The sequence below is a fragment of the Phallusia mammillata genome, chromosome 1 (assembly GCF_965637545.1).
Source record: "Phallusia mammillata chromosome 1, kaPhaMamm4.hap1.1, whole genome shotgun sequence".
Taxonomy (NCBI): Eukaryota; Metazoa; Chordata; class Ascidiacea; order Phlebobranchia; family Ascidiidae; genus Phallusia; species Phallusia mammillata.
The window spans coordinates 11,585,347-11,656,608 of record NC_137252.1 but is presented as its reverse complement, the minus strand read 5'-3'; the positions used below and the strand labels follow the sequence as shown (position 1 = coordinate 11,656,608).

The 71,262-nt window shown below is 37.9% G+C and overlaps 6 protein-coding genes across 8 annotated transcripts; 4 read left to right on the top strand and 2 right to left on the bottom strand.

Annotated features, from left to right (window-relative positions):
- The first annotated feature begins 7,346 nt into the window (after positions 1–7,346).
- On the top strand, positions 7,347–15,123 carry LOC145230625 (beta-1,4-galactosyltransferase 1-like). Its single transcript, XM_080096114.1, has 7 exons — positions 7,347–7,596; positions 7,861–8,056; positions 9,932–10,029; positions 10,126–10,242; positions 12,437–12,573; positions 14,048–14,133; positions 14,910–15,123. Exons 1-7 carry the CDS (start codon positions 7,347–7,349, stop codon positions 15,121–15,123), a joined length of 1,098 nt encoding a protein of 365 aa, XP_079952240.1.
- Positions 15,124–31,221: 16,098 nt separating this feature from the next.
- Positions 31,222–33,514, top strand: LOC145209514 (choline/ethanolamine transporter FLVCR2-like). Its single transcript, XM_080079819.1, has one exon. It carries the CDS (start codon positions 31,222–31,224, stop codon positions 32,635–32,637), a length of 1,416 nt encoding a protein of 471 aa, XP_079935945.1. The 3' UTR covers positions 32,638–33,514.
- On the bottom strand, positions 32,740–36,166 carry LOC145209517 (E3 ubiquitin-protein ligase FANCL-like). Of its 3 annotated transcripts, none has more exons than XM_080079823.1 (6): positions 35,898–36,165; positions 35,456–35,651; positions 35,065–35,398; positions 34,389–34,543; positions 34,182–34,276; positions 32,740–33,032 (listed from the first exon to the last, which is right to left on the bottom strand). In XM_080079823.1, the coding sequence occupies exons 1-6, from the start codon at positions 36,014–36,016 to the stop codon at positions 32,873–32,875; spliced, it is 1,059 nt and encodes a 352-aa protein (XP_079935949.1). In that variant the 5' UTR covers positions 36,017–36,165; the 3' UTR covers positions 32,740–32,872. The 3 variants fall into 3 exon arrangements, with proteins under 3 accessions (XP_079935949.1, XP_079935948.1, XP_079935950.1); XM_080079822.1 differs by having other exon boundaries at positions 34,182–34,301; positions 35,898–36,164; XM_080079824.1 differs by lacking the exon at positions 34,182–34,276 and having other exon boundaries at positions 35,898–36,166.
- Positions 36,167–36,214: 48 nt separating this feature from the next.
- LOC145209510 (WD repeat-containing protein 20-like) lies at positions 36,215–44,241 on the bottom strand. Its single transcript, XM_080079810.1, has 8 exons — positions 44,000–44,241; positions 43,287–43,418; positions 42,654–42,836; positions 42,121–42,267; positions 41,559–41,756; positions 40,000–41,118; positions 39,228–39,401; positions 36,215–38,287 (listed from the first exon to the last, which is right to left on the bottom strand). Exons 1-8 carry the CDS (start codon positions 44,123–44,125, stop codon positions 38,249–38,251), a joined length of 2,118 nt encoding a protein of 705 aa, XP_079935936.1. The 5' UTR covers positions 44,126–44,241; the 3' UTR covers positions 36,215–38,248.
- A 2,203-nt stretch (positions 44,242–46,444) lies between these two features.
- Positions 46,445–54,948, top strand: LOC145209516 (actin-related protein 2). The gene is made up of 11 exons (XM_080079821.1): positions 46,445–46,555; positions 46,622–46,732; positions 47,932–48,080; positions 48,242–48,308; positions 48,395–48,467; positions 48,540–48,676; positions 48,910–48,995; positions 49,073–49,136; positions 49,895–50,040; positions 51,407–51,539; positions 53,186–54,948. The coding sequence occupies exons 1-11, from the start codon at positions 46,508–46,510 to the stop codon at positions 53,354–53,356; spliced, it is 1,185 nt and encodes a 394-aa protein (XP_079935947.1). The 5' UTR covers positions 46,445–46,507; the 3' UTR covers positions 53,357–54,948.
- Positions 54,949–63,788: 8,840 nt separating this feature from the next.
- On the top strand, positions 63,789–70,103 carry LOC145206977 (paired box protein Pax-9-like). Its single transcript, XM_080078558.1, has 5 exons — positions 63,789–64,400; positions 64,938–65,603; positions 67,862–68,106; positions 68,408–68,726; positions 69,247–70,103. Exons 1-5 carry the CDS (start codon positions 64,295–64,297, stop codon positions 69,318–69,320), a joined length of 1,410 nt encoding a protein of 469 aa, XP_079934684.1. The 5' UTR covers positions 63,789–64,294; the 3' UTR covers positions 69,321–70,103.
- Positions 70,104–71,262: the final 1,159 nt, after the last annotated feature.

Here is a 71,262-nt window from a genome sequence, read left to right as displayed (position 1 = left end):
TATAAGACCTGAAACTGTCTGCGGGCCGTATGTTGCCCGCCCCTGCTCTAAGTCATACCCAGCTAACAAAACCATCAATGTTTAGATTGATTCAACGTTAACAACGCCACGTTTGTTTCGTTGCGTCACTTAACAGAAATGCGAATTTTTAAAAACATCAAAAAGGTGACAACATGTTTCAATTCGTATTTTTTTAACGATTTTTGCAACGTTTAATTCATCTGGAAAAACCTATTATAGTAAATACTTATTAGTTTAGACAGTAATTATTTTGAAAACATGACTAAATTTCTACAGATTTTGAAGTGGTCTGGATTTTTGACTGGCCTGTAGGCACGTGCCTACTTTGCCTAATGGTTAATCCGGCACTGGGTAGGGGGCTATAGAGCCGTAAATATTAATTGGGCCAATGTTTAAAGTTTTAACCACTAGAGGCGGTTTTAGACACATTCGTTAATGCTTCTGATGTCAAAAGGCTGTTGGGCAGGAACTTGGCCGAACGGTCTGGCGCGCCTGACCCACATACAGACATAAAAAAAACTGATCGGGATTCGTCCCCGGGAGAGTCCTGGGTTCGAACCCCGTGAAAAAAAAAAAAAAAAAAAAAAAAGGCTGTTATGTTTTTTTGGGGATTAAATATAAAAACTTTGCCTTAGTTTGTAAACCATGACTTTATCGGCCTAGAACCATCTCATGAAATTTTATGAGATCAGCGAACCGGTTAGCATTACTGGTTACTGTCAATGGACTTTTTGTAACAGAACCGGCTGAAAAATATCACTTTTGTGATAGAGCCGGCTGACAAAAAATTTAAATCCCACCACTGCTTACATCCACTAGTAATATTTGTTGCATGCGATGCAAGTTCAGCCATCTTCGGTTGTCCTTCCCTTTACGCTTCAGTTCCCTGCTACGAGCCCCAAACATTCCAGCTTGACCGCAAGTGCAATTTTTACACATCGACTATTTTTACCTCTCCTAATGCCACAAGCAATGCCGAAAATTAAAAGCGCTTTTAAATATCTTGTTTTCTACAACTCGTGGCAAATTATGCTATTCGCAAAGTCATGAGCTATTTTTTACCGATTTTCGACGTATTTTCAAAACTTGGTCTATAATTGTGTGGTAAAGTGGTGAGAGATACCCCAACCAATGCAATACATATTGAACGCATTTGATTACTAATAGCCACATATACATAAATTTCATTGGGTTTATTCGCTACATTATGTTTTCTTCATACAATAGCAGATTGTAGATTGTTGATTTTCTTGAGATGAAGCCTATAAACAACTTTGGTTACTTTACATTAAAAAAAGACATCAAAATTAAAACGAAATAAGGTGTTCAAATCTTAACTTAAATACTACTAAAGGTAAAGTTGTTACACAGCATTAAAATGCCTTTGGGGTTTAAGAGATCGTTCCTTCGTCGTATATTTTTAGCAAAATAATTTCGTTTGCTATAAAGTTAGGTGATACAAGAACACCGTCCAAAGTAAACGAACTTCATGCGTCGCTTCTCTCTTCACATATGACACGTCGTGGAAACAAACAGTAGTCTAGACTCTAAAGCAGGGGTTCCCAACCGGTGGTACGCGTACCACTAGTGGTACGCAAAGGTTTTTTAAGTGGTACGCGAGTAGCTTTCGTTTTTTTTCACAAAAATTTGGATTCACAACTTTCTATTTTGTTTATCTGGTTTTGTTTACAAAAAAATTTCCCCAAGCCTCTTCTTATTGTTACGTAACTATTTCTGTTGTTTCGTATCATTACGATCTACAAACTACAGGTCATGTCAATTGCCAACAAGAAGCACGTTGCTTTGAAAAGCCGTACAACGCTGTGGGACAGTGGGCGTTGATTACGGCAAATGATTGCTCAGCCAATTGGTGGACAGTAAACAAAAGCAAAAATATCATTAAATTTGCTTTAGTGTTATTTTAGTAGGCCAATATTATTATTCTTAATAAAATATGATTCGTTTAAATAAGTTGTTCTGCAAGAAGTGGTACGCGTGGCAGTACAAAGCGTCCAAGTGGTACGAGATCGAAAAAAGGTTGGGAACCCCTGCTCTAAAGGCTATTTACCACAATCTTTTGCGTGGAGTTGCGAGTGTGGTTTGTTTCGATTAGTAAAGTTTGTCGTATTAACAAAAATATGTGCGTACTATGCCTCAATAGTTGTACAAGATCAGTCATCTCTGGTTCTACCTCCTTTATGTCTCAGTGCCCTGCAACGAACCCCAAACACTCCGCGTTTATTGTTGCGCTAAAAAACATTTCTTTTGTTTTGGTCCCCGACTATTTTTAAATCCCGCACTGCCACAAGCCGTCAAGCCAACTTCTAAAATTGTCTTTCGTCTTCATGTATTGTTCAAACTTGTACTGCAGCAAAGGCTTATAAACACCATGTCCAAGTTTTGTAAACAGCTTTTGAATGCAACTTTGATATGTCTACATCTAGCAAATTTGTGTTACTTAACAAACAGTGTAAAATTCCACAAACGCATTTGGTCATTTGTTTTGTAGAAATGGTATACAAGAGTTTGTTAGTTATAACAAATTGTACAGAAAGGCGTTAATGTTCGTTGGGACAAAACGCGTAATAAAGTTCGGGCCCAGTTCGCGTTCCACGTGTAAAGAACATGTCAAAAAAATAATATGAAATGATAGAATCTTAACTTGTTTAAAGGGATTTAAATTGTTATGCACTGGACTATTAACGGTCGTTCACGCTCTTTGTCTATTAATTTTCAGTGAAACGAGTTTCGTTACCCTCCCATGGTCTGGTGACAGTCACGGAGCCCGCCTTCGCATGCACCTAAACGCTCTTTTTTTCTTCAAATGTTGCAGGTCGTGGAAATCTTAGTTACGCTTTCTGCCCGACTTTAGGTTTTGCGGTCAGGTAGTACACTTACAGTAGCGATCTTTCCCAGGTAAAAAATTATTTGTTTATCAAAAACAATTATGTCGTTACCTAGCAACGATATTGTGCGCTTTATTGAGCATGTGTTCGTTGTCCTTTAAACTTTATAGGACATAAAGTTACAAAATATCAAGTTTTAATGCAATGCGTGTTGTTATTGTCAAAAGAGCATGAAAAAATAGAACATAATTTACTAAAAAGTGAAACATGTTGGATTTTGTAAGGTATTATGGGGACGTATCTTCATTTCACTCTGTGTTTTTTTCTTTTTTCTCCGGTGAAGTTTGTCCATGCACTATTGGCATGAAATCTTTGGTGGATTTGGATGAAACTTTCACAAATGATAGATATAGTTATAGATATAGCATTTGACTGGATAAACCCCTAATTTAGAAAGATTTCTGAGGTGGAATAGTGGAATAAATGTAACAAAACGTTGGTTACACATGTTTATACATTGCTTGGTGGACGTTTTCGCACAAGGGAGTTAAGGGGGTGTTAACAGCCTTATGACACAAGAAGCGTTAACGAATGTCGGCTGATTTGAATAAAATTTTTGCAGGATTGTTGATTGGGTCATTTGTGGTTTCATATTTTATACTTTTGGGCGTAGAACCCCATCAGTTGCCCCACTAACCCCCTAAAATGGGTGAGTTTTTGAACAGTGTTGGAATTAAATGAAATGGAGAGCTTGTAGATTTGTCTTTTGTAGGAAATGTTTGTTGTTGTTTGACTCTGTAGCCCCAATATTTACCCCTCTACCCCCCTAATATGGGTGGTTTTTTAAACAGTGTCGCAATTGGCTGAAATGTGTATCGCTTGTATAATGTGCCATTTATGGGTGTCGATTGTTGTGTTTACTTTATTTGTCCACTATTTACCCCTCCTTTACTATAAACTAGAATGATAAATAGGACAAACTTCGAACATTGTCTGAATTGAATCAGATTAGCATAGTTTGTACTTTTAATAGCACGATTATTTAAGTCCAGTATTGTCGACTGTGTTTTACCTTACACAACCAAACGTAATGATGGTTATGTCTTGAAAGGCATTGTTTCAAGCTTTGCATGTTTGGGTATACCAGGAGTTTCTGTCCGCAACTAAGGTTATATCAAACGGTGAATAATATCGGACCCATTTTAAAATAAGCATAGTAAAAACGTTAATGTTTTAAAATAGGTTGTAGTGTATGTGCAATGAAAAAGTGCTAAGCCACCGTTCTAGTTTGCGGGATTTTTCTACAGTTGTGATGTGTAGTGCTCGGCAACTTATGTCGTTTCTGATTGGTTCACTGGCCAACGAGTTACCACCGTGGAGAATACATAGTCCGACTTCGCACGAGAATACATAGTAGATTCGTAATGATTTGCTACTTGTTTTCAATTGATTAAGGGTCAACCATTTATGAAAACCGTCAAGCTGAACACTTCAAATAAACGTCTGTTTTGGAGCGAATTATTTAATATTTCTGTTATGTTCATGGGGCTGAAGATCGCTGGGCTCTTTCTCATTGGACCCGTAGGTTTTAAAATGACTCGTGTAGCTTTTGTGCGTTTAAATTTAATAAGGATTAGCCTTTCTGAATAACGTCAAGTCGTTCATTTGCCACGTAATTTTACCTTCAATTTTAAATTAGACTGTGAAAACCGTTTTCTATTCTCTGCATTTCATTCAATTGGCAAACGAATAGGTGTTCCTATGCGCTGGTTTCAATGACGTTCTGCCGGTCCGCCGTGACCGATGCTCAAACAGGTTAACATGCTGTCAGTGGCTTGTTTCACTTCAATTTTACTTTTTAATTTTAAAGGGCGACAACTTTTTAATTCGCGCACAACGGGATTGATAAATCGCGATATAAAAAAACGCTTCGGCGTTTTAAAATAGCATAAAACTGTAAAAGAGGTACAGAAACTGACGCCCGCTTAGAGGTGGAGAGGAGTCGCTAGTAAACAAGTTTAACGTTTGTAATCTAAATTGTTAGAATACAGCCCTATCCCTGCTTTAACTGCCTTTAATGCAAGGACAACGCCTGACTAGCCAACCGAAAAAAAGCATTCACAACGCATATTGTTACGTACCTAAAGCGTTAGAGCAGAACGCCTACGAAACTTCATTTGTTGGACCAGTTAAAAACTAATAATGCTTTGCTAACAACTCACTGCGTAAATAGACACGTTGTAAACGTAACAAACGACTTTGAAACGTATAAAACGATTATTATAATGTCTAGGATATGAGCCGTTATGGCGAAAAGGTTGTGCACCCCTGGTCTGGGCCAAATGCCTGTGCGCTACTGCAAGTTTTAACGTAGTCACCGTTTAATTGTAATATATTTGGGATATAATATGGCATACCCGGAAAAGTGTGCGCCTCTGATTGTAACATTTAAACTCCATTGTGATGCAACAGACGTAAATTGTCAGTGGAAAACAACGTCACATTGTTGATTCCCAACAAAAGGATTGAAAACGTGGTTGCTTTTTAAGGCATCATGTTTGGTTGCTTGTTAATGACAAATGGACAAAAATACCTAAAACTCAAAAGGGTCTGCAAAGGCAAAAAGGTTAAAAAGCACTGCCATAGATCTTTCTCTGGTCCTGAGGGCGCTTTATGTTTGGCGGTCGTGCCCGAATAATGACGAAGCGCGCTTCTCATTTTTGATTCGCTAATTGGAATGACCCGAAACTTTGCAGGCTATAACTGACTATAGTTTAGAGTTGGTCTGTGAAAACCGTTTGAATTAGTAATACACTGTTCATGTTTTATACCCGATAGATCTTTCTCTTCGTTAATGCGCTTTAATTTTAGCGGTCATGCCCTGCAAATAAAGACGATGCGCGTTTCTCATTTATGAAGAAACCACATTTATTCCGACAAATGTTGTAATATTTAACTAATTTCTTGGTGCAACCTAAACCAACTGGTATTTCGTTTTTAAACGTAACGCGAAAACGAAATTTCGTTTTGCAAACGTCATTCGAAACGAATTTTATTTCGAAACCAACATTTCCTTTTTAATTTTCCTCTTACGGCGATTGATTGGCTTTAAAGAAAAGTTACTTTTCACCTAATAATTATGTTTTAGGATCGTGTACTCAGAGCCCAGTACAATACGAAACAAAACATAGATTATTTAATGACCAGTAGATGACTCCAGAACGCAGGACGAATTAAGGCAGGACGACGCAAAACTCTATACAGCTCTTTCGCGTTAAATGTCAACCAAAATGTCGATATATAAATAGCGGTAATTTATATCGGTAATTGAGTTTAAATTCAAGAGAAAGTCAAAAGAAAAAATCGAAAGAGAAACTGTCAAGAGAAAAACTCAATAGGTTCTCAAACAGGGCCCATGGGATCCCATGGGGTCCACGAGCTGTGTTCTGGGAGGCATAGGTGCATATTTACCAGTAACACCCACAAAAAGCCCTTTTATTTTCTTTAATGCGCATAATTAAGTTTGTGTTGCAAATAACTTTATTCCTAATTTAATCGACTATTTCACACACTATTTGCCTATATTGAGGTTTTCCACGATTACGGATTCTTGTTTACTCTATTCGACCTGTTTAAAGCCGAAATTAGTACCGAATTCCAACACGGGTTGCCTTTTCATTTTTAAGGGGGTCACGAGGCCAAAAAGTTACTTTTAGGGGCCACGGTCCATGAAAGGTTGAGAACCACTGATCTAAACAATCTTATGTAACATCAGATCTTCACATCAGAATGCATAAGAAAAAAGAAATTAACAAGAGATTGTGTGTCGTAAAGCTGTGTCAGGTAGTCATGATGTGCATTTGTTCTTTGACCGACCTTCGTCGAACCCCTCAATCAGCATTGGCGAACCCCGTGGTTCGATCGAACCCACGTTAAGAACCACTGTGCTAAACCTTTGTCAAAATCAAACGATTTTGCAGAATAATTAAACAACATTTTGGCGAAACGTCATTTCGTTTGCAAATACGGAGGGAAACCATAAATATCGCTTTAGTAGTTGAAACTACTTGCTCTAACGTACATCTGTGCCAGTTTATTGAAAAATATTATGCGCGGGATGTATTTTTATTTATTCACGATTTAGAACATTATACTGTACATGCGTTTATGTGTGAGCGACACTTGAGAACAGGCATCAGTAAAACTCATTCCGTTGGCAAATACGGAGTGAAACCATAAATAGCGCTTTACGAATTGAAACCACTTATTCTAACGTACATCTGTGCCAACTTATAGAAAAGATATTAGGCCGTAACAAAACAATATAAAATGGAAATACCTCGTCCAAAGCGAATTTGCGTGCTGTTCACGATCCTTGTAATGGGTATTTTTACATTTGTACCATATCTTATCAAATACGGTCCACTAAAACCTACAATAATAAAAAAATACTTCAAAAATGAGTGCTTGAACCGTGAGATGAATGAATGGGTGCAAGTCAGTCGCAAGCAAGGATTTGTCGATGGTGCCAAGGTGGACGAAACTGTGACGGACTGCCTTAATGTGACTATTAAACGTGACAAAGCTATAGGAACGCTTTCTGGAAACGTACAAAACATTACAGAAAAAAATGGAACCAAAATGGAGCAAGAAAACGTAAAGAAGAAGAAAGAAATGTGTCCCACCATTTCGCCACTCCTGAAAGGTCCAATTTCAATCCTGATTAATCGTAAGTTTGCTTGTTGATAAAAATAAGAGAAAAATGCCTAAAACTTGAAGGGATCCGCAATTAGATGACAATATCGAAAAGGCTCCACAAAGGCAAATGGTTAAGAACCACTGCTCTGAACGCTGACCTGGAAGATACCACGTCGCACTTATTTGTCAGACTTCAAATTAGTATACGACACTATATATGCAAAGACTTTTCCTGACACTTACTCAAAGAAATTTTACAACCATTAAAAACCTGTGTTATCTGTTTTTGTGACAGTCGAATTAGACTACAATGCGAAAAAGACCAATACAAGCAAGCCACCACTACAAAACTGGCCACCAACCTTGGAAGAGGTGGCCGTCCATTACAAGGACTTGAAACTCGGTGGTTCCTATGCTGGACCACGTGACTGCAAGTGTAAGACTTCTGTTGCTGTTATCGTTCCATTCCGAGACCGGGAAATGCATTTAAGGTGAGTCGAAAGTGCTTCTGCACCTCGCCCTATTCAACATTTTGTGTATATTGGTATTGTTAAGGACATAGAACAGTGGTTCTCAACCTTTTTGCTTTTGCCGACCCTTTTCGATGCTGCAAGCAAATTGCGAACCCCTTTGAAGGTTTCGATATTTTTTGTCATTTTTTTGTTAACAAGCAACCAATACATGGTGCATAAAATACCAACCACGTTCAGGGTCTGAATTTGAACCCCTTTGTTTGGGTTTAAACATCGTGAATCGAAAAGAAAGACTAATTGCATAAATACACGTTTTTAAACAAGTTTCGTGTGATTTTAAAACGCTAAAGCGTTTTTTTAATCACTTTTTATCAATCGCGTTTTGCGCGAATTAAGAAGTTCGCGGTCCCCTGAAACGCTTTGCGGAACCCCGGTTTAGAACCAACGATGTAGAAATTGATGCTGGTTCGTGTACGTGGCTTGTGTACAATCACTTATTTACCTTGTCTATGATTTATCTCGAGGCACTCAGTAACAAAGGATAGTTTAATGAAATTTATCATCCATACTTGCAAAACTATGGATAAGCGTTAAAACCCGTCGCAATTAAACCAAAGGCAAAATTTACTTAAAATCCAACGGGATCAAAGTTTCAGTTAAATGTTTAATTTGTGTGTGTTTTGTTTAGAGCAAAAATTTTGTTTACAAATGGTAACAAAATTGTTAGTTGTCCACTATGCAATCACAGGTCCAGTTTACTTTTTTAAATACGCAAAAGTCTGGGGTTCTTACCTAATTATCCTTCAGAGTTTCTGCAACTTTTACAAATTGTGGAGCCTATAGCCTACCACAAATGCTCTAGAGCAGTGGTTCTGACCCTTTTTTCCTTGCTGCAATCACCACCCAATTTCGCACACCCCTCTGTAATTGCTTATATAACAAAACCATTGTAACTTAACTTTTATACAAGCATCCCTGCACCCCTATTAACGTGCACTCCTGGTTAAGAACCACTGCTGTAGAGAAAGTTTATGGCCGACCAACAGGCTAGATTTTTTTAATGTATTGCAAAAGTTTTACAAAGATCCTCATTATCAAAGTTTCCAAATAGGACATGTGATATTCTAGAAGTTGATGTGGATAAATGAGAAATAACTAATTTGCTTCATTATGGTGTGGATTTATTTATTCATGTTTTATCGGAGGATTAAGAGGGGTTCTGAAAAACAAATCGAAATAAATTTGTCAAACGTGTCTGTATCTTCTGCACAATGTGCTTTTTTGAATAACTTTTTCAAGAAAATTAAAAATATGGAAACCACTGATACATACTATTCACAATAGCTTTTTAATAATAATGTTATAGCTAACAGTAGGCTACTATGAAGAAAAAAATCCGAGTGAAAAATGTAAAGCCAAGTGATTTATAAAGTCTTGCAATTCTTTAAGAATTTTAAAACATGAGCTGCAGACAGTGCACGCTGCTTTGACCTATAAGGTGTCATCAGTGCCAAGACATGGCCATATTATCCATCCAATTGCCATCCAGTTTGTTGGGAGTCTGAAAATCATTGCCCACCAAATCTGTTCAATACCGCAATTGGGCGCAGACCCCAGATAAAACAAGGAACTGCTTTAAAACCAAAGTGGTGTTAGCCCAGTGTCCCGAAATAAACATGAAAGTTCAAGCTAATAGATGATGCGTAAGCTGCATAAGCTGCAGATAGTGCACAATGTTTGAGTCAAACAGTAGGTCCTAGGTCATATTGGCTAATGCAGCCATTTAAAAATTAACAAAAAATCAATATGTAATAGCACATATCCCCCAAAAAATCACAATCATAGGAAATTTCCTGTTGAAATGAAAAGTAACTTTATGATTTTGCGACACAGGTATTTTCTCTACTACATTCATCAGCTGCTGCAAAGGCAACAACTCTGTTACCAAATAATCGTCGCGGAACAAGTTGGCAGCGAGACCTTCAACAAAGGTTAGTGACTTCTCTTTTGAATTTGTCACTCCGTTGTATTGATACAGCAAACCTAAAAAGTTAGGCCTTTAAGGTTTAAGGTAGATTTGTTTCCAGGACAACTCATGAATTCCGCTTTCGTTTACGCAAACCGGTCGACGAATTTTGATTGCTTTATCTTTCACGATGTCGATGTCATTGCCGAAGATGACCGAATTCCTTATACCTGTAACAGTAAGTTCAATTACTTGCAACAGTCCAAAATAAAGAAAAACATATGTCAATAGTATATGCATTCAAACGCTATAATTACAACTGCGCAAGTGATTGATTTATGCGGTGAGACCAATACTATATGAGCCAGGGTGTCGAACCGGAACTGAACACTATCCTGCGAACCGGTGTGAGTTTAATTGATTAAATCTGAACCGAACCGGAACCTTAAATTATCATTTCCTTGAAAGCTAAACTTAAGTTAAACCTTATATCTTGTCTTTCGTTGAACCGGAACCTAACCGGTAAAAACGCAGCCTGTATGTTTATTTCAAACAACTTGCTGAAGAATACGTGAGATAACAGCTACAGGGCGTTTAAAAAACGACGAATTTCATGTGTCGCGCAGTGCACAGTCAAATTTCTTTTAAAATTTGGCAAAACCGTACAAATAATAAGTGGAATCAAAATCAAACAAAATGGGATTAAAACAGGTTTAAAAACCGTATTCCGGTTTGGACCGGATACTTTGCCCGAACCGGAACGAAAACCGAACAAGGAAATGGTTCGGTTTGACTCCCTGGTATAAACAAGAGGTAACTAAGAACTTCGGCGTGAAAAGTGTTCATAGCGGCCGAATCGGTTGTTATCATCCCATGCTATTATGAGTAGTGATGCACCGAACCCGTCTAAAAAGGTTCGGGCCGAAACCGAATATTCGGCCACGAGGTCGAATAATTTCGGCCGAATCAGGCCGAACCGAAAAATCCCCGTTTCTATAGATGTTTTCAACTGAACCTTGTGTCGTTGTTGCGAGTGAAGTGAAATATGACAAATCAAAATTACTTCCACAATGCGGAAGCTTTACTAAACTTGTAATATTTTGCAGACAACGTGGCTCGTATTTTATAGATACAACAATTAGTTGATTTATGACGTTTTGTATTGTTGAAAATGATAGTTTGGGCATTAATTCCATGCAATTAAAAAGTTCGGTTTCGGCCGAATTTTCAAAAAAGTTCGAGCCGAAACGGAAACATCGAAAAACAGTGCATTCGGCCGAAATGTTTCGGCCAACCGAAACTTCGGTGCATCACTAATTATGAGTGCAAGGGTAAAAAATCTTTTGACCTTTAGGATGTTGTTTTAGCAAAATTTGTGGTACAGACCGTGTTTTGACCTCTATCTCCAAAAAAGAGTATTCTTCTGTGAGTTAAAATCCCTGCAATAATCAGATCGGGTGACTTTGTGCTGTACTACAATAGGGTTACCAGATATCCGCTACTTTCCAAACATGTCAGGAATTTTCGTGTGAAATTTGTGTCCGGAAATAATTATAAAATGCAAATCTAGTGTCCGCAATCTAAAAGAGCACATGTTCTCGAAGCGGCCGAAATTGCCTTCCTGGAGGGATGTAAGTATGTTAACACGCAAAGACGACTGCTTACTTTCTTCTTTATTTTGAAGCAGTTTATGTTTATTGATGTATGTGCGGGTTTTAATACTATACTATAAAATGCAATACGGGGCCAGTTTTGTTTCCAGAAAATTTTTGATCCATATACAGACATAAACCTTATAAGATCGGAATTCGTCCCCGGGAGCGTCCTGGGTTCGAACCCGGTAAAAAGTGTCAGGAATATTGTATCCTATACTATATGCCATACCGATCAAAGGAGTAGGAAAAGTCATTAGATATGTACAAGTTATTTGGACCGCCTGCGCACATACTAGAATTTTTTACGGCATGTTTGCAGGTTACAAATGCCAGTTAGGTTGATATGTTTGTAACTCATTGATTTCAACAGGGAATTTAGATTGAGCTGTACGTGTCTTCGTTTTCGTTTGGCAATAATCCGAAATATATGCACCCTTGAAAACCTTCCAACTAAATCCATTTCTATTTTTATTTATGAAACTCAAGTAGCCTAAATACGAAATACCTACCTCCAGTGCTGCCTTAAATCGGTTATACGAGTACTTTCTTTTTCTGAGCTTATCACATGATAAGTAAGAGCTTATCACATGATAAACCAGTAAGATAATAATATTGTGACACAAATTCCCCCTACAAATTACAAAATTCCCCCCTGGTTGGGAACCACTGGTCATTTTTAAGCAATATGAATGCACGGTATATAAGCATCTTCGTACGAAACTACGTGGCGGTGCTATTGTATGAACGCAGCCTTAGCATATTTTATACTATTCGCAGGTGACCACGTATATCATCTCGCCCCATACCTTGACAAATTTAATTACAAGTGGGGAGGGTATTTGACAGTTTGCGCGGCTTTGGCTTTTACCAAGGAACAGTTTACAGCGGTCAATGGCTACTCCGGCGAGTTTGTGGTGAGTACTTTCATTCACAGTTCTAAAATTGTACCGGAATACAACATGAAACAGCTCACGGGCACCGGAGCCGACTTTGATTTTTTCCCGATATGCCATATTATATGGCGTCATAAAATAGTAAAAATCTGTCTTGTCTCTACATGTGGTGAGTACGTCAAAGCTTGCAGTATATGAGCTTTACACGAAGCAATTCCACTGCTATATAGGTTCTTCTTCTGCTGCTGTAAATCGAGGCATTTGTGCACAGTAACACCACATTGCACATTACTAAAATGGGTCCTACTTACTGGTAGACACCAGCAACTGATGCAAATAAAACTGTTTAACACACGCGATTGATATAGCCATTACAATATTCGTTTGAAAGTGTTTGAAATCGTTCTTCACAGGCGACAAACCAAAATGCATTGTAACCAAAGGCACCGAATACGGGTATGCAGCGGGTACGCCAGCCATACCGGGACGAAAACCTCCGGTATTCCGCATACCCGAGAATCGGACGAACGTTAGTTATGCGTTATATGCTCCTTAGAAATATTCCTGACCAATAATACTCTGTAACAAACCCAATTGATTTCAATAAAGGTTAATGCTGAAAAAATTAATTGGTCAAAAACAATTGTCCTCTTCACAAAGCGTTGAAATTTAAACATTTAAGGGTGGTAAACAGCACAACAATGTTGCTGTTAAAAGAGGTACAGAAACTGGCGCCCGCTTAGGGGAGGAGAGCAGTCGCTACCTTTGGTATCACATCGTCAACCATGTAGTAAACAAGTTAATTTAGTTATTGATACAAGGTACACAACCCAATGCTGTTGATATAAGTCAATTCTTATTTGACGTTGCCTCTTTTCTGGCATTGAACAAACTTTAATATATTGGGCATATAGGAATATCCCATCGGAACGATGCCTGTTTTATAGTGGCCCCTTTAATTGGCATGTTAGAAATTCCTAACATTTACGAACCCCAAAGAATATTGTCAGCACTTTTCGTTGACATATCTTACACTTCTTTGACATAAAAGCGCAAGAAGATTAAAATAACATTGTCGAAGTGAAGTGTGGATTTGTGATACAATTTATAAAACTTTAAAAGTAACTTTAAAAGATTTTTAAATTGATACACTTAATGATCAGTTTCGAACCACGTTTAATACAATTCACAAATAAAACTGACGTAATTTAATCAGGGAAATAACGACCCACATGTACGTAAAAATCGACTTGCTTTATTACTGAAACGTTTCGGCAAATGCTTATGCCATTGTCAGTGATATCAAATTGCCCTTTACGTCTATTTGGGACGCTTATTCCCCCCCTTAAACTTATGAACAGATCCGTGTATAGACCTAGTGTTCAAAACTGTCATATCTCATGATTGCTGTGTTTATTTTTTTCCTCTCCCGATAAACTTTTCTCTTATCTTTCAATGCTTAAAAATCTTTTAAACTAACTCAATTCTTTACCAGGGGTGGGGTGGTGAGGATGATGACATGGGAGTCAGAATTAAAAGCACGAAATATACCGTTTCGCGTCTAAAAGAAAATTACATCAGGTACAAGTTTGTTGATATGAATCTTTTTATCTATCATCCTAAAATTGTAAACGGGCCTGAAATTCGAGCCCGAGCCCGACCCGAACCCGAAATTTTAAGCCCGAAACCCGACCCGAACCCGAATCGTATTTAAGAAGCCCCTTTAAACCCGAAATTTTGATTGACAGGTATGCATACTAAAGCCTCAGGAAAGACCAATCCAACAAACACAATAGATAATTGGTCTTGAACAAGGCGTTTAGGGCTGTTTGACATTAGGTCATGTCCAGCAACTGGCTACTCAGCTAGATAAATTTATTCAAAAAATACCGACACAGAGTGTAAAGTCAGACCCAAATCAGGCCCGTTTTTCGAAGAAAAGCCCGAACCCGACCCGAAAAGCCCGGCCCGACTTACAACTCTGTGTCATCGGAAGTACTGTAGGAGTATGTTTTGTGACATTTTTTGCCATACGCTCTAAATGCCATATCTTCCCACACAAGTTTACTAAACGCACTGAGAGTATTTATTAGTAATGATAGATGTTCGCGCTGTTTCCACACTGTTGTATGCACGTGTCCTCGTAATGTGCAAGCAAAGCACCCTGCAGTATGCAAACACTAAAGTTTTTGCTTAAATGCCTAACGCGGCCTGTCCCTTATATTACTCTAAAAAACAATTACCAGTGTAATACTGCACAAAAAATAGTCTACGAAATGAAATATTATCGGTAAAAAATGTAATGTTGTGGCTTAGAATATTTACGTTTTATTAAACATGCCGTTCCAAATTTACAGGTTTAAAATGATCAAACACAATAGTGACAAGGGAAACCCTAAAAACCCCCGTCGATTGAATCGTTTACGTTTAGCACATGAACGTATGAAAGAAGATGGTTTGAGCTCTTTAAACACATCGACTGTTGACGTCATCAAGTACATGACGCACACACGGTTGAAGTTAAAGACCTTTATGCCGAAATATGTCAAAGAAGTTCTTAATCGCCCATAAGCGATTTACAAATTTGTTTTTAAGTTTTTCATAGCTGTGTATAACACTTCATCTACCCTATGAAGTAATGAGCAGTCATTTAAAATGATGCGTTATTTACCTGTTTTCATAAAACTTTCGTTTTAACGAGTGTATGAAATTAACTGTATACATTAACGACGTTAAATACTACATTTTTTGTATTTTTGCAATGAAACTGCTCTCAAAGAACTAAATTGCTTAGTGTGTAAATGTTTATTGTTTGTTTCATTTTTTTAATATTTCTGTACATGTGCATTTTATTTTAATCACCTTTGCGACGTTGTACCATAGATTACTTATATGTTTAGTGTTCTATGGTTAAACGTTTAAAATGATTGTTACATCTCGTTGTGCATATGTTTATGTTTTCTATGTTTCCCGCCAGTAGCCTTGATTCCTGTGTATGACGCAGTGTTGTGCAACCTGGAACATTGTCTGTCACGCTATCGGTGATTGAGATGTCACAACCTCCACATTGTTTATTGCTATCTTATCTTGTAAGCGAGGCCGCCTCGTGTTTATTAGTGACTGGAACTTACAAGTTACAGCGTCTGCATGCATTTTTTAACTGGTCAGTTATGTTTGTTTTTGTGTAAAGAACAGGAAAATTATGCTTTTAAAAACTGAACCGTCCATTGCGTGACTTGTACATTTAGTGACCGATAAGCACATGTTTAAACCTTGTTGATAACCTTTCGGATTTGAATTTATGTGCAACCTTATTCAGACGTGCCTCCCGCCGTCGTCCACCCACGTTTTATTCTGAACCGAACTGTGTTTTCCGGTAAGATTGTTGTTGCTTAAAGTTTCGCCGTCCGTCACTGGTGTGAGTGATGTTTATATGTGATGTTATTTGATGCTGTTTTTACAGACCTTCTACTGATCGCTTGCATTTAAATGACTCCGGTCTTTTAATTGTTTCGTAGGCGAAATGTCACTGAATTTCTGTCTGTTCCCTTGTCTAAATTTAAACATGTTTGTAGAAACCGCCTTTTGACCCTTGTACTCGCTGTGCTGCCGCACTCTCGAGCGCCACCATTCGGCCATATTGCAGAATAAAAGAGTTCGTTATATAGCTCTTGGCGTCTTGGAGTTTGAGCTCAAGGAAAGACGCGTTAAAGACAGTTTTAGGAACACAATTGATCGCCCCTGATTTGCTGTCTGGAGGCGCATGGAGTCGCACCTTCTGATAATGATTTAAGGCAACGCAACAATGAGTGTGCAATTTCACACAAATGTTGATTTTTAGTCTTTAACGGTCTTAATTAGCCACACGTGTGCATGATACGTTTAGTAACTAGTAAACTTTATATTTCTAAATTCTGATACATATTGATTTGTGTGGTTTTAGACGCCTGCAAAAGTGGTCTTTGACCAACCAGGCCAGTACAATAGCGTCTGGTAAGAAGCAATCCGTTATCAGAGAATAATATACAGAACAGACAAGATTAAACAGCAAACCGAAGAAAAACACGGCGAACTTGTTGTTCTAGTGTAAGTGCTGCCAATAGTGTAAAGTAAACGTTGTGCCCTAAAAAATAACGGGACCATATTTGATGTATTGCTTTTGTTGGAAACAGGGATTGCTGGAGAGTAAACAAAAAGCAGCAAATATAGCTCAGTGGTGGCCAGACCTGCTTCATGCTTGAGCCACATATCACAAAACATAGTTTTCAAAGAGTCGCAACACAAAAAATCAAAAACGAATGTATTCACTCACAATGAAGTGTAGGCTATCAAATAATGATTACTGTTGCGTGGTGATATTGTAAGTCTCTACCTGGACTGCAAGGTGTTTGAAGTTAGGTTTCAGGTCAATCCAAGTAAAGTTTCAGGTCATTCCAATCAGCGAATCACAAATGAGAAGCGCACATCGTCATTATTGGCAAGGCAAGGCACGGCAGATATATCGGGTAGAAAACATGTGCCAAGCCATCCTTCTAGTTTTATCGGAGAACCACAAACCGTAATTCAACAGTTATTGTTTTTGAAGGATTAAATATAAAAAACTTTGCCCTAGTTTGTAAACTATCCTTTTATCGGCCTACAATTCTTTTATCAAGTGTTGGTTGTGGTGTAAACTTCTCCTGTTTTAGAAAACTTTGTACGATATACAATATACATCATAGTAATTTTGTTGCAAACCTTACAAGTTCAGCCACCTTCGGTTCTGCTTCCCTTCACGCCTCAGTTCCCTGCTACGAGCCCCAAACATTCCAGCTTGACCGCAAGTTCAAGTTTTACTCATCGACTATTTTTTACCTCTCCTACTGCCACAAGCAATGCCGAAAATTAAAAGCGCTTTTGAAATATCTTGTTTTCTACAAATGGGCAAAGTATGCTATTCCCAGAGTCACAAGACTTACCAAATGTCATGAGCTCATTTTGACCAATTTTCAAAACTTGATTTGTATTTTTTTGGTAAAGTGGTTCGAATTAACCAACCTCAACCAACAATGCAATAGAACTAAATGCATTCGATTACTATTTGCCACATGCACACAAATTTCATTGGGTTTGTTCGCTACGTTATGTTTTCTGCGTAGAAAAGCAGATTTTAGATTGTTGATTTTCTTGAGATAAAGCCTATAGTGAACTTTATAATACGAAATAAGGTGTTCAAATCTTAACTTAAATACTACTAAAAGTAAAGTTGTTACACAGCATTAAAACGCCTTTGGGGTTTAAGAGATCGTTCCTAAACTTTCGTCGTTTAATTTTTAGTAAAATAATTTCGTTTTCTACAAAACGCCGGTGAAGCAAGAACGCCGTCCCAATGAAACCTCAGACCATCCCGAGTATTTTTTTACACGAATTGCATTTAAAATTTTGGGTAAGCCACCTACCGGAAATCAGCAAACCTGGCTACACTGAGTTTTTACGTTAGTAGCTCCACCTGTTTTTTACCCTCCCATGGTCGCATGCACCTAAACGCTCTTTATTTCTTCAAATATTGCGGGTTGTGGAAACGTTAGTTGTGTTTTCTGCCCGACTTTTAGTTTTGCAGTCAGCTACGCTTGGGCTGTAGTTCACTAACAGTAGCAATCTTACCCATGAAAAAATATGTTTGTTTATTAAAATCAATTATGTCGTTACCTAGCAACTTTATCGTGCGCTTTATTGAGCAAGTGTTCGTTGAAAAAAGTTTTGATGCAATGCGTTTTGTCATTATCAATAGAACATGAGAAAATATAACATAATTTACTAAAAAGTGAAACATGTCGGATGTTGTAAGGTTTTATGGGGAAGAATTTTGATTTCACTCTGTTTTTTTTCTGTTTTTTTTTCTTTATTATCCGGTGAGGTTTGTCCATGCACTATTGGCATGAAATCTTTGATGGACTTGGATGAAACTTTCACAAGTGATGGATATAGTTATAGATATAGCATTTGACTTGATAAACCCCCCATTTAGAAAGGTTTCTGAGGGGGAATTGTGTAATAAAGGCAACAGAACGCGGGTTACACATATTTATGCATTGCTTGGTTAAGGGGGTGTTAACAGCCTTATGAAACCAGAAGCGTCAACGAATGTTGGCCGATTTGAATAAATTTTTACAGAATTGTCAAATGGGTCATTGTGGTTTCATTTTTTATAGTTTTGGGTGTAGAAACCCCATCAGTGACCCCACTAAACCCCTAAAGTGGTTTTTATCAACAGTGTTGAAAAGCGTTGAATTTAAACGTTAAAGGGTGGTGAACAGCACAAAAATGTTGTTGTTAAAAGAGGTACAGAAACTGGCGCCCGCTTAGGGGAGGAGATGAGTCGCTACCTTTGGTATTACATGTAGTAAGTAGTAAACAAGTGTAACGTTTGTGAACTAAATTGTTAGAATTTAGCCCTATTCTTGCTTTAACTGCCTTTACCGCAAGGAGAACGCCTGACTAGTCAACCGAAAAAAAACCTTCATAACGCATATTGTTATGTACTCCTGCGAAACTTAATTTGTTAGACCAGTTAAAAACTAACAATGCCTCACTGACAACTCACTGCGTAAATAGACACGTTGTAAACGTAACAAACGACTTTGAAACGTATAAAACGACTCGAAAAGGTTGTGCATCCCTGGTCTGGGCCAAATGCCTGTGCGCTAATGCAAGCTTTAACGTAGTCTCGCTGCATGTAACAGCAATAAATATATTTATTTGTATTTTATGACGTCATATAATATGGCATACCCGGAAAAAATTCAAAGTCTGCGCCTGTGATTTAACATTTAAATCCTATTGTGGTGCAACAGAAGTACATTGCCAGTGGAAAGTGGAAAACAACGTCACATTACTATGCAATGTGTCTTTCTTGTTGTTTTCCGACGTCGCAACCCATACGAAAAGATTGAAAACGTGGTTACTTTTTAAGGCACCATGTTTGGTTGCTTGTTAATGAAAAATGGACAAAAATACCTAAAACTCAAAAGGGTCCGCAAAGGCATAAAGGTTGAGAACCACTGCCATAGATCTTTCTTTGGTAGTCAGCGCGATTTAGTTTTAACGGTCCGGCCCTGCGAGTAATGACGAAGCGCGTTTCTCATTTTTGACACGCTCATTGGAATGACCTGAAACTTAGCAGACTGCAACGGACCAAAAATTTAGAGGTGGCCTGTGAAAAACCGTTTGAATTTATGTCAAACTGTTCATGTTTTATACCCGACAGATCTTTCTCTTGTCGTTAGTGCGCTTTAATCATGCCTACAAATAAAGACTCTGCGCGTTTCTAATTTTTAATAAAACCGAATTTATTCCACAAATGTTGTAATATTTAACTAATTTCTTGGTGGAACCTAAACCAACTGATATTTCGTTTTTAAAACTAAAATGAAAACAAAATTTCGTTCTGTAACGTTTTTCGAAACCAATTTTTATTTCGAAACCAACATTTCCGTTTCTAATTTTCCTTTTTAAGGCGATTGGCATTATTAAAGAAAAGTTACTTTTCCCCTAATAATAATGTTTTAGGATCGTATACTTAGAGCCCAGTCAGAACAATAAGAAACAAAATAAAGATTATTTAATGACCAGTAGATGACTCCAGAACACAGGACGAATTACGGCAGGACGACGCAAAACTTTATACAGCTCTTTCGCGTTAATGTCAACCGAAATGCCAAGATAAAAATAGCTGGTAATTTATATCGGTAATTGAGTTTAAATTCAAGAGAAAGTCAAAAGAAAAAATCAAAAGAGAAACTGTCAAGAGAAAAACTCCAGAGAGAGTATCTAAACAATCTTATGTAACATCAGATCTTCCGAATGTAATCAAACGATTTTGCGGAATAATTAAACAACATTTTGGCGAAAAGTCGTTTCGTTAGCAAATACGGAGTGAAACCATAAACATCGCTTTAGTAGTTGAAACTACTTGCTTTAACGTACATCTGTGCCAGTTTATAGAAAAATATTATGCGCGGGATGTATTTTTATTTCTTCACGATATTGGACATTATACTGCACATGCATTTATGTGTGAGCGACACTTGAGAACAGGCATCGGTAAAAGTCATTCCGTTGGCAAATACGGAGTGAAACCAGTTGAAACCACTGATTCTGACGTACATCTGTGCCAATTTATAGAAAAGATATTAGGCGAAATAGAAAAATATGAAATGGAAATACCTCGTCCAAAGCGAATATGGGTGCTGTTCACGATCCTTATAATGGGTCCTTTTATGACATTTGTACCATATCTTATCAAATACGGTCCAGTAAAATCATCAATGATACAAAATTACCAGAAAAATGAGTGCTTGAACCGTAAGATAAATGAATGGATGGAAGTCAGTCGCAAGCAAGGGTTTGTCGATGGTGCCAAGCTGGACGAAACTGTGACGGACTGCCTTAATGTGACTATTAAACGTGACAAAGCCATAGGAACGCTTTTTGGAAACGTACAAAACATTACAGAAAAAAATGGAACAAAAATGGAAAAAGTAAACGAAAAAAAGAAGCAAGAAATGTGTCCCACCATTTCGCCACTCCTGAAAGGTCCAATTTCAATCCTGATAAGTGGTAAGTTTAAAGAAATTCTGTGAAATGGAAATCAGACAGTATAGGATATTTGCAATGTACTGCTTAGCAGGAGGATTGTTAATTTCAATCAACAATGACCATAACTCTTCGAAACATCTGTTGGAAGTAAACCTAAAGCGGGTGTTTTTGAGTTTTTAATGAAAATTGTCAGTTAGATATTTAGACAAGACCTCCTGTGAGAAAGGGCATTCTATCAATACAGTTAAAATGGGCAGATGTGTTTTGTTTGTTGGTAACTCTAAATCAGTGTCTCTCAACCGGGGGGCCGCAAAGGGTCCGAGATAACTTCTTAATTCCCGCACAACGAGATTGATAAATTGCGATTTAAAAAGAAACGCTTCGGCGTTTTAAAATAGCATGAAACTTGTTTAAAATCATTCTTAGTAGGCGACTAATTAAAATGCATTGTAACATTTAAATCCACGTGTTATGCAGCAAACGTAAATTGTTAGTTGAAAACGATGTCACATCACAACGCAATGTGTCTTTCTTGTTGATTGCCGACGTCGCAACCCCAAAAAAGAATTGAAAACGTGGTTTGCCTCAAGGCACCATGTTTTGGTTGCTTGTCAATGAAAATCAGACAAAAATGCTTAAGATTTGAAGGGATGACAATATCGAAAAGGGTCCACAAAGGCAAAAGGGTTGAGAACCACTGCTCTAAAGGCTGACCTGGAGGATACCACGTCGCACTTATTTGTCAGACTGCAAACTAGCATGCGACACTATCTATGCAAACACTTGTTAACACTTACTCCAAGAAATGTTACGACCATTAAAAACCTCTCTTATCTATTTTTGTGGCAGCCGAATTAGACTACAATGCGAAGGAGACCAATACAAGTAAGCCACCACTACAAAACTGGCCACCAACCTTGGAAGAGGTGGCCGTCCATTACAAGGATTTGGAACTCGGTGGTTCCTATGCTGGATCACGTGACTGCAAGTGTAAGACTTCTGTTGCTGTTATCGTTCCATTCCGAGACCGGGAAATACATTTAAGGTGAGTCGAAAGCGCTTCTGTGCACCTCGCTCCATTTAACATTTTGTATCTATACCAATTTGGTTCTGTTAAGGACATAGAACATTGGTTCTCAACAATTTGATTTTGCGGGCCCTTTTCGATGCTGTAAGCTAATTGCGAACCCCTTTAAAGCTTTCGGTATTTTTTTTCATTTTGTTATTAACAAGCAACCAATACACGGTGCATAAAATAGCAACCACGTTCAGGAGCTAAATTTGAATCCCTTTGTTTGGGTTGAAACATCGTGAATCAACAAGAAAGACTAATTGAATACACGTTTTTTAAATACACGGTTTTAAACAAGTTTCGTGCCATTTTAAAACACTAAAGCATTTTTTTAATCGCGTTTTTTGCGAATTAAGAAGTTCGCGGACCCCCGGTTTAGAACCACCGATATATAAATTGATGCTGGTTCGTGTACATGGCCTGTATACAATAACTTATTTGCCTTTTCTATGATTTATCTCGAGGCACTCAGTAACAAAGGAAAGCTTAATGAATTTAGGTTAAAACCTTCCATACTTGCAAAACTATAGATAACCTTCAAAACCGGTCGCAATTAAACCAAAGGCAAAATTTACTTAAAATCCAACGGGATCAAAGTTTTCAGTTAAATGTTTAATTTGTGTGTGTTTTGTTTAGAGCAAAAATAAGTTTTTAAATGGCTGCAAAATTGTTAGTTGTCTACCATGCAATCACAGGTCCAGTTTACTTTTTTAAATACGCAAAAGTCTGGGGGTCTTACCTAATTATCCTTCAGAGTTTAAGCAACTTTCACAAAGTGTGCATAGCCTACCTCAAATGCTCTAGAGCAGTGGTTCTTAACCCGGGTTCGATCGAACCCCAGGGGTTCGGCCCAGGGGTGTCGCTAAAACCCCAGGGGTGGGGTTCGGTTCGACGAAGGTCTTTTTGGAGTAAATACAAACCCGTTTTTGTCAAACTTTAGGGTCTATAGTCGCTAAAAACGGCAATTTCTATTTGTCAAATACCAAAACACTGGAAGGTTAAACTTAGGCAGGGGTGTTTTGAACTGCTCTAAACAGTTTTTGTGGTACTAAAAAGAGTATTACCAGCCTAACAACCATATGTGTCAAACTTTTTGTACGCCTATTGTGTGCAAACAATGCGAACAAAACAGGTACCACAAACATTACAATATAAATTATGACATCACAAACACTAAGACTGATCTCCACGCTGTGCAGCTCAATCTGTGCACCAAGCTAGATATTAATCTGGGTTTTGGGCGCTACTAGATGGTAAATACATGATATAAACCAAGTATTTTAAAACCAAAATAAGCAGGTAAATGACGGCCGTTAGTGAAATAAGAATCTGCGATGGGGCCGTGCTAGCAAAATGGTTGTGCACCCCTGCACTAAGGTTTTATTTTCTTTTTTTGACGTAACAAAGAGCATTGTTCGCGTTGTTCGTTAGCAGAAACACAACGAAATTTTGTTGGCAGCAAAAACTTTGTACTATTATGTCAGAATTTAACAAAATGACAAACAGTAATTGTTGCCACTACGTTTAAACAAAAACTAATTATGACCCACCAAAAAAATGGGTTAAAAACCTATGGATGTAACTTTGGGGTTGGACCTAAGGCTGAAGAATATTGTAGGGGTTCGGTCGTTATAAAAAGGTTAAGAACCACTGCTCTAGAGAAAGTTTATGGCCGACCAACAGGCTAGATTTTTTTTAATGTATTGCAAAAGTTTTACAAAGATCCTCATTATCAAAGTTTCCAAATATGACATGTGATATTCCAGAAGTTGATGTGGATAAATAGGAAGTAACTATTTTGCTTCATTATGGTGTGGATTTATTTATTCGTGTATTATCGGAGGATTAAGAGGGGTTCTGAAAAACAAATCGAAATAAATTTGTCAAACGTGTTTGTATTTTCTGCACAATGTGCTTTTTTTTCTTTAAAACCTTTTTAAAGAAATTAAAAAATAGGAAACCACTTATACATACTTTTCACGTTTGCTTTTTAATAATGTTATAGCTGACAGTAGGCTACTATGAAAAAAATATCCGAGTGAAAAATGTAAAGTCAAGTGATCTATTAAGTCTTGTAATTCTCAAATAAAAACATGAGCTGCAGACAGTGCACGCTGCTTTGATCTATAAGGTGTCATCAGTGCCAAGACATAGGCCATATTATCCATCCAATTCCCACCCAGTTTGTTGGGAGTCTGAAAATCATTGCCCACCAAATCTGTTCAATACCGCAACTGGGCACAGACCCCAGATAAAACAAGGAACTGCTTTAAAACCAAAGTGGTGTTAGCCCAGTGTCCCGAAATAAATATGAAAGTTCAAGCCAATAGGTATAGATGGTAAGTAAGCTGCAGATAGTGCACACTGTTTGCCTGACGACCTAGGTCAGGGCTTCCCAAACTGGGGGTCGCGAGCCCGGAAGGGGTCGCTTAACAAACTTGAGGGGTCGCAGAGAGCTGTATTAATGTTGCAGAAAGTACTCCACACATTGGCGTAGAGGACGGGGGTGTGGGGGTGCAGCACACCCCCGGCCTTGACCTTTACGTCACAATGTCATCTTTGTTCAAGTTACGTCGATTTTATAACGTTTCCAGCTAAGAGCAAACGCGCTTGTATTGACGCCATTGATCGAACAGACATCGGTTGAAACGCAACAATTGCAATTGTTTTGAAATACAAAGGCATTTTGACGCAACATAAACATGACACGTAGAGTTATAGAGTAACGTTTAAGTATTGTTTGGGGCAATAACTTTCTCTAATAAAAATAGGTAAACTTTCTCTAATAGAAATAGGTAATAAATTTACGATTTTCAAGCAGTGTTTAATATCCGTTTGCAAAGCACGGCCTAAACTTGGTCCAAGGTGACATCAGTTTAGGCGCCAACAATTTTACATGATTTGAAACATAAGTTGCTTTTACTTTTATTTTCCGGCCTGAAAAATTAAAACTTAAATCGTTGTTAAAATTGCCCATTCGGCAAATCGTTCTTTACGAACGTGCGTATGTTCTCGACGCACAGCAAACGTCCAAACCACACGAAGAAATTGTGACAAGTGCCTATCTGCAAAACAATGTGACAGAAACTAAAGGCTAAAATTAAGGTGTCGGCGTTTGGACGTGTAAAGTAGTAGACTCCGAGTACCAGTACTAGGTTGTTTTTAGTTTTCGCTCGAATTAGGCGTTTCAATAAATATACAACAAACGTATTTTTTGCATTGTCTATCATATTATCCGTGAAATGTCGGAAAATTTAAAGAGATTAAAAGGGGTCGCAATCAAAAAAATTTGGGAAGCCCTGACCTAGGCCATATCCTGATGACCTAGGCCATATTGGCTAATACAGCCATCTAAAAATTAACATAAAATTTAAAGTCAATATGTAATAACATGTCCTCCCAAAAATCACAATCATAGGAAATTTCCTATTGTAAAGGCCAAAGTAACTTGATGATTTTGTGACACAGGTTTTTTCTCTACTACATTCATCAGCTGCTGCAAAGGCAACAACTCTGTTACCAAATAATCGTCGCGGAACAAGTTGGCAGCGAACCCTTCAACAAAGGTTAGTGACTTCTCTTTTAAATTTGCCAGTCGGTTGTAATGATACAGCAAACCTAAAAAGTTAAGCTTTTAGGGTTTTGCTGATTTGTTTCCAGGACAACTCATGAATTCCGCTTTCGTTTACGCAAACCGGTCGACGAATTTTGATTGCTTTATATTTCACGATGTCGATGTTATTGCACAAGATGACCGAATTCCTTATACCTGTAACAGTAAGTTCAATTACTTAGTCAATCTAACATAAAGATAAACATATGTTAATAGTATGTGCATTCAAACGTTGTAATAACAACTGCGCAACTGACTGATTTAGGCGGCGAGACCTATACTACATGAGTCAGGGAGTCAAACCGGAACTGAACACTATCCCGCGAACCGGTTTGAGCGGTTTAATTGATTAAATCTGAACCGAACAGGTAGCTTAAATTGTCATTTCCTTAAAAGCTGAACTTGAGTCGAACCCTACGTTTTGTTTGTCGTTGAACCGGAACCGAACCGGTAAAAACGCAGCCTGTATATTAATTTCTAACAACTTGTTGAAGAATACGTGAGATAATAGCTACAGGGCGTTTCAAAAACGACGAATTATAATGTGCAGTGCACAGTCAGAATTCTTTTAAAATTTGGCAAAACCGTACAAATAAAAAGTGGAATCAAAATCAAACAAAATGGGATTAAAACAGGTTTAAAAACCGTATTCCGGCTTGGACCGGATAATTTGCCCGAACCGGAACGAAACTATTATTCGACTATTATTCGAACTATTCGGTTTCGACCCGAACCTTTTTAGGCGGGTTCGGTGCATCACTAGTGTGAACGCCGTCTTAGCATATTTTATACTATTCGCAGGTGATCACGTATATCATCTCGCCCCGTACATGGACAAATTTAATTACAAGTGGAACTTTTTGACACTTTGCGCGGCTACGGCTTTTACCAAGGAACAGTACACAGCGGTCAATGGCCACTCCAACGAATTGGTGGTAAGTACTTTCAATCAAAGTTCTAAAATCGTACCGGAATACAACAATTATACAGCTCCCAGGCACAGGCGCCTGCAAATCAACGCCTGTTTGTCCACATTGCACATTATTAAAATGGGTCCCACTTGCCGAATTCGGTGGGTATAGGCAGAATAATGAAGATAAATATTCCTAACGCAATTACTTAGTTTGCCGAGCGTTGTATTTATTAATGTACACCAGCAACTGATGCAGACAAAACTATTTAACACACGCGATTGATATAGCGATCATTACAATATTCGTTTTACATTTTTCAATTTTGATATGCGTTTACAACGTGTCGTTTCTTTACGCACTGAGTTGTTAGTGACGCATTATTACTTTAGGCTGGTCCAACAAATTAAGTTTCGTAGGCGTTCTGCTCTAACCCTTAAGGTACCATCCTTACGTTTGTGACATAACAACAGGCGTTTTTTACAATTTACAAATAAAACTGTCGTAATTTTAATCAGGGAAATAACGACCCACATGTTACGTGAAAATCGACATGCTTTATTACTGAAACGTTTTAGCAAATGCTTATGACATCGTCAGTGATATCAAATTGCCTTTGACGTCTATTTGGGACGCTTATTTCCCTCCTTAAACTTATGAACAGATCCGTGTATAGACCGATTGTTCAAAACTGTCATATCTCATGATTGCTGTGTTTATTTTTTCCTCTCTCGATAAACTTTCCTCTTGTCTTTCAATGCTTTAACTTTAAACTATCACAATTCTTTCCCAGGGGTGGGGTGGTGAGGATGATGACATGGCAGCCAGAGTTATAAGCACGAAATATACTATGTTGCGTTTAAAAGAAAATTACATCAGGTACATGTTTGTTAATATGAATCTTTTTATCAGTCATCCCAGAGTTGTAAACAGACCTGAAATTCGAGCCCGAACCCGAAATTTCAAGCCCGAAACCCGACCAGAAACCGAATCGTTTTTGAGAAGCCTGTTTAGGCCCGAAATTTCGATTGACAGGCATATATATTAAAGCCTCGGGAAAGACCAATACAACAAACACAACTGACAATTGGTCTTGAACAAGGCGTTTAGGGCTGTTTGACATTAGGTCATGTCCAGCAACTGGCTACTTATAGCTAGACGGTAGGATTCCAGTATGTTTTGTGACAGTTTTTGCCATACGCTCTAAATGCCATATCTTCCCACACAAGTTTACTAAACGCACTGAGAGTATTTATAAGTAATGATAGATGTGCGCGCAGTTTCCACACTCACCCCGCAGTATGCAAACAGTAAAAATTGTGCTTAAATGCCTAACACGGCCTGTCCCTAATATTACTCTAAAATTACCAGTGTAATACTGCACAAAAATAGTCTCCGAAATGAAATAGCATCGGTAAAAAAACAAAGTATTGTTTCGCTGAGAATATTTACGTTTTAGTAAACATGTATAGTTCCAAATTTACAGGTTTAAAATGATCAAACACAAAAGTGACAAGGGAAACCCTGTAAACCCCCGTCGATTGAATCGTTACGTGTGGCACATGAACGTATGAAAGAAAATGGCTTGAACTCTTTAAACACATCGACTGTTGACGTCATCAAGTACATGACGCACACACGGTTGAAGTTAAAGACCTTTACGCCGAAATATGTCAAAGAAGTTCTCAATCGCCAATAAGCGATTTACAAATTTGTTTTTAAGTTTTACATAGCTGTGTATAACACTTACGCTGCATCTACCCTATGAAGTAATGAGGAGTCATTTAAATTAGATTTATTATTTAACTGGTTTTACGACTGTATAAATTTAAATATACATCAACGACGATGTAAAATACTACCATTTTTGTTATTTTTGCAATGGAATTGACCTTGCTTAAAAAACTGAATTGCTCAGCGTGTGAATGATTTTTTTTATTTCGACTTATGAATATTTCTGTGCATGTGCATTTTATTTTAATCCCCTTTGCGACGTTGCATGTATTTCCGCTTTAAAGTGAGCGTGCAATTTCACACAAATGTTGATTTTTGAAATAGTCTTGAAAGGTCTTAACTAGTCACACGTGTGTATAATACGTTTGGTAAGTGGTAAAATTTATTTCTAATACACATTGAGTTAAATGGTTTGTGTGGTTTTAGACGCCAGCAAAAGTGGTCTTTGACCAACGATGCCAAGTAGGGTTTCTCAAATTTGCCACTTTGGCTTATCCCGGGATTCCGGGACAAAAACAACCTAAATCCCGGGATTTCATTCGATTTTTGTTAAATTTGTAATATTAGTTTGTTTGTTTCATTTTTATTTTTAGTGGGCCGGCAAAGCATCAATGCAATATGTTCACAAGGCCGCCGTCGAGCTGCCTGTTATATTCTAAGTTAACTGAATACTTTTTTGTTAAATCTTTTTTTAAATTAAAAATATTTTTTTAAATTGAAATCAGTTTTCAATTCAGTCGGTTGGTGAGTCCACCAATTCAGTCGGTTGGTGAGTCCACCAATTCAGTTCCGCCCATCATGTTTCAGCTACCGAGATAGGATTACAACCCACAACCTTGTGACACAAGTGGATGGCGCTATAACCACACGGCCGTCTTGGCATTTTCAAAATTGCCAGATTTTTACCACCTGGAGAGCTATAGCGCGAATTTGACAAACTGGAGAGCTATAATGTGGGTTCTAACACTGTTGTATTGTTCGCAAAAACAGAACTATTTATCATTCCTGTTTGAATTATTACAAAAAACCTCGGGGAACCCTTTAATTCACGGAAACCCTGTGGATGTCGAACCTCTGGTTGAAGAGTGCAACTAAAAAAGCATTCAATTTTTGTCCCGGGATATCCCGGGACACAGAGAAAATCCCGGGATAGAATTTTTTGCTAAAATTGTCCGGGATTCCCGGGATCCCGGGAAAGAAACCCTAATGCCAAGTGCAATAGCGATAGCTCTTGGAAAAGCAATCCGTTATCAGAGAATAATATACAGAACAGACAAGATTAAACAGCAAACCGAAGAAAAACACGGCGGGCTTGTTTCTCTAGTGTAGGCTAAGTGTTGCCAATAGTGTGAACGTTATGCCTTAAAAAATAACGGGACCATATTTGATGCATTGCTTTTGCACGGAAACAAGGATTGCTGGAGAGTAAACAAAACGCAGTAAATATAGCTGATCATAGATCATAGCCGTATGGCCGCAGGTTGTGCACCCCTGGTTTAAGGCACCAGATGAATCTCAACCATGTAAACACTGTAAAAACACGCGGGGTTTAGATTTCGTGTCGTGGTGTCATGAAAGATTGCCTATTCAAAACTAAAAAACTGCATCGCACAGACACTCATGACAGATGCGCTTCCTGCTCTCACAAGATGTGTAGATTGTTTTTAGTAAAACCTGCAAGTGCCATCGGGAAAGTAAATACGCTACCACACTCACAGTTTTATCGTGGGACCGATTATCAGGAAGCACAAAAACGGTTGTCTTTTATGTCTACCAACGATCTTGGGTTATTTTTACAAGTCATTAGGAGTTGTCTTACAAGGGTTGTTTTGCGGTTTTGCAACTCCAGCTTTGTACGAACTTTTGCGTTAAGTCACATATGCAAATTCAGCTATGAAAATGACTGCATTTGCGGTGATCGGGACATCCTTAAGTATATTTTTATGGAGTAGTTTGGGACGTAATTTGTTGACAAACACAAGTGCAGTTTACGCAGTTCCAACTGTTGTTCAGTTTTTGTCTGGATTGTTTATCGCTTGCAAAAAGATTACCCCACAATAAATAAGAAAAGTGGCATTATTTGTGTGTTTGAAGATGGTATAGGTCTGCTTTGCCAATCTAGGCTACTCTGTTTCAAGCTTTATGGCTGAAATAAACCCAAGGTCAAATGTTATTGGGTTGAATTTGGAAAAGGTTCAAATATTTCCTTGGATCAAACAAGTGGCCCGCGGGGACGTTTAGATTTTTAATGATGTGTTTTTACCGCTAAAGTATGCCAGTGCAGTGCTACAGCGAGAGATACCTATTAAGTTTTGTTTCTGAGCAGATCATTGCGCGCAGTACTGTTTTTCTGCACCCCAAGATGCGGCTGAAATCACTTGCGAGTTATAATATCAGCTGTTAAAAATATGTTTAATGCATTTGGCCTATCACTGATAGAAGAGTTTAAAGTTGGCGGAGGTTAGATTCCGTGTCGTAGTGTCGTGAAGGATATTCAAACTTACAGGAAAAACTGCATCGCACAGACACTCATGACAGATGCGTTTCCTGCTTTCTCACTGGATGCAGGTCTTTTGTGTCAAAACTTGCAAGTGCCGTCGAGAAAGTAAATATGGTAGCACAAAGCTTGAAAGTATTCATAATTACAAAGACAGTGGTGTTTGTCTTCTACTATAACCTATAGCATTAATTAAAAAAAACTTTTCTTTGAGGGACAGAAAATAGTAAAAAGGGTATCGCGACAGCAAAACATCCTTAGCAGTATGGTCGAGAAAATATATTTGCAAGGAAAAAAAGAAGACAAAGAGTCAGATATATCAAAAGACAACAAAAACTCAATTAAATCTTACAAAATTCGATGGTTCGTACTTGCAAGTTTTGCTGTGCTGGCATTCGGCGTCTGCTTGAATTCAGCCAGTCACGGGGCAATAAATAACGTCTTAGTTCATTACTTCCAAGTTGGAGCTTGGCAGATCGATCTCCTATCCTCAGCAAGATGCATAATAATAACTGTATTTACACTACCATTTGCAATTATATCATCAAGACTTGGTTTTAAAAAGACGTATATATTCCAATACAGCCTGTTTGCTATTGGGCTATTTCTTTCGGCTATTGGAGCGCTTTTTAGACAAGGTTACGCACTTACCCTTTGCGGACAACTTATCACTGGACTAGTTTCTACTCTCCTTGCTGCCCAAGCTCTAGAAACGGCGGCAGTATGGTTTCCAGCTCATGAGGTTTCAATTGCTGTAGCTGTTGATACCATAGCCAGAGCTCTGGGCCGTGGTGTTGGATCGATAGCACCAACGTTACTGGTCAATTCCGAAATGCAAAACACGGATATAAAACTACGTCTCGCGTCTTATTACGGTGGCATGACGGTGCTCATGGTGTTAATGTTAATCAGTGTAATAGTTTTTGTTGACGAAGCCCCAGATCAGCCACCGAGTTATGCACAAGCCGCTGTAATCAAGACCAAGTCAAAAACCGGAAAAACATTGGAAACAATTAAACTTTTGCTTCGTTTGTTTGGTGGCCTACTAAAGAATCTGCAGTTCCTAATAACGACCTGGGCCATTAGTACAGCGTTGGCGGTTATCAGATACCACATAACGCTTTTATCTTCAATCCTCCATGCAACGTTCGACAATGATATTAGTCTTAATGTAAAAGCAGGCTATGCTTTGATGGGAATGAGCTTTGCAGCCACACTTGGCGGTTTTATCGTGGGACCGATCATCAGAAAGCACAAAAACTACAAAGCAATGGCTTTGTTGGGACTTGGAGGCAGTTTTCTTTCATGTCTACCCATGATCGCAGGTATCCTTAGTAAGTCTTTAATTGCAGTGGAAGTAGGAGTTGTCTTACAAGGGCTGTTCTGTGGCTTTGCAAACCCTGCACTATATGAACTTTTGCGCGAAGTCACATATCCGAAGCCAGCTATGCAAGTAACTGCCCTAACAGAAGGGGTAACAACCCTTATAGTATTTTCATGGCTCACTTCGGGAAGAGCCTTGTTAACAAATACAAAGGTAGTTTACGCAGCGGGATTTCCAGCTGTTGTTCTGTTTTTCTCCGGAGTGTTTATCGCTTGCAAAAGGATGAAGCTCCATAGACAAGAAGCAGAAGATAAGGGTGAACGTCGGCAACTTTTGGGGTCCGATTCGGAGGAGTAAAATATGTTAGCATGACATTACAAAGCAGAACAATTTATGACATAAAAAATAAACATTGAAAAAATTAAAGCGTTTTGTTTTGTGATCACAAACATAAAAACCTATTGTTTGTGTTTTTTATTTTTCAAATACGTTTATCTCTAACACTGAATAATTGGAATCAAGAAATCAAACAGCAAGTTGCGTCCGAACTCAACATTTTCCGCAACCAAAGAGAGTAAAAACTGAACTTGCCTCAACTACTTGTGCAAAATGGGAAGTTTAATTGGCTTGGTACAGTATGGGCATTCTCCAAACAAAATGTTAAAGCTTTGTTTTGTTCCTGGAATTGTTTGGATCCATTCAAGTAGACATTGGTGATGAAAAGCCTGACCACATCGACGTTCATTGCATATCTGTGTTTTAAAATCACATTACATCGTTTAACGATAAATTTCTTAACCACAGATCTAGGTTATTGTTTTTTTCGCCGTTCTTTTAAAGAATATATTAACCACATTTTTGGGTTCCTAACTTTATACAGCATTTAGCAAAATGACTGGGTGCTCAAACAAATGCGCATGCATATGGGCAAAGACGTTTTTTCATTAAGAAAGACAAACAGGCAAGGAATAAATTTGGTAATTTGGAAACCTCTGTCCGATAACTCAAAAGGTATTACATACACCGGCATAGTAAGATTTTACGTTGTGGTAAAATCATCTTGACTGTGTTTCGCAAAATGCATATGTTGACCTGCAGCAACATTTGGTCGTTTGGTAGCCGTGTCAACAACGACCTTTAAATGACTTTTTTAAACGGATTGGATAAAATGCAGTTCGTCGTTTGACGAGTTGCTGTCGTGTGCCAAGTAAAAAAATACAACATGTAACCTGAACCAGCTTACTATTGTTGGAAAACTTACAGCCACTGAATTACAGTATATCGCGGCGTAAAAATCGAAACAGTTGACTTTGAACGGCGTGACGTTGTCTGGTTGCAAGTGCTTTCATGCGTAAAACAGGATCGTAAACTAAAGCGTCGATCGTAAACTTGAATTACTCTCCTAGCGCCGCGTGTGGTGCAGGGTCTAGATTAGATCATAATGGCTTGAACGTTTTGATGCATATTGGGGTTGTTAGAGTAATCACTCAGTCGATCGTGCTAAAAAATGTAAGCATCGCATCAATGAGCAGTATATCTACAATTGTTAAAAGCTTCAGCACATTAGGAGTTGTATTTTTAGGCTTAAAAACCTTTAGTTTGTGGGGGGGGAATCGTTAAATTAAACTTAAAGTACAAAACTCTTTCCAATGCACTGACCAACAATATTAAACTCCTGGGTCATGTACTTCAACAATTAGCGTTTTAAAAATTTTGCGTTAAGGGTCTGTAGGAAAAACGAGTCAAGCAGGATCAAACTTTGGGCGGATCGACTTCTAATAAAATAACTTTTAGTTGGATGAATTAAAAAAGTTTTAAGTATTTTTCAAACGGCTGGAACAAACCAGCATTGCACAAAAGAAAAAAGACAGATTAAAGCAATACTTAGTTCCTATCATTACTTGATCAGGAATATCTGTTTCCAGTCTGTAGGCATAACAAATTCCACATTGCAATGACACACTTTGTGACCCATCATGAGGTTTATGAGGAAAGTCTATTTCAAGCAGGTTTTTTAGATTCTAAAATATATTATATTAGTATTAAAACTGAAATCAGATCAAGGTACACATTCTTATTAACTAAACAAACTATGTTGTAGTTTCTACCTGAAATATGCTAAGAGTTTCATTCCAATCCTCAAATTTTGCTTGAAATTTAATCCTGTAAGGAGATATTGCCCAATCAGCACCAAGAAACTGGCATTCAGGTAAAACCTCAGGGTGTAGCGGGTCAACTTTCAAGTGCATTGAACAACTAGATCCTAAAAACACAGATCTACAAATATAAATGTGGTTTGCACCAAGGACAAAAAACTAAATTTGCCAACAAGCCGACTGTGTTATGCACAACTGCTTGTATATTCTTCTGAGCTAACATTGCACAGAAAATCAGTTGAAATACATTTTACACACACTACTGTGCTAAATATTTTCACGTTTTTAGTTTACTGTTCCATATTACAGCAGACATATATGTGTTTACCATCAAAATTTAGTAGGATCCCAGAAAGACATGCAACCCAATTTGAAAACAAATGTACATTTATAAAATGTATATAGCTACAGTTTTAATGACACTAAAAAACAGCTTGGTCGCATACCAGTGTGCTAGTTACCAAACAAAAACTGGAAACCATTTACCTTATTTGAGAAATATATATGTAAAAAATACACTTCTTTCTTATTACTTTTTTCTACAACATTTTTCCAAATATTCAACTACATCAATAATTTGTTAGTAAGTGTGTATTGATCAACATTTATGACTAACTTCTTCACTTACCAAGAGCAATTCGAAATGTGGTAGCAGAAAAATTAGGACATTCTGGTTCAAGAATCCAAGTGTTATATTTTAACTCTTCAACCTCATCCCAGAATCTTTCATAGAGTAGCAATGTAGTTTTAAACTGACTACACAGTGTTGACAAAGTGCTTCCTGAAGCCCAAAGAGGAACAAAGGAAAATGGAAGGGTGCTTGAAACCTTTGGACTTGTTTGGGGGTAATTTGCATCAAAACATAGAGACAACATATGCACTCTTTCATTAGAATCACATACTTTTAATTGTATTTGTGTGAAGTCATCAGAAATGTCATTTAAAAACTCCCAACCCAATTCCTATAAAAAAACATGTCAACTAACCTAGGCAAAGTAACAAAAGCATCCAATTTAAACCTCAATATGTTGCATGATAGTTCCATAGGAGCCTATATTAGATAACTTTTTTTCTGCTGCTGCTACAGGTGAATGTGAAGCAAGAGTTTGCACTTCATCGATAAAATCTTCCAAGTTTTTACACTGCGTAAGCCTTTTTTGGAGTAGAGGCAAGTGCTTCTTTAGGAGATTCTGAAGCTTCCAATCACAACTAAATCTGGAAGATTATCAACTAGTTAGTTGTGTATAATGTTAACTTATGTTTAAAGCAAAACTTACAAGGGTCACAAAACAAGTTAACATTCTTAAACTTGGTCAGTTTTCGAAAAAGATAGGAGTCAAAAGTCAAACTAAGAAAAAAATCTAAGAAATTTGCAAAAGTTTAGCTGAGTTAGTATTTTAAAATTGTACTAGTGAAATAGTCAAAAAAATCTTTTATATTGCTGAACAATGAAAATCTTACTTTGCTTGTTGTAATGATCCAGAGGGTTTGACGATGTGGACACGAAAGGGTTTGCCATTAACACAAACAAATCCATCAAACTTGCTTGAGGCGCAATCCAAAGGCAACAACTTCTCCATTTTGCTACTGGATCACATATTTTCGATACTGTGTGCTTGTGGCCATTGTTGTGACAAGATCAGCCAGAAAAGATTGCGCGTAACTCTTCTGGGAATTTTATAATCCCACGTGACATAAATTTTAGCAAGGTAAACTTTCCCGCACAGATACGTTCCCCACTTACACTAGGTGTCGCCTGTGACAAAAAACGCTACAAGATTTTTAAATTTTGTTTATTAAATTGTACCAATGACTCGAGCGATGGCAATCAAGTTGCGTACTGCTAGAAATTAAACCAATCCTCACCTGTAAACACAAAGCATCACTTCGACCGTAAAACATTATGGTTGTTTTCAAACAGAAAAGAGGTTACAAAAAATCCTAATATCTCGATAAACGGTATTTCCTACCGTACTTCTTTTGTTTCATTTCACAATAAACTCGTTTATTCACAAAAGTGCTCACTTGACACAATCGCAAAAAGTGAAATTATATGGTACAAACAAACCAAGGAAAGAAAACACTGCGCATTTACGATTCAACACGGGTCAGTAGCCAAAAAAGAAGAAAACTGTCTAAAGCGATCACTATTATACATATAACTATGTATAACAGTGCTTGACAAACAAAAAAGGTTGTTTTGGGGATGTTCATGTCGTAAAAGCGATTATAGCAAATCAGCAGGTGCATGGAAAAATGGCTAGGCAAATGAATAACAAGTTGTATTTGTATTCTTGATGTTGGCATACTGAATGTTCAAGGGAATGGTCCTTCCACGAAATAGTGGTCTAATTACCCATTTCTGTAACACGCATTACTGTATAAATTAAAACCTAAAAAAGCAATTTGTTAAGGGTTTGTCATTTACTCATTGAAAATTTCTCCGTGTACGTACACGAAGATGCAATTTTACCCAGTCCAAAAAAAACTGAAAAAGGGTTCACTATTCTGAAATACATGGTCCGCCCATGAGGAAGCTGTCCAGGTAAGGTATCGATGATATAAGATTTCATAAATAGTTTTCAAATGAATTAAAGATGGCTCAGCCACCGAAAGTTAGCTTCAAGAAAAAACGGGCCGTTAAAGGTCAGAAAAATCGTTGGCATCGATCGTCACTGCTTTTAGGTGACAAAGTCGGGCATTTAGCTGCGAGAGGAGCATTAGGTGAAACCAGGACACACTGATAAGTGATACCGTCATCCAAAATGTTGAATAAAAGTTGTCACAAATTGGCAAGAATTTTTTAAGACTATATTTCTTGGTTTATTATGTTTACTTGACAACGCACCCTGGCAAAATCAAGTTTTATAAAGTTTACTGATGTTTGTAAGTACATAATTTGGGGCCAAAAGGGTCAGTATGGGTATGAATTCGAGTTGTACAGGATAAAGTGAAAAATTATGCCCGAGTTTGGACAGGACATGGCAAAAGAATACGGCGAACTAAGGCACGAAAAGAGCTGAGCCGCTAGTTGTGAACAATCAAAAAGTTAAACTCTCCAACGACCAAGCACTTGAGCTAAACACAAACTTGCGGGCAAAAAGTTTTCTGCGTTTTGAAGAAGTTCCACGCAACAGATGCCATGCATTTTATCCCATCACCAACGCCACAAGCAAGGTAACTAAAGTCAGTACTGCTGTAAATCATCAACCAGTCGAAATTGACTTAAGAAGCCCTTGAAATACCTTTATGGAAGACCTCACGATAGCTTATTAGCAATTGATAGGAATCAAAGTGATTTGAACAGCATGCACAGTGAAACACAAATACTTTCCATTACATAACGCTGGCATTGCATTAGTGGAAATGCAATAAGAGCGGCGACAGTTACACGGAAATGAATTGATAAAGTGTCTTAGAAAATTCAAATTGAAGCTTAAGAAATAGGGAAGTGCCAAAACTTCAAAATGTGTCAGCTCGTCCGGAGCGAGAAAAGCTAAACGTCATGTACAATTACAATGTGTTACAATGTTTTTTTCAACCCTAACATATTCCTTTTGTGCTAAAATTAAAATCCCCAAACCTATCATAACATGCCAGTATGTAATAGTTAAATAGTTAAGTAATGTGACGCTGTTCTTAAATTGAACATATATATTCAGTAATCACTATAACTTTGGATGACATTATGTGTTATGATACGGTATGGAGGTTTGTAAAAATATTCGTTTGTACTATGTGGATCCATTAAACAACCAACTTTCATCGCAAGTTTCCAAAAGATGTGGCAGGGGATGTTAGTTTTGACATTTTCATTTTGGTTTGTCAGGTGAAGGCGAGGTGGCACGCGGCTGAAAAACAAATACAAACTTTAATTTAGAATATACAACTGCCCTATAACAATTTATAGGCAGTTTGGTCTGTATTAAAAAAAGCCATCAAAACATTGAACCCTAGTATAATCAAAACTCTAGTTTTAAAAAATGTAATTGACAGTTGGCATTTTTTTAGAAGTACAAATTACATTAGTGATGTAACAGACCATCTAATTTCCTATATTTATTTGATTAATAGTGACAAGGCACATCCTCAATTAAAAATGTGTGGAATTGCTCCCCTAAACTCGGTAATAATAAGTTGGTAAAATAAGCGGCCGCAAGGTGAATATTTGCTCTTTTTAAGAGACAGTGATTCATAAACTTATCTTGCAAAGAATCAAGCAAAGTTTGTTTTCATTCCAAAAACTTATTCTTCTGGTATTCTCTATTTATCAACATAGTATAACAAAGGCCAGATCAAATCCAGAGTAGCGATACTTTGTGGGAAACCAGTTTTCACAACCAATGAGCTATAAAATGGGGTTTGTATTCCCTGCATTTAACTATTAGATCAGTGGTGCTCAACTGGTGGTCCACAGTACGCAACTAAATTTGGTGATAAACTGGAGATGATTGCATAAGATATATTAAAACAGGGTCAAAATGTTAGCTCTTAAAAGTTTTATCACACTTTTTGAAAATCAGTGTTTCAAGCTGAAATGATTGTTGCATATGCTTACTTCAATCCTTCTCAAAATTTAAATGGTTCACCATATTATTTTTACTGGTTGGTGGTCCATGGTCTAAAACTGGTTGAGAACCACTGTCACAACATGCTTTGAATAATCAAGACTTGACATGTGTATAAACTTATGGGCACAAACTTTTACAAAATGTTTCAGGCCAGATAAAAAAAAAGACGATCAGCAATGTGCTGTACAAATCCATTTTAAAAAGATTTTACATCACTTACGTTAGGTCTTTTCCATAGTTGTAAGTAACCATCTTGGCACGTTGTAATAATACAGTCTTCCATAAAGTTAATGCCAGTGATTCGACTTTGGGCAATTTTTTTACACACAAGGGGTTCAAGCAGTGTGGTTTCGTCCAACTTTGGACAGAGTGTTGTCCCAAGAGTCTTGATCAGCTAAAATGAAAAATAGTATTATTTTTGTGCCATGACAGGCAACCTTTTCACCAAAATATGCAAAGAAAAAACTTGTTATTTCTTCCAAACCTACTCATTTAACATTTAATCAAAACACCTGTCAGAGAGCAATAAGGTACAAAGTTCTGACTGTTTTGTTTTTAGGCAAATTAAGTGCATTAAAGTATTACACTAACTTTACTTTTATTGTGGGCATAAAAACATGACATATCAATATGAAACAAGTCCACATTTGGCTAGACACATTTTTCAGAGGTAATACTAGTAATATATATATAATTTTCTGCAGTGAGGTAAAAGTACATCTGCCCAGTAATCAGACCTACACAGATTTACAAGAAGTGAATCACCCTGCCCACATAGTATGTACTGTGTAACATTTGGAGAAGGATGTAAACATAAGTGAGGCAAGACTTTTACTTTAATCCCATCGCTATCCATTCATTAGTTTGTTTGTCCATACTAAGGTTGATTTAATGACCCATTTTAGCATTGTTTTATTTTTCTATATCAGTACTGTACACACAATGAACATTTTATTCATTAAGTTAAAACATATAGTACTTAATACATGTACCTGGGGTGGTTGAGCCTTTTTGTTCAAAATTCCATACTTCGTACTAGCACCACCATTCTGATTTGAAGTGCTTCTAAAGCTGAAATGAGGAAGGCTCAAATTCCGCTTGTGTTCTTTTCCCTCTTTGTTTTTACGTTCGTGGGAACCAAGTGTTGCAAACTTGCTTGCAACGCCATTGGAAGCATTTTGTCTCGAATGCTTTTTGTCTTTTTGCAGATTAAGCGTGGCAGATGTACCAGAGTTACTGGCATTACTCGATTGGGCTGTTGTTACCAACTGGGAAACATCAATATTGCCACCAGAAATATTATTGTAATAGTGATACTGTCCATAACTCCCATTGCTGCTGTACTCAGAGTTTGATGACCCATTCACGGGTACTTCGGAACCACTGTCTGTTGTGCTATTATAAGCAGCAGAGCAGTCCCCACCGCTACCCACACTTGGCCTTCTCTTCTGGGTAGTTGTAAGGACAGTGGGTCTGTTTTTACGAGAATTAAATAAAATGTTTTCGTCGATTTCCCATAAGCAAAGGTGAGCGTCTTGGCCCACTGAACCAAACCTATAGCATATGGGTGGAGAACATGGATCAAGACCAATACTTAGTCTTGAAAACTTCGAAACATTGCTATATGTCCTTAATCGCCTCATATTACTGTGAGGCATGAGACCAACTTCGCCATTGCAATGCGGTCTGCTGTCCTCAGAAAAATTGTTTCTTTGCACGAAATCGCCCATACCTGTACTACTGTGAGTTGGGTTGTCAACATTTTCACAGGAGTTATTATTAGCACAGTCTTGTCCAGCCAGGGCTTTGTGTTTTGGATATAGGTCTGCCACACTTGGCATACCATAAAACATTTTCATGTCACTGTCATTTGGATAAAAACAACAGAAAGGATCAAATGATACTTCGCTAACCCATGATCGATGTCCATAGCCACGAGCTATAACGCATTTCTCACAGAATGACCACACATTGACCAGATCATCCTCACCACCAGTCACTATATAGCGTCCATCAGGGCTCCATGAACAAGAAAGTAATCCACCAAAGTAGCTCTTCATGCAGCCATGCATTTCAAAGGTGGAATGGTTAATTACTCGAAGGTAGCCATTCTGAAAAAATGTTTAAGAAAAAAAACTGTTAAAACCTGCAGGGATGAAGTGGTATAAATTGCAGAACTAATATACTTTCACCACTTTTAAACCGCAAATACAATGTTATATTGATTTTGTTAAAAAAATAGTTAGTTTAAAAGATGAAGATTTGACCCAGTATAAGTGTCAATGCGAAACACAAAAACTGTTAGATCTAGTACAAGTTTTAATTGTTCACAGCCATTTAAAACATTACAAATATACAACATACTAAGGATGAGAATGAGATAAAATGGGTAAAAACATTGTTGAGATATCTTAACCTTAACACACATAGTTGAGAGACAAACCACCCAAATTGTATCTGTTGTTTATCATGTAAAACCCACCAAAACTGACAGAAGACAACCAGTACAGTTTGACATAAGTTGCATTTTAGCCAAGTCATTCAAAAATACCTGCATGGCCACAGCGACAAAGCGACCACAAGGTGAAAACTGAAATGTATGAATGCCAGAACCATCTGTGGCCATAATCCACTTAAACAGTGGGTTTTTGGTTGTGGCATTGTTCCCATTTCCATTTGACGATGTGGAGGAAGATGTGGTTTTTGTCTTGAGGGCATAAATGGTGTAACCTTCACCAAGTATGTGAGGCTAGGATAATAAAATAACTATGAAACCACCATTTTTAGGAATAAATGCAAACGTCTTGTACAAGGCCTACAGTACATTAGCTGATTTACACAAAACCTGTCCACAAGTAAATATCTGTGTCAAAATATTATATTACATGGTTTGAAATGAATGCATCCATTCCAGTCAGATAGAAAAAAAATGGATGCCTTGGATCTGTGAAGGTCACAAATTGTGAAAAGTAAAGGCAATTAACAATGGCACAGACTACACACCACTGAAAACACATAGGCGGTGACACAACAAAATGCATAGTTTGTTTGCTCAAGTAATTTGTATTTACGCAGTTAGGCAGCGAGTAGGTCACATTTAGCGTTTTTCCTACCTGGGTGTGAAATATTGGCAGGGCATTGGTAGATGGTTGTGACACATCATAAGTGTACATGTTACCACTGGCATGGGCCGATAATAAAACATTTTCACTTTCTGGGAGCCACTTTACACAAGTTACCCTCGACTTTTCAACAGACCTCTAAAAATGGTAAAAAGAGGATTAGGCTTCAACAATGATTTGGTTGTCAGTAATATGGATCTAACATGCCCCTGCAAAGCATTTCTCTCACATTTATGACTAAAAATAGCTTGTAAATTTTAGTTTCGAATTTCACCAATAGTTTGACATTTAAAAGATCCATGAGCACTTTACCTTAATGCTTACACAATATGTATTTTAAACCAAAGTTACTGCAGCACAGTTTTTCTAAAAGATTTTGGTATCATTTTTTGTGAGTCACCCCAAAAAGTATTGGCTAAACCCTGCCACAGACAACACAAGTTTTTACAAAATAAATCACTTCCTAACAACACAGTTACATGAATACAATACACTAATTTATAATCTTGTCAAATTAGACTCACATCTTCATTCATAATTTGGAGGCTCTGTTTAGTTTTCACATCAATAACTTGAACCTGGCCAGCTGTAAAACCCACAGCCACTTTCACTGTCTCATTTGATGCAGAAAACTTGTTTATGTGATGACATGTGGGCTGAACACCTTTGTAAGTTCTCTTGTCGAGAAACTCCAAGTGCTGGGATGGCTGCAAAATATTTTTGTGGTGATAGTAAACATACATTTGGTACGCTTGCATTTGGTTCTATGCACAGCACATGTGCAACCTATATTTTTCTCATAATAATGAACCATGTGTTTGAGTGCAACAATACCCACTAAAAACAACAACACTATGTATATATGTGAAGATTTACATTATTTATATTAGCTTTTTTTACATTAACAGTGTCAAAAGAATAATAATGACTTATTTAACTGGACATACATATTTTTTCTTCTTGGCAAAAAAACAGAGGCATTTCCTCTGTTACAACAATGCTTGAGCAGTTAAATTATATAGCTACTTGAGTAACGATAATGTAAAAGTAATCAAAAGGACGGAGACGCAAAAGTGTTTAGATTATAAAACACCAGAATGCTGATACACAAATTTAGCACACTTAAAATATTTTTTGCAACATATTAATTATCCTACCTGCACAAGAGACTTGTATCCAAAGTAGAACAGCTCTCGGCCAACAGTGAAGCAAACTCTGTCGCAATCTTCATCTCCATCATCAATTCTTGTGATGGAGGTTTTAACAGTTGTTGAGGTAGATGCTGGACCCTGACATAAAAATAAGAAATAAACTAAAATTAAGAATTTAGGTACACAATACACAGTTCTACATCATTTTAGCAAGAAAAAAACAAGCCATTATTTGTGTATGTATATATCATCAGAACGTTTTGACAATCACTGCTGTCATTTTCACAGAAAATAAAACCAATGGAAGGGATGTTACTTGGTTTTATTTACCTGACAATAACACCAGTAAATGTTAAATGTCGTGGGATGCATACATATCAGTTTCTATTTTCTTGCTAAATATTCAGAAATTAAAAAAAACTAAATGATATTAATTTTTTGCCAAGCAAAAACTTGACCTCTCGTGGTTACAGTTAAATCCTGGACAATTCAAGCAGATTAATTTATTGACAAACAAACTTTCACATGATTTTCTAACAAATGACCTAGTTTGTATATGGTTGGATGATGGTACAGAGAAAATGTTAGCAATCTATATTGGGTTGCATACATAAATCCATACCCTAGCAACATACATTTCCCATGTTAACATTTGAGATAAGATATAAATATTTTAGTGCAGTTTTTTTATCTCGCACATTAGGAATTCATTATGTTACCTGGTTAACATATGGCACTCTTTTGGGGTAAAAATATTCCGAAATCGGCATTTGTTTGTAAATTCCCTCCCTGATGTTGAAACGTACTTTCACATCATTGTCTTTACTTGCACCCTCCAAAGCCATTATACAACAAATGGTGTACACAACATGTAGCGCACATAACTAGCACATGTTACTTGATGAAATTATTGATGGTTGAGATAAAGCTACTTAAACCTTGAAAAAATAATAAAGTAAAGTTTAGCACTTAAAAAGTTGCAATAGAAAAGCAAAAAATTTGACCAAAACTAGCACTTCTTAATTTACTCTGAACCTGCTACAAAAAGCAGCCTTTCATGAACACATATTTTGTTGTTTTCCTTATGTTAGTATCACTTAACTTGTTATCGAAACAATGATACAAATGTAACAGAAAATATGTAAATAGCATGCATTTATATGCATCCTATGTGATATATGAACTCCAATTAGAATACGCCTGTTTGCCTGGTAAAATATGTTTTTAATTTTTTTTTAGGGGGTGTTTGGGTTTCATTAAAATATGAAAACCTTTTTAGTCTTTATTTTTATTTTGATGGATATTTCGTCACTTAAACAAAGCTTTGAAACATTTTAAAAACATTTTTGATTTATATATTTTATCTGTAGTTTTTTTACAACTGGGTCAAAACTAAAAAGTCTTACAAAATGAACATGCCTAACATGTTTACATAACTGGTCATTGCCAACCAACTTCTATAAGTCCTACCACCTAGAAGTGTACTGTACAAACACAGTATTTTTGCAAACGGTTGATAGAAATGCATTTAAACATTACAGCTTCCAAAGCTGAAGTACTCACTTACACTTAATCTTTACAAGAAACAGTCACCAGTTACAATTTACTACAAGTACAGATACAAAAATGAAATTCTATTCCTTAAAGCATATACAAGTAAACACAACTTAATCAGAATAAAGTAACAAATGCTACTAATTTTACTGCATAGCTTTATACAGAAAAATTCATTTTTATGTGTACGGTAATTATTAATTATTCACTGCCAAATAAAAGTAGATCATCGTTGCATTACTTATGCATAGAACTATATTTTCAAAAAGTAATAAAAAATGCTTAATCGGCATTAAATATAATATGAAACAAAATAGAAAACTAGAAAACTGCTTGCACCTTCGTCACGGCAAGTTGTTTTTGCAACATATAGAAATATTACATCCACTTCATGCGAGCAATTTACACGAATCGGTAAGTATCGGCATTTTCATCATAAATTATCATAGCAAAGAAAATTTTTGTTTTTGCTCATTAATTTTGCAAGCTCAAGTAATTTTAAGTTACTGGTTATTTTCCAATAACACCAACAATGAGTGTTGAAATGAAAGCTATACTCGAAACCTGATTAGTTTTCCATTTACGGTAAGTTTTTTTAAAAATATTTTAGCTTAGGCGTTTCTTCATAGCTTTAACTTACTGTAGCGATCAAGTCCAGAATTATCGTAATCACCAATCAGACTTTAAACGTTTTTGAAAGAATTCTAATTGTGTGAACCAAGTCTATGTTTTGTATATACTTCGGTGTGCACAAGTTTTATTACTTGAAGTAATAAAGTTCAAAGCGGAAACTTTGAAACGTCTTTAAAAAACGCTTGTACTTGCTAAAAGGTGCAGAAACATAGGTCGTAAAATATTTTTAATTCTCTTTGGTTCAGGTGTAGTGCTGTTTCTGCAAAAGTCTATGGAAAATGACTCTATGACACCTCTAGTGAATAAGGAACCGGCTCCCCTTGAAGGTGAAAGGTTAAACCAATGCGGCAAAGTAACGAAAGTTTGTTGTAAATGACGAAGGTGTTAAGGCTGTTCAGGATTTTTAATTTACACGTTGTTTTGTATTTTAGACGTGTATTCTTTTTGAATATTTCACAGAGCACATTTGAAATTACAAATGAAAAATTAGGATTAAAAGAAGTTTCAACATATTTTTTGCAGCGTATGACTGCACAGCATTGGATCAATAAAAGATTATTTCGTCGTCCCAGATTTCCTTGGGCTTGGCAAAGCTGATAAATGCAACGTTATTTTGCTAACTACAGTATGTTTACTGTACGAGATTGTTTTAAAAATAGCTAACCCATTTGTTTAAATTGCGTAGTACGAATTGTGCTGGTTTCTTTTGCATCTAAATGTGCTCGTATGTGGCCAAAAGCGTGTGTCAAATTTTCAAATTGTTTCTGGACCAGTTTAAATTTACACATTTGGTTTATATAGCTTAGTTTATGTTATAGCAGATTAAGGTGTTTAATACATTTAGCGAAAAACTAACTACGAAACCTTTTAAAATACATGATTACCTAATAAGGCAAAATCCTATAAAACCTGTTGAATTAAAAGCATGGCATTTTGGTACATAGATTTAAAAAAATCAAATAATTGCAAATTGTTTTGTCAAAATTCTGTTTCCTTTTAGGCTATTTCTTGTAGGTATTGAGAATAAAACTGTGAACCATATGGATAGCAAAGGAAGGAAAGTTGTAGTCTGTGATAATGGAACAGGAGTAAGTAACAACAATATTGAGTTAAAAAATACTATGTATTCTCTAAATTTTTTGTTTTCTATACAGTTTGTGAAATGCGGATGGGCTGGATCCAACTTTCCTGCACACATTTTCCCTGCTTTAGTAGGTCGACCTATTTTGCGATCAACAACAAAAGCAGGTGAAATCGAAATCAAGGTTAGTATGACTTAAACTTATATCACAGCGGTGTTGATTCGCAATCAAGCAGTTTTAACTATGTTACCTTCCAGAAACATGACAAAAAAATGTTGTGCTCTTCAACACAATTTGTTATTTTTATTGTTCTACATTTTTTTAGTTTCTATATGCTATACGTTAGTAATATAAAGCTACATATGTTAACATTTAAATGGTGAAAAAGACTGCTTAAAGTATGGATCATATTTACAGTTGTCAAATTTTTGACCATTCTACTATTATTTGATGCTTTTTTGTTGATTCAAAGTTGTGATCATATAGGAGTTACCTAAACTTTGTAAAACACTACTTGATATGGTTGCAACTTGCCATAAAAAAACTTTTTACATCTGTCAAGACTACAAAGTTTAAAAAAAATTCTTAACCAAGTAAACTTGGATTGGGTGAAGTGTCTAGTTTTACGCATCAGGACCTTACATGATTTTGTGTGACCAAAGGTTACCAAATTTCAACTGACAGGTTAGGGCAGTGGTTCCCAACCAGGGCCCATGGCCCCCCAGGGGGGCCACGAGCTGTGTTCCGGGGGGCCACGGGTGTAGATTCACTAGAAACACCCACTAAAAGCGATTTTCTTTGTAACTTTTTTTCCTAATTCAATCGACTATTTCACATACTATTTGTCTATATGGAGGTTTTTCACGATTGTGGATTCTTGGTTACTCTATTCGACCTGTTTAAAGCCGAAATTAGTACCGAATTCCAACACGAGATTGCCTTTTACATTTTACAAGGGGGCCACAGGTCCTTCAGGGTTACTTAAAGGGGGCCACACGGCCAAAAAGTGACTTTTAGGGGGCCACGGTCCACCAAAGGTTGGGAACCACTGGGTTAGGGCAACAGTGTTCTGTTAGTAGGCTAAAGAGAAACCCGAAAATTTACTTTTAGCATTACTTCACAGGAAAACATATTTTCAATACAAAAAACTAAAAATTTAACATAACAGGTATGGGACAAAAAGCAAGCAAAGTACTCAAGAACCTAGTGCGTATATATGTGGCGATATTTTGTGTAAAGGCTGCCTGTAGCATAAAAAAAATCCATTTTATTTTGTTATATTCAGACCTGTTTACAGTAACAATGTTTCAAATCGCGAAATAAATGAAACATTTCTTGCTATTGACTTGACTGTTAATACATCTTTTATTTTGTAATTTAAGGACTTAATGATTGGTGATGATGCCAGCAAATTAAGATCCCAACTTGAAGTAAACTATCCAATAGAAAATGGAATTGTAAGAAACTGGGAAGACATGGAACATTTGTGGGATTACACATTTGGACCAGACAAGCTGGATATTGACCCAAGGTGTGTTAATATATGTTAAAAAAGGGTACATCTATACATATAGGCAAAATAAATTGTTTTGTGAAAAACATTTACTAAATGCCTATTTTAAGAATCTTATACAATTTCCGTGCAAGATTGTCAATGTAGACAAAGTTATAGACAGTTCTTCTTTTTCACAGAAACTCCAGAGTTTTACTGACTGAGCCACCTATGAATCCAACAAAGAATAGAGAAAAAATTGTCGAGGTCAGTATGAGTATCTATAAACAGAAGTTTTTGGATGTGTTCTAAGCACTTCTAACACATGTTTATCACATTTATGTTTACCACAGAGAATGTTTGAAAAGTATCAGTTTGATGGATGCTACATTGCAGTGCAAGCAGTTCTTACACTTTATGCACAAGGTAAAGTATATATCGGATGCCTTGTTTCCTATTTTGTAAGTGTTTTCAACATTTGTTTTTAACATTTTCCAGGTCTTCTGACTGGTATTGTAGTTGATATTGGAGATGGAGTTTCACATATTTGTCCAGTGTATGAGGGATTTTCCCTTCCTCACCTTACAAGAAGGTTGGATGTTGCTGGAAGAGATATTACTAGATACTTGATCAAGGTATTGTCAACTGATTAGTATAGTATTGGCAAAATGTAAATCACCTGACTGGTGTAAAGCGAAAAAACTGTGCACATAAAATTTGGCACAAATTCAGCTGATTTACTTCATTAGAAGTATCAACAAGGCAATTCTGTTTAAAAAATGCTTTATCATTGAGATTAAAATGTCAGTCTATAAAGGTGGGTTTCAATTCTGTGATAATTCAAAAATATTTAAATGTTTTTTTGCAGCTTTTGTTATTGAGAGGGTATGTTTTCAACCAGTCAGCAGACTTTGAAACTGTCAGAATGTTAAAAGAAAAACACTGCTACATTGCGTAAGTACAACATTCATATTGTTCGTTATAGTCTTCCACTGCAAAAACTAACTTGAGCAACTATTTTTGCTTTTTAGTTATGACACAGAACAGGAACAAAAACTTGCACTGGAAACCACATATCTTGTTGAATCTTACCAGGTACATAGTTGAACTTCACCAAATATGTTTTTGTCATAAAAAATGTCTCATTTTTACCTCAAGTCAATTTGACTGATGTGGGTCCAATAACCCAAACCATGTACATATCTTGATGATTGCTCGTAGCTCATAGACAAAAGGAAAAGAGCTATTATGTAAACAGAGCACTAGTTTCTATATCAACATGTGCATCTGTAGTCAAGCAGGATATTAAATATGTCTGTTGGTGATATCATGTATTGCTTGTAAGAGCAATGAACTGACCTAAATTGGAAAACACACACAAAAAACTGTCTTGCGTTGTTATTAGTTTACCCTAACTGTACAAACTTCAGAATCTGTTAGCACATTCACATTGTTTTGAATGCGCCACAGCAGGAAGTAGATTGGCCGTGGTCTACTGTCACTAAAACAGCTATGCACAGCACAGTATCTGGCTATACATAGTGCCAAGTTTTCACGATTTAGCTTACAAGGACTATTTTGTCATTGTAAGTTCCATGGTAATTACCACAAGTGCAAATACCCGACTAGAATGTAATCTATTATACGGTCATCAAATATTTCCAAAATAGAAACAGAAAACAAAGTGTATGCTTTGACTGGCTCCTTTGATATGCTATCTTATTGTCAAAAAAAATGAAACATAATATTTATATATCTGTAGTTTCTCTTGCCAGTTTTCTAAAAACAAGCAAAATTATTGAAAAACTGTCAGCTAATCAAGTGTTTAATCAAAGTATAAATATTTTGCATAGCTACCTGACGGACGAATGGTTAAAGTTGCCGGCGAAAGATTTGAAGCCCCAGAGGCTCTGTTTCAACCCCATCTCATCAACATTGAATCATGTGGAATTGCTGAGCTGCTCTTTAACACTATACAAGCTGCAGACATTGACATTAGGTGGGTGACCCAGTTTTATATTGAACGTAGGTTCCAAAATGTGGCATTTGTTTAAAATTTTCCAACTTGGACTCAACTCTTCAAAAGTTTTTTAATAGAACTAAAAACAAAGCCATTATCATGGTTTTTAATGAAGTTGTATTAAAACGGTATTACATAATATTGTCTAAAATGACTCTCCAACTCCACCTACTCCAATTCCATCACCCTGATTGGTTCATCCTGTTATGCTAAGGTACTGCTTCAGATTAAGTGGTATAATCTGAGATAGATATGTTTACATGATATAACTAACAAAAATGGGTGCTTACTACATTTTGAAGAACTGTAAAAGCAATTTAAGCTTTGTGGAGCAGTTGGTTATTTGGACCATAAAGGCATCAGCCTCACGTAAAGTCATTGCACATTTACTTACAATCCATCAACATCTCTTAAACTTTAGCTCAGGTGTGCATAACATAAAATCCTAAAAATATCTTTAAAAAATGTCAGTGCAAACATTCTTGATGTTATTTGCAATGCATATGTTTACAATGCATATCGTAGTTCCTGTATTGTTCTCAAACAATTGTTTGGTCAAATAAAGAATGTCTAAACTAGTGGTTCTCAAACTGTGGTACCGGAACTTTTCAGGTGGTATGCGAGTAGTTTTCTGTGAGACCTAATTTAAGTCCGATTTAAAAATTGCATCCCAACTGACCCAACTGATGAGTCCTGATTGGCGTGAAACTCGTGTTTTGAAAAAAACATTCTTTTGAAATAGCGAAATATGCTAGCCAGGTCGAGAAAATAGGCCTATTTCTTGGTCTATTGATTCAAACAGGGTTTAGGTCAGTGGTTCCCAACCTGGGCTTCACGGACCCCAAGGTATATATGAGATGGTTTCAGGGGGTCCATGGAGGCAAATATGTTTAGTATCATTTGTCAACAGAAAAATATTTTTAGGTTCTCAACCATTTTTGCAATGCTGCATAGAACTGCACTATTTATCACACCTTAACTGGGCCAAGAACAATTACATTTTATGATTGTTTTTCCTTATACAGACTTCATTGCAATTAATGGCTGTGAAATAGAATTAATATACATCAAAAGCATAATAACTACAAAAAAAGTTGGGCACCGCTGGTTTATGTGGTACGCAGCGATGGAAAAAAAGTTATCAGGTGGTACATGATCAGTATAAGATTCAGAAACACTGGTCTAAACGGAAATAACTTTATTACATAACACAAGCCATGACTTCAACATGTTATGGCAAGTGACTAGATTTTATGATACATTTTGGCTTACCTTCCCACTTCAGTCGTACAGCCCTGCTTTAGCTACATCGTTGGTAAACAACATTAAATGACTCGTTTTGCAGGAGCGAATTCTACAAACATATTGTGTTGTCTGGTGGAAGTACAATGTTCCCTGGACTTCCATCTCGAATGGAACGGGAAATCAAACAGCTTTATCTTCAACATGTACTGAAAGGAGATCACACCAAATTTTCGGCAAGTTTTAAAATTTGTTTCAACTTTTGCATGTATGTTTATGTTTGCAACCAATGTATTTACCAAAGGTGCCCTACTGTCCCATACAGAAAAGTGTATATTTCTGATCCTCATTCTTCTCTTGCAACATTATGCATGTCTGGTGTAACATACTCAAACAATCAAACTGATATTTATCTTACATGGTATAAGTTCTTAATAAAACTATCCTAAATTTATAAATACATTAGCTGGTCATAAAGTTAGTTTAAGCTTTTATTTATGTAGCCTAATAAGTTTCAATTTGTATGTAAGTATTTATTCAAATAATTTACAGAAATGTCTAGTATTAAATGAAAATTATCTAGTGTTTAGTTTCTTTCCTTTGATCTATTTCTTTTCATTCGATTTTCAATAAGCAATCAATTTTGTAAAAATATTATTTTTACTAATTGTTACCAAAACAAAATACATGTCTAACTAACAAAGCTTGACTGTAATTTGCATGATTGTAATTTTAACCCAATCTCCTTTTTGTTTCCTGATTTTCATTCGTCTCTTATCCTTCGAACATTGGGATCCAATAGAATATGGTAAGCACTGTGCTTGAATTGTGTTTGCTCTGATTGCTTGCTGATTTTTCAGTTCTTGTTTGCTGTTTGTGTGGTGTGTAATAGCCTGAAAGCAATGCTGGTGACCCAATTTTAAGTGAACAAACATTTCCTGTCCAAATTACATACAACTTATGCAGGTGGTAGCTTATTTTATGGTTTGTCATGAATTTGATATAATTTATTACACTGTAAAGCCCATGTTCTATATTCTCAAATCCTGAAATAGTCAAAAACCAAACATTTACCATTGGGCATTAGACTTGCACATTTTGTTGTCCATGTCCGACAAAAAAATTCAAACTTTTTCCAAGCGGGATTCAACCTATTTGTGAAAGTGAAACCAAAATCAGCTAGAGCAAAGAAAAATATTTAATTTCAAGTCTTTTTTTAAATACAACAGATTTGTCAACCAAAACAATCTGAACAAAATAAAACCAGTCTCGAGACTTGAAAGTCCAAGGTAAAAACCCTCCATAAATCCAATGCCCTAGTTTACCCCACCAGTCCCCATATATAATGTCAAACTTAAATTAAACATAACAGGTTAAGAACATATGTTGTGTGTTTTCACAGCAGTTACAATCATGCAATAATAAGTCTTTTGAGTAACTGGTGGGTTCTAATGTGAAACAACATTGTCAACATATGTTGTTCTTCATGTGTATTGATAAACCAGCATAGTCATCTTAGTTTTCATGAAGTTTGCTGTGATAGTGTTCCATTTGCAGTAAAAATCATAGTATGCTATGATTTTCAAACGTTTTCATTTTTCGGCCAAAATTGGGCAACTAGTGCTTCAACCCATTCTAACTTTTTGGATAAGTTAGTACCTTTACTAACAACTGTTCACAATTCAAATTCCTTCAAGGTAATTTCTGAAAAGAAATCTGTCTGCACAACTTCATTATTGCACACAATCAAAACACATAATATTGGCTTTGTTCTTACAAATTGCCCTACTTATCCACCGCTCACTACCAAATCTGCTTACAAAGTGCTTTAATATTGGCCTATATTAAAATCTCATCTGAACTAACACTGGTGATTCAACAGAAATTTAAGATCCGCATTGAAGACCCACCACGTAGGAAGCATATGGTTTTCCTCGGTGGTGCCGTGTTGGCTGACATCATGAAAGACAAGGACAACTTCTGGTTGACCCGACGCGAATACGAAGAAAGTGGAATACGGGTACTGGAAAAACTCGGGGTCAAGGTTGCGTAATTTATATCCAGAACCCTATTTGGCCGAGCAAAAAAACGCAGCACCAAAAGGCATTACCATCATGCGAAGAATCCTCTACGATTAATTCTCCGTTATATTTCATTATCTTCTATATAACCGATTCGCTGCGTTTGCGTAGATAGTGAACTGTACCAAAACCGCACAATCGCATACAGAAATTGGTAGTTCCACCTGTTTAGCATGACTACATTTCTACACTCAGCAGGCATATTTATCCGGCCGCCAGATGTCAGTAGAGCATCAAAACTACAGTATGCAGTTTATTACCACTCGACAAAACTGCCTTATCCCGGCTATGTGTTCCTAAAAATCCATGGTAGAAATTGTTATTTTATGTCATATCCCTTAAGATGTGTGTTGTGCGTCTCGCTTCTATCCATCTGTACCCGCAGATTCCTTATAGTAGACCTTCTTTTTCGTTTTTATCGCGTCTTTTCTCCCCGCTTGCTCAATTTGTGGGTCTGTTTACGCTTGCTATGTTAAAAAGCTGGTTCCAAGCGAGCTTCGTGCAGTCAAACGCAAACTTAAAATCTAAAAGAGAAAACTTGCATGTTCTGCCTAACTCTTGCTTCAACGCTTAAAAGTCAACATTCAGTAGCAATTACACGGTCGACTGCACGAAGCTCGTCTTAAACCTGCATTAGGATTCATAAAAACGTGCTGAAATGCGACCAACGAAGCTACATACATCAGATTCATAAGGTTTTTGGCTCGCATTTGTTGTAAATATGGAGGAAATACCCAGAAAAGTCCACCACTATTTCTACGCGGCGAAATTTCACTTTATAAGCGCCAGTTAATCGAAACACTGTACCCCTTTTGTTTAATGTAACACCACGTTAAAAAGCACTTCGTCAGAATTAAACCCTTCGCCCTGTCCCACCATTTTTGTGTCGTCATCTGGACACTTCATCGTAAAATTATTCTTCGCGATTGCACCAGTGTGGTTTGACCAGATCGTCAAAAAAATATCGCCGCAACAGTAAGGCCACGGTAGCCGAATTTCATTCATAGAAATTTAATGATTTCGTCGCTAATATAGAGACGTGATTGTTTACATAAATCGCCATGTGTTTTCAAAACCATGACGTCAGTGGAATGTCACGTCACGATTCGCAGTAAAAACTTAACAATGGATGTGGTGATGGCCCTTAGCACAACCCCAAGTATTCGACCTCTTTTTTCCTATCGGTCATTAATTTGTCATACGCTAAAATTATTACAATCACAGCTGGTCTATCGTGTCATAAGGTGGCTTGTTTCTCGCTTGTGCAGTTTCACATGAAATATCCGCTCTGCGTTCATCTCGTGAGTCGTGTTTCCTCTTACCACGTGGCCTGGCCCTGCTCTATGCAAACGCGTTTGGCCACCGTTCGCACAGAGACGCATACATTGAATATTATCTATATACGGCGTGTACGGGCCGCTTGTTGTGCCCTCTCCTGTTGTTTTCCGCTTATTTACTTACTGGTGATCGTGAGCGAGCGTTTCTTATGCGATTCTGACTATTGTGATTTTCTCTCTACCGCCAGAATTGATAACCAATAATAATAATAACCAGACATTCCCTACTTTGTGGTCTAAAGATTGTCGGAAAAATGCAAGAAATTTCTTACTACTGCTACCCAGCAAATCGCACTGAAAGCATGTTTTCTCAGGTCCTAGATTTTTATCATGGCACGACCGTTTAGAAACCCCGATTGAAGCCCTTGTTTTCATGAAAAACAAATTTTCAGGTGATCATGTAAGAGTAGATGAAGCCTAACCAGGTACAGGTGAAGGTAGGATTGTCGCGAATGATGAAAAACAGATTTTTTGGGGTTAAAACGTAATTTTACTCCCAGTCAGGGTTTTAGCTTGTACTTTTTGGCAAAGTCCTGCCCAATGGCGATTTTTGGAGAACAAGGCCTATTTTTAACAAAATATGGCAGAAAGTCCGATACCGAGTCCTGTGCAACGAAGTGGTACTTGGGGGGGTCGGCCCAAAAACTGTACAAGTCTAATACCTTGGTGCCAGCCATTGAAACAGTACACTGTGGTAATTTTTTAGTTCGAGGCATTTTGAATTGTGCCAAAGCTAAAAATACTGATTTAAATCACCAGAAGGTGGCAGGAGTGCAACATTTTAAAGCGAACACTGGCCCTGAGTTATTATACGACGCTGGAAACATATACTCGCACTAGGGAGCGACTATATCAAATCACAAGAAAAGTAAAATTTTCGTCAACACATATTTTGGAAAGTTATTATTTTGAAAAAAATAAAAGTTATTAAAAATTGTCCTCTTTATTATTTTTATTGCCCTGCAAATTAGTTTACGTGTTTAACGTAAATTCTATAATATTCAACAGAAAAGGCAGTTTATTACATCATACGAAACCAACAGCAATTTTCCAAAAAGTTTTGCCTTAGTTTGTGTAATCATTTTGGGTACACCAACGTTCTGGTTTATTGATGTCAGGTAACGACCTATTTGTTTTCCTTTACGGTACTATGCCAATTCAGTAAATTTGATGTCCTGCCTGAAAGAATAACAATGATTAAAAATGTTTAAAAAAACGATTTGTCTTGTTAAGTCTACATCTCAAAGCCAGTCTGATTAAGGGCGACGTTTAAAGGCCAAGTTATATCCATGAAGAAGTTTTAATTTAATTTTTGTTACTACCTTTTTAGATTTTTTCATGTGAAAAAGAAAGAATGTAAGAGAATTGAAACCACAGACATGGCGAGTGGAATCAGGTGTGCTAACCAAAGACAAACGCGACAAAAAACGACTTTCTTTAGCAGGGGACACCCGCGGCGACCAAGGAAGAAAATGGGGAAGAAGTTTTAATTTAATTTTTGTTACTACCGTTTTAGATTTTTTCATGTGAAAAAGAAAGAATGAAAGAGAATTGAAACCACAGACATGGCGAGTGGAATCAGGTGTGCTAACCAAAGACAAACGCGACAAAAAACGACTTTCTTTAGCAGGGGACACCCGCGGCGACCAAGGAAGAAAATGGGGAAGAAGTTTTAATTTAATTTTTGTTACTACCGTTTTAGATTTTTTCATGTGAAAAAGAAAGAATTGAAACCACAGACATGGCGAGTGGAATCAGGTGTGCTAACCAAAGACAAACGCGACAAAAAACGACTTTCCTTAGCAGGGGACACCCGCGGCGACCAAGGAAGAAAATGGGAAATTCTGTGGCTTTTCTAAAGAAAACCATTTAGTGCGTCGTGTCAATTAGACGACGGGCGACGATTAGCGACAATTTCCTAACTGTCAGTCGCCGACTTGTTTGGATTACACAGACAACGTAGGGATTACCCTGACTGCTGTTTTGTGGGGCGGGACCGAGATGTTGCTTCGGCGTGTACAACAAGATAGGGGGAGGAATTTCCGACGGGAAACCCAACCCTCAACAAGTGAGAACAATTGAGCAGGTGGAGTCAGTTATTGTGGAATACAACGGTCGCGTTTGTCGCGCACCGCCCCTGAAAACTTGTAAACGTAACAGTATACGTTCTGGTTCGTCAGCGTCCCAACGAAAAGACAAAGCCCTGCGGACGATAAATTCCGTTCGACAGCAATCAAGCCAGTTCAACCTCGGAAATAAAGTTACAAAAACCCGAAGCTGCCAACGAAACTGCCCTGACTTGTTAGTTTATCTGACATGGGACAGCGGGCTTCAATGCCAGCCATTTCGGGGTCGTTTCGTTCAATTCGATATCAAGACCGCATCATTCACATCTAATTTACCGTGGCTTGTCACCGATTCAGCGCCACTGACCGAGCTAATAAACCGCTGATCCAATTGTTAAATCCCATTCCTGTCATAATATTATTCCCCACTTAAAGCAGTTTGTTACAAATGGTAATTTGGGCATGCCCTCGGCACGACTTAAAAGTAGAATATGAGAAGTGTGAAACTAAAATACCAAGTCAAATTACCTTCAGGAATTTACAACTGCTAAGTTTGAAATAACAGCCCAGAGTACGAATCGAACAGTAAAATTCACAAAACTTGAATACACAGAAAAAATGAAAATGAACACTAAACGTCGTAAGGTAGGCTTTTCAACAAATAAAAAGTAAAAAATGAACCTGTATTCTTAGTTTGCCATTATGTATGGTCCGTTACATAAAAAAAATTTCGTCTATTGGTCAATTTTTTAAATCTTATCGATTTAATAATCTGATGTAACATTCTTGCATTCAATTTATTTTTAAAAACTATCCTATAGTACTATAACTTTGAACACTAAAAGCGTTTTTTGTAAACGACAACAAACAAAATAATTCAGCTTACTGGATTTGTGACAAATTTAAACCACGGTTCTCATGCGCTATGACTTATCGCTTAACGTGGGGTCAGTGAGTCAGCGGTGCTTGTTTAGTTTTTGCAAATCGATCAGGGGGAGTAGGAACGTCGAGAGAACGGAAAATCACGAGTTTCTGTGGTATTTCGAAAAGGGCTGACATTTTCTCGAGTCCCTGTCGGGGCGAGGCATGCTGGAATCCATTTTATTCGTAATCCGATACCAGTGATTCATTAACGCACTTGGCAAGGGTCTTAGCGGGTCCTCGCTTTTCCTGCCTTACGTGTCTGATACATTTTTTGCCGTCACCACGAAAAGTTATTTGCGGGCGCGTAGGCGGGAAAGGTACGACGTAAAAGGTAGGTATTGACAAGTGTGACATAGAATAGTGTACAAAGATGAGAAAGAGTAATGGCGACCTTGCGTGGTACGGATTGATATGATTAATCGGAGGATTAACTTTTCACCCCTTGTCTTTTCTATTTGCAGACACGGCTTTAGGCGTTTTCAGCAACATACAAAACAGACAGAGTTTGTGTTTGGACTTGGAAAAGGGGAATCTTTTTAAAGTTGTTTACTGATTTTCGGAAATTGACCAGTAATTCAGTCTGTAAGTTGTTATCACACGTGTTAACAACCCAATACACCGCAGAACAAATTTTCTAAACCCTGATTATGGGTGGCCTATTTAGTCAGAGTTTAAAAATCAATACGGAAGCTAGCTAACAACGCATTTTCCTCTGTTTTCTTTACATCGTTGTCCCCTAAAAATCGGGAATTCAAAAGGTATCAGTTTTAGGAGAAAATCTCTGTCCTGATTCAGGAAATAAGGAATTTGTGAGTTTCGGACGCGTTTTTACGTGAGGCCGAATTACACCGGGAACACCCAGCGTGCGGTCGGTGTACGTGTTCCTGTCTAATCACAACAAGTACCAAGACCACCCGCATGTTATTCATGTCGCATGCCGCAGCAAAAGATTTGTCACAACATTGTAAACAACCACCGGAGAGTCAATCTAATTAGGCCTTCCACCCAAAACAGATGGACGCACCGCAGTTTTAGGACACGCAACTGGCGGTCTTAATTACTCACACCCATCATCAGGGGTCTCGAATCGCAGGGAACGAGCCAGACAGCAAAATCAACACAGTAAAGGCATTCCAACCCGCCCTGAAGCCCCCACCCTATCTTTGCTCGGCAGCGAACCATCAGTAAGATCTGGGTTTAATTCGGCAAATATTGGAGCAACTTAATCCGTTTCTCTCGCTCGCGTTGAGTAATTCGCACGTGACGACTTCTTGCCGACAGAGAGGCTTGTCGGATTGTTGTAACTGCGTCTGCATTACTCTCACATGTATTCGCTGTGAGTGTGACAAATTGATGATGATGCGATTGTTTGTGGAGCAGGCGTCGCCGATTCCAAGTGCGGGGGATCTCGATGAGAAGAATTCTTTTGTATTGGTTTGATTGGATTTTTTTTAGTAGAAGCATGGTTTGACTTAAAAACTCAGAGAGGGTCTCTAAAATTCGAAGAAATTTTACAAATGGATTAGAAAAAATACATTAGGCCTAAAATTAAAATGCTACAGTAACCTTCACTTCTTCACAACAGAAAAATCTTTAAATCTTAACAACAACAAAATCCATACGTTTTTAATTACAAGTTGAAACCAAGGTATTATACTAAAGAAGCAAACATTGCATTATACCAGGCTGACAAATTTCTGCCTTTCAGGACACTAGACCCGATCACCCATGATTTTTTCGGTGTAGCCAATTTTCTGTTTTACGTAACTGTTCAATAATGGCATTGAGATGAAGTGACAATGCAAATAAATTTTACTTCACTTGACTTGACACACAAAACCACCAACTCTTTTAAAAAACAAAACATTAATAACAAAGATAAAAGTGTGGGAAACGGGAAACCGTTCATTAAGACTTTATTAAATAAAAAGGAAAAGCACGAAGTCGCCGCGTCATCAGGTGCTGTTCTCGGCGTTGCGACACGATGACAAACGAGGCAGAGTTGTGTTGATGCACTGGCGAATATGTAACGTGTGAAACTGGCGCTTGGCAAGCACTGCTCCCCATTCTCACACCGCTACCTGACTTTCTTTACGAGCGATGGGCGAAGGAACAAATGTAATTTGATCCCGCTGTGCAATCCAAGTGTTTTTTCGACTTTATCACGCCCTGACCCGTTCTCGTTACTCCACAAGAAAAAGTATCGGCAAAGTATTTTTACTGTAGTGGATAGAAATGGACGTTTATCCATATATATGTGTTTACATACATATAGCGCTAGTTATGCTTATCGTGGGGCAGTTTCTTTCTATTAGGCGAAAACATAAACCACAGTAAAATGCGATTTAGGTTGATGGTTTAATAGAGAATAGGCACACCAACACACGGAGGCTTAGTCAAGCCCGAATCACACGAGACAAAAGATGAATTAAGTCAGCTTAGGGAAAAAGTGGCATTTTTGCCCAAAAAAGTAGAAACAATACTTCGCGAACAAATTCCCAGTTAACTCGTGCTCAGGCGGCCTATTATGTCATTAGTATTGGCCAGGATATTGATAACACTTGGCTACCTTTGCATTTTTGGCACAATATTTACACAAATTATAGCCTTAATATATATCAAAGCTGTAAAAATGGTTAGGCAAGAATAAAACACAGAACAAAAGTACTCATCGAACAAATTTTTTACACAATGGACAGATTAACGACAGAACCCAGGGAAACGGCATTTGATCAAATTATGTTTTCAAAACATCTCGTGATAATCGACCGGCTGTTGAACCCTATATAGGGTGAAGCGACAAAGTCACTGTTGGGACTTGGGAGACGGTAGTCCTTTACACACTGCGACCATTGTCAGCGATTTGATTGAGAAAGTACCCAGCATCTGTATGCCAGAAAAAAATGTTTCTCAATGTAAAATCATACACAAGTTTGTACTACTTTCACAACGTAGTTATGTTTCACAAAACTTGGTTTTGTATTATTTAAAAAATTTTAAATTTGGAATCCAGACAATTTAGTCCTTATTTCAGACCATTTTGGATCAATTTGTGACAAAATGTCCCCACTCTCGAAGAGACATTGTGAAAACACGTATATATTGTTAAAGATATCGGTTCTGCTACATGTCAAGACCATACGTAGTTCGATCACGAAGTACCGACTGTCAATCTCCCAGTCACAGCACATTGGTACATCAGGAGCTTTCATTTTATTGCTGCAGCAATACGGGAAATGTACACAGGGAAAAACTCATCACCCCTTAGTTAGGACGAAACTTCAATCTGGCCATCAGAGGAAGCTTTCCGTCAACAAGATAAAAAGCGGAATCGTTCTTCTGCGACCTTAACCGGTGCACGCACTTAACAGTTGTCGACAGGGATCAAATCCAATGTTGGACCTTGGGATCAGCTCTTGCAATGAACCGCGCAAGATGACAGCACGTCTCCGGCAGTTTGCAACCGACATCAGATGGTCGCGCATCCAAGACGGGATATGGTAATGTTTGTTGGCCAACAAGGACTAGGACTTGATTTTGTAGAAAACATTTATTTTCAGTTAAAGCTTAATTCTGCCTCCGGAAAATACATGAGTTGGAGAAAGGAATATTCTCTGGAACCACATCACCGTGCGTGCGAATCCCCAATTCTTAACATCGAGCAGTCACAACCTGACAAACAGCAAAACTAAACCCGCGCTAAAAATATCCATGCGGAGAAGGGTCCAGGAGCCACATAAGTGCCGCGCTGGGCTCGAACGTGCCGAATGGAGACGCATCCCTATCACGACCGGCAAGGAAGCGACTTCGGGGCAGGTTGCCGACAGCTAATAGGGTTTCGGGTGACATACCCGATTTGGGGGCGAAAAAGGCGCCGAGTTACTTTTGCTTATATACTTCTACCCCTGTTGTGGAATGAGACTCTTAGTCGCCTTATCCTTATCGCTGATGGAGCTGGCTCTGTTGTTTTTGGTCGAAAGAGACCCGGGTTTACGAGAAAATTTATCGTTCGCAGTAGTTTGGTGCTGGGTCGTGTTTTCGGTTGTTAGGTTATCATAATGTGGTATTGCTGGTTTTAAAAATCGGTCTTAAAGGATTTCTGGTTCACACATTGTTACCGCTTTTTTAAATAATATTTGAACTTTTTAGAAAGCTAAAAAAGAATGTGTGTTTTCAAGTACAATTTTTTAAAAATAAAACGAAATAAAAAAAATTGGGATTAGCATAAATAATAAGTCAAAACGTTTCTTGTAACTTTTTAAAAAACATTGTAACTTTTTTTGATATAACGATAAATACCAAAGAGAACGTAATGAGCTGGGAGAATACAACACTGGGAAATATTAATCCGTCGCTGAAAAGGAATTTTATTCATAAATCATCTCAGCCCATTGAATTTCTGTAGTCTGGTAACAAGCTGTTTCCTATACGCAGGCATTTATTGGCGATCATCTATAACCGTAAGTGACTTCGAAAAGAACTGCGATATACCGTGAAGTATTAGGCCAACAACATAGCTGATCTTTTGTGGCGCATAAGGCGCAAAGAAGTCCCAATGATTAATATGCAAACCGCTCCAACCCAGGGCCAAGCAGTTACTTTTAGTCCGCCTCTACAAAGCTCAGGAATGGTGTCTATGATGTCGCCACCTACTTCGAACAGTAAGTTTGTTTTCTTGTTTTAACATTAAAAAAATAGTAAAACCTTAATGCACGGGTCAATTTTATTTTCCTTCATAAATTTGAATGTTTGAAGACAGTACAAATGAATATTTGTCCTATGTGTCATTTTCGATTTTTAAGTGCTTGCTTGGTCTTGAACATAAGGAACAAACTTAAACTATAATCGCATAATGTTTATTTATAGCAAAAACTTAAACCTACAAAAATTAATAATATTAGATATTTACAAATACAAACTAGTAACAAATACACAAACTAAACAGGTAAAACAGATTTAAAAACTATTTCTTGGCTCAAAATGTAACCATATTGTGGTCATGAGCATGGACAAAACCTTTAGTCAGAGTTTACTAAAGGGCAATCGAGGGTGTTTATCTAGTAATACCTGCATGTCTGTCGCCTGAATTCAATTCAATAAGCGAGCGTCAAGCCAGGACTGAATAAACATTTATCCCGGTTCGATTGAACGATCAAATATTGTTGGTTTTCTCACACACGTTTCATCGTTGGGCGTGAGGAATTTTGTTGTATTTACAATTCTATGTAAAATATCGAAACGCAGATAAGGTGCTAATCCAGTTTAAAACAGGCTTCATTCAGTCCACAGCTAAACAGAGCTTTCTTTGATTGAACAAATGTGATAGGTTTTTAATTTAAAGTTTTAAAAAAGCATTTTAATTCAATTGGCCAATAAGTATGAACAAATTTATCAGTGCACAAACTACAAATTGAAATTGTATGCAAAAGATATAAATATACAATTTGCGCAAATTTATTAAAATTGTAAATCTTTTTTACCACCCAGTGAAAAGTCTTGCGAATACTTTAAAAAGTCTCAACCAGGCCAACAGTTAACGTCCCTATGCGTGACTAGCTTTGGCCACTTCATGCATACTGTAGAGTTTTGCGTGCTCAAGGGGCTTGCGCAAATCTGCGGGCAAACTTTTCAGTCAAATGCGAGCGACGGACATTTATCTCCATGTTTTCTTTGCCTACCTCCGCCCGGCTCAACACCGAGAAATCGGCGGCTGCAACGAAAACTACCTTTCGATTGGGATTTATCCCGCAGTGACAGGGGGGTCGAAATGGATGACGACGCTTATCTCGGCGAAGATTTTTGTCCGATTAGGCTGAAATTCGGCTGACGAGCACCGATGAATTTTATTATTTTAGCACCGGTGGGCTGGAAGACCGCGATCCCCGGGCACAAAGGCTCCTGTTTGGAAAAGCTCAAATGAGTCGACCAGGGGGGAGGGCGGTCCGTATTGTGCTCGGCGCGTTTTCAAAACGGTGTCAAATGGATTTGCACAAAAGCAGGGTATCAATAGTCGGGAAGGCGAGCAATTGAAGCAAACAAAACCCCGCTTGACAGCGATGGGCGGTCGCAGTTGTCGTTCAAGCAGGTAGTGGTCGCGCCAAACGCATTTGACAGCTTGTAGTGGATGTGAATTTGTGGACATTCGCGTGTCCACCCGTTTTCACAACAAGCACACAACGCGCGTCCGCCATGGAAGAGAGGCAGCGGGTTTGTTTTGCAGTAAAAAGATGCTATGATCGATATTTGCAAGCAATAAATCTCTGCACCCCGTAAAACAAGATTAAAATTTCTGTAATGCACAACCGCTCGGGAAAGAAATTTATGTGCGTTTTCACGAGATATTTAAGCCTAAAACGCACCAGAAAGTTTTCTTGTGATTCCTTTTTTAGATGGCTTTTTTAAGCTAATTTATAGTTGAGGCAAAGTGTGCTTCGATTTTTTTTGAAATTTTCTACTAATTTGTTTTCCTGCATAGAGTTTTTTGTGAAACTTGCATTCACCTAATTATCTTGAAAAGGTTGTGGAAAAAAATCTTAGTGCGCAGTTCTTAGACCAAAGCTCGGTAGCCTTAAAAAGCTCAATCATGATTTCGTGTCTGCGCCCCAGTATGGGCCTTGAATCGCCGTCTTTCAAACATCCCGAGTGTCTATCAATCAGCAAGCTTACTCCCAAACAGAAGGAAATGCTAGGTGAAGTTTTTGCAATCATTTCTGTTGCAACTTTGCGATATGGTGTCATCAAAGATACCAGTATTGTACAGATATGTGTATCTTTAGTATTTTGGTAAAATTCTCATGCTAACGCGTTTTTACCAGTGTTGATAAAAAAACTGTTTAAAGACTTGAATTCTCTGCTTTACTATAGCGGTTGATTTACCAACCAAACGCTTTATGTGTAGGATGTGCCAAACAAAATCTAAGTGAAAAAAGGTTGCGAAATATGACTTTTACAATAAGGTGCCTCGCGGTTCCGCCATTTTGTATTTATGTGCGCGTATGCAGTGTATCCAATGTTAAATACAGTTGCAAGCGTTTTATGGGTATAAAGCAAATAATTGTTGGTTTCATTCCTATTTATTTTTTGAAAATCAAACTAAATAATAGTTTTCACTTATAATGCATACCATGACAAATGTTAACAATATACGTTGGTCAAAAATATAGGATGCTAATATTGTTCGCATTAACGCATATCTGTCATATTCTTACAACAGACTTGTGTTGCAGATCAAACATTTGGTGAAGTGAACCAGCTCGGCGGAGTGTTCGTCAATGGGCGACCCCTTCCAAACGCTATACGGTTGAGAATCATCGAGCTCGCCCAACTCGGAATTCGACCGTGCGACATCAGCCGTCAGCTTCGCGTGTCTCACGGATGCGTAAGCAAGATACTAGCCCGCTACAACGAGACTGGATCTATACTACCTGGCGCTATAGGCGGTAGCAAACCTAGAGTCACTACACCCGGTGTGGTGCAGGCAATCAAGGAATACAAGGTACGGGATCCGGGTATTTTTGCCTGGGAGATCCGAGATCGTTTGCTGAGTGACGCTGTATGCGATAAATACAACGTGCCGTCGGTGAGCTCTATCAGCCGTATTCTGCGCAACAAGATCGGCAACGTGCTGCACCCGAATAACCCTTTAAACCCAAACTACGTACCAGCAGCCGCAACTATGGAGCACACCACTTCAACACAGTCGGGTGGGATGAGGCCAGGCATGTACAGCTCTCCGATTTATAACCATCACTACATGGTACCGTCTGTACCGAAAACCACAATACCTGGCAACGGAACCCCAAGTCTGCGAAACCCGATGGGACATCCGCTCTACTCGCATTCTGTGACCGAAATACTCGGATTTTCAAGATTTGACCAACCACACAGCCAAGGTAAATATTCTTTGTTTGAAATTAGTTTAAGGACTAAATTATATTTACTTTTCCAATAAAAACGTCTGTATGCTAGAACGCCAGAACAAAACACATAATTTTCGTCGCCACTTAAAACTTTAGAATGAAAAAGCAACTTTTTACGCTTTGTTTAAAATAAATTACGTCAATTTGGTAAATCGACGTGCGAATTTCCAAAGCTGCCTTTGTGTGGTATCAAATTACCAAGCTCGTTATTTTATCCGCACAAATAAACAAACTGTATAGAGAGAGGCACAAAATTCAGACACTTCCCTTTTTACGTCAGTTTAAACTGTCCCAAGCATCAGTGAAATAGAAACGTGCCGAAAGACAAAATGTCCAGCACTGCATAATAAACAGTATAAGTGAATGGGTTATTAGCAAGATGAACATCAGGAGGTTCTTGTATCAACAACGATGGTCGTAAGTGCGCAGCTAAGGCCTGCTCCCGCTCAATTAGCGATATAACATCGACGGGAGCTAGGGATAACATCTGCGAGGGCACGTTGCTATTTTTGCCTTGTCTGCGCCGAATCGGGTCAGAAGTTTCTACAGTTTTTAGGTCCCAATATGTAACTGGACGCGCATACCGCCCGACCAACTTTTCTTACAAGTCGTCCCGCAGCAGGTTTCCGTCACGCCCAAATGCGAATAGCGTGACTTTCCCAGGGAAGCTGCCCGACACAGCCCCACCAACGACCCCTGCTTGAAACACACGCGATATTGGTTAAACGCCAATATTTGCAAAATGACAATTCATTCGTCTCAAAAAATTCAAAAAGCTGATATTTTCCCGCAAATACACAAATTCCAACTTTCAAAAAATTTTTCGATATCACAATAATCTTGCTACAAAACAAAAATTTGTAAAAGGTCTTTACGTTTTCTTTAGTCGAAATAGGCGTTGAGAATGCAAGCTTATATGTTTGTACGGAGATTATCGGGTAGGTTATCTATTATTTTGTTAGATAATTCAAAGGTAAATTTATCACTGAGCGTAGGCGTCACCCACAAAACTTGTTGTCGACCTTTCTGGGCACGAAATACTCGCAAACAGCAACTCAACACCATCGTGCACCTGAAAAATATCCCGTTTCCCAGTCCTCGAGTTCGGGTCGTACTTCAGAGTGGAGGGTGCTAGGATTTTCACTGGCCGTAAAGTGAGAGACAATACGAATTGTGCATGCACCGAGTCGCATCAATGGCGGGCGAAAGCGGGGAAATGTATGCAAGTCCACCTCCTAAACGTGAAAAGGGCTACTGTCCAGCAAATAGGCATGACTAATTCGGCCCGACGTCCGCATATTGTTGCGGCTCGCTGCAGTCAGATTCACCTAATTGAATGTTAAAACATGAGATGCACAGGCGCGGGGCGACCTTGTGCGCACGCGGCTTAAGCCAAGCGAGACATCGCCATTTTGTTTTTAACGCCAGCTGATGTTCGCATCCCGAGCTTTCGCTCAAATCTCGCCGGCTTAGGCGAACGCCGTTACGCAACATACACGTCATGCATTATGCATAGAAGCGCTACGGACAGGGGTGGCAAGGGATCGCTACATGTACACGTGTCTATGGCCACTTGGAAAGCCGTCAGCGGGCGTAACGCAAGAGCCTGACGCCCAGGGCCGGAAAACTATCTGCTCGGATTCATGCTCAAGACACGCACGTGTAGTAGATGCATGCAAACGTTCCGAACCTTAACGAAGCGAGTGAAAGTTTTCTTAAGGCCGTTCTGCCATGGCAGTGTGCGTCGCCCGCTCGCCTCTCGTCAAGCCTCGTCTTGCCCGTGAATAGTGAAGGTGCGACAACGTGGGAAAATTTTGACATCGCACTATTTAGTCATGGTCCCAACTACAAACATCACCTGAGATTATGTTCTTTAAATCCCCCAAAGAGTGTTTTTTAAGAAAGTCGGCTCTATTTTTCCCGCAGGTCAACCGTTCTTAATTCTACTATATTTACACACACTACAAAAGCCAAAACATTGACAACTAGAAATAACGGAATAACTAAATTTTGGATTAATTCCTCTCAAACAAGTAATTTTTCACGTGATTCAAACCGAGCAAGCAACGCCTATTACAACATACAGCCTAAACGTACGCCACCTAACGGTCAGCGTTTTAAGACTAAACCAACCAACGCCAAAAAACTGTTCTTCATTTTACTGAATTGTTTTGCATCATATTAGCCAATTGCAATATTTCACAATGTAACAACAACAAATCATTTTGCAGCAAGCAGCCATGCCAATCACATGATCGAAGGCAGTCACGTGACGAGTAGCGCCGGTAACTATCAACATCACCAGCTGGTGCCAGTAACCATGCCAGCTATGATACCAAAGATCGAAGAATGGAACAATGTGACAGCATACGGTGTCCCACCGCCAACGCAAGTCACGTCCGTAACGCTAAATGGAGTGGACAAGGACTCTGCCCAAGCGAGGGAAGTCACTGCACTTCACACTTCCAGCGAAGAGGTAAGGAATAAAGTTGAGCGTTTAGCACACGACTAAAACCACATTATATTCTGTACTTCTTATTTTTTTGCAATTTAGGATTGTAAAATCTTTTGTAATGTAGGATTGTATTATGTTTTGCAATTTAGAATTGTGGGATTGTAAAGTTTGTATAAACATATTTGAGTTTTAGTAACACCATTACCTCAAAGCCACATGCTTGTTCTCTGGTTTGTAAAACATAATTTAAACTAAATCCGTTTCAAGTGTTTAAAGTTTACGAAGCCACATACATCACTAATCAGTATTCTCTGAATTTTAGAACCGCCCTACACCCAATCAGCCGTCAAACTCCGTGTATGCGGCACCTTCCAATCAACCATTCGTTGCCACAAGCGCGCCAATGATGCAGCATCCAGTAAGCGCCTACCCATCGCCCACATACATGTCACCGTACGGCCACCCAGCTTGGCAACAACAGCACGTTCCCCTACCACCACCAACAGCTGCAATGAACGGCATAGACCAATCTATGATGTCACACGTACAGCACGTTCAAAGTCACCCGCAACACCAACACCAGCAACAAAATGGCGCGCAACAAAACGGCTTTCCGAAGCATTCGCATACTTCTCAAGCAGGTAAGTCGCAACGTGGATGAACAACTTTGTAGTTTAAATAAATTGTAATAATAAATCACTAAGTTTAACTACAAACACGAGGTTGGGTTGCATTGGTCTAAGTTTGTGGCCATTGCATAATTTAGGCTTAAAAATCCTTGAACTACTATTAATTTTTGTAAGCCTAGCATAACGGTTACTGATAAGGTCACATTTTTTCAAGGTATTTGATTGCGTGACACAACATGCGCATTTATATCCAGTAGAATGGCAAGCGCAGTCAATTTTGGGTGCTCGGTAGGTTTAAGTTTTGATTCGCTTGATCGCAATTGCACACAAATAGCCGACAAAGCTTGCCGCGTGAGCACGTGCTTGCCTTTGAAGTCCCTGGGCTGAAGGGTTGAAAACAGGCACAAAAAGGCATTCAAAGTAGGCGTAGTATGCTTGTAAGCAATAAGCCAATTACTTCGTTCTTGTAACAAACACACTGTAAGTTTTAGCGGTACCTTGTGAGTAATGTTTCGTATCTGTGTTTCTGCAGATTCAAAGATTTCTTCGGAAACCAATAAGTCTGGTTCAGATGCAAGGCAAACACATGCAAGTGCCTCCTCATAAAGCTTGAATTTCTTGACTTGGAGGCTGCTGTTTCGCAACAGATGCTCGCCGCGGTGTACTCACGCATGCGTGACGAACGAATGCTCAACCGCTGGTAACCGGCCATATTTTTTTAAATCAACAATCATATCAAAGAATGGCTTTAAAAATGCGGCGCTGTAAATGTCAATTGTTTGAAAAGTTATACAATATTTTGGCCATGATATCTGGCTTCAATATGGTTGAGGTCGACAAAAAATAGTTACAAATATGCAGAAAACAATATTGGTTTTCGCTGCCTGTAGAATAGTAGAACCTCATACATGAAAATAGCCATGTCGTCTAACTGCCTTTTACTCGTCTCAGATAAAATTAATTTGCGATTTGCACAATATGTAAAACACAAACCACAAGCAAACGTATAACAACATGAATTGTTTGTTGCTATTTTTACCTTTCTTTTGTATTGTTTTTTTTTCTTTCGCCAATTGCACTAACAAATATGCCAATATACATATATATCGCCTTGTAGTTAGCCTATACTAACTTGTTTTCGCCCGTTTTTTGTTTTACCCGTCGTTGCCGTTTATTTGTTGCCTTATATGTGTCTTTTTAAATCGTTTTGTGATTTTTGGGTGCACTCTTCAATCGCCATGAATTAATTTTAAATGGAACTTTTGTTATCCTGGCATTTGGAATTGCGTTTTCTGTCTGACAGATGGTGGCGAAAAATTATACTGTGCGCATTTTGTATGAATGTTACTTCTTTCAAAAATACGCATGGAAGGCCATTAAATTTTAAGACTGGTGGTAATACAGGTGCAGTCAAGTTAGGCCTATATCATAGTTAGTTGGTGACTTAACATGCGATAACTTGTAAAAAATCAAAAGATTAAAAAAAAAATATTTGATAACTTCAACGGTCTTTTTTGTTAGAGCAGACTATCATCCGTCAAAAGAGAAAATTTTTTGTAGGTTACAAAACAACCATAAACATGTCAAAAAGCTGGTTAAACGCTTTCGTTTTGGTGATTAAAAACTGATACATACGCAATTTGTTTAAAAAAAACTTTTGACGGACCTAAAGAGTTAAGAAACACATATTAGTGTAAAAGGGCATTATGCTATGCTTTCAGCTTGGAATTTGCCAAAAATTGGTCCATTAAAATCAGACATTGTGTGCTTGACTCTTTTCGGCATGAAGAACCTCTGTGAGGAGAGACGTCTGTTTTGTTTACCTGCGACAGATAAACCGCAGATGGCCTGAGCATTGTAAATCCTCCCACCGCTGATTCAGGCACGAAACTAAAGGCATGTCGTCCATTGTCACCCCCGGTAATGCGTATTTTGATGAGGGATCATCGGCTCTCTTATCGTGACTTTGTTGTGATTGGTCGAGGCTTGGTGAGCTCCACACAACGATTGATGTATTTTGATTTTTTTATCTAAGGTCAATTTTGCAAGTCATAAAATGAATGGCTTTTTACGAGATAATTTTTCAAATTAACATAAGCGCCAAATTTTAGAGAGATCCTTTTGATATAACAACGTTAAGGTGTAAAAAGATACGAATCTCAAAAAAAACTCATTTTCCGAAGAGCGGTGCAGCAAACCTTTTTTTGCATTTCAGGACTTAGCCCTATGTCAATTTAGGCATACCTCAAAATGTATGGCTTTTTTTTAAAGTGCGGCGCAACAAAAAATCGGCCTTTTTGTATTGTACGTCATAGCCCTGTTGAAACGGTCCTTTCCTCCATACAACCACCACAGCAGCACGCCTAAATGAATCTCAAAAGTTTCCAACGTCATAAACTGCTTTTGCCAAGCTCGCGCTGACAGTTGAGATGATAATACGCGGTTGTACGGGAGCAGCATCGTCTTTTACCGAACGCTTGACATCTGACCCCTACATTTCCGGAGCTGCCAATCGCAGAGCGTAGGTTTTTAATAAGAAACCGTTGCG

Bases quoted from the DNA above. Each gene is read 5' to 3' on its own strand.
- LOC145206977 (XM_080078558.1), top strand. From the start codon at position 64,295: ATGATTTCGTGTCTGCGCCCCAGTATGGGCCTTGAATCGCCGTCTTTC. The intron at 64,401-64,937 runs GTGAAGTTTTTG...CTTGTGTTGCAG, and splicing joins CAAACAGAAGGAAATGCTAG to ATCAAACATTTGGTGAAGTG. The intron at 65,604-67,861 runs GTAAATATTCTT...ATCATTTTGCAG, and splicing joins TGACCAACCACACAGCCAAG to CAAGCAGCCATGCCAATCAC.
- LOC145209514 (XM_080079819.1), top strand. From the start codon at position 31,222: ATGGTCGAGAAAATATATTTGCAAGGAAAAAAAGAAGACAAAGAGTCA.
- LOC145230625 (XM_080096114.1), top strand. From the start codon at position 7,347: ATGAATGAATGGGTGCAAGTCAGTCGCAAGCAAGGATTTGTCGATGGT. The intron at 10,030-10,125 runs GTTAGTGACTTC...ATTTGTTTCCAG, and splicing joins CAGCGAGACCTTCAACAAAG to GACAACTCATGAATTCCGCT. The intron at 14,134-14,909 runs GTACAAGTTTGT...CCAAATTTACAG, and splicing joins CTAAAAGAAAATTACATCAG to GTTTAAAATGATCAAACACA.
- LOC145209516 (XM_080079821.1), top strand. From the start codon at position 46,508: ATGGATAGCAAAGGAAGGAAAGTTGTAGTCTGTGATAATGGAACAGGA. The intron at 48,996-49,072 runs GTAAGTACAACA...TTTGCTTTTTAG, and splicing joins GAAAAACACTGCTACATTGC to TTATGACACAGAACAGGAAC. The intron at 49,137-49,894 runs GTACATAGTTGA...TATTTTGCATAG, and splicing joins ATCTTGTTGAATCTTACCAG to CTACCTGACGGACGAATGGT.
- LOC145209510 (XM_080079810.1), bottom strand. From the start codon at position 44,125: ATGGCTTTGGAGGGTGCAAGTAAAGACAATGATGTGAAAGTACGTTTC. The intron at 39,402-39,999 runs GTACATGTATTA...TTTTCATTTTAG, and splicing joins AAAAGGCTCAACCACCCCAG to CTGATCAAGACTCTTGGGAC. The intron at 38,288-39,227 runs GTAAGTGATGTA...TTTGTTTTTCAG, and splicing joins AACTATGGAAAAGACCTAAC to CCGCGTGCCACCTCGCCTTC.
- LOC145209517 (XM_080079822.1), bottom strand. From the start codon at position 36,016: ATGGAGAAGTTGTTGCCTTTGGATTGCGCCTCAAGCAAGTTTGATGGA. The intron at 34,544-35,064 runs GTAAGTGAAGAA...CTGTGTTTTTAG, and splicing joins CACATTTCGAATTGCTCTTG to GATCTAGTTGTTCAATGCAC. The intron at 34,302-34,388 runs GTAGAAACTACA...AATATATTTTAG, and splicing joins AAACTCTTAGCATATTTCAG to AATCTAAAAAACCTGCTTGA.